General features: G+C 42.1%; 2 protein-coding genes and 1 pseudogene across 2 annotated transcripts; 1 reads left to right on the top strand and 2 right to left on the bottom strand.

The window, feature by feature from the left end:
* The first annotated feature begins 18,706 nt into the window (after window positions 1–18,706).
* On the top strand, window positions 18,707–20,356 carry LOC149287597 (UDP-glucuronosyltransferase 2A2 pseudogene; annotated as a pseudogene).
* A 2,074-nt stretch (window positions 20,357–22,430) lies between these two features.
* On the bottom strand, window positions 22,431–44,219 carry LOC149287596 (transcription initiation factor TFIID subunit 1-like). Its single transcript, XM_089492638.1, has 40 exons — window positions 44,112–44,219; window positions 42,764–42,881; window positions 42,311–42,427; window positions 40,195–40,314; window positions 39,414–39,655; window positions 38,896–39,111; window positions 38,559–38,783; window positions 36,634–36,802; window positions 36,412–36,528; window positions 35,584–35,751; window positions 35,167–35,294; window positions 34,649–34,756; window positions 33,695–33,868; window positions 33,405–33,578; window positions 33,202–33,306; window positions 32,916–33,116; window positions 32,660–32,801; window positions 32,415–32,545; window positions 32,260–32,340; window positions 32,034–32,183; window positions 31,419–31,541; window positions 30,807–30,982; window positions 30,431–30,672; window positions 29,483–29,693; window positions 29,039–29,204; window positions 28,744–28,955; window positions 28,136–28,244; window positions 27,843–27,941; window positions 27,408–27,585; window positions 27,236–27,303; window positions 26,989–27,111; window positions 25,768–25,860; window positions 25,207–25,291; window positions 25,018–25,085; window positions 24,813–24,929; window positions 24,510–24,622; window positions 23,911–24,037; window positions 23,678–23,825; window positions 22,916–23,090; window positions 22,431–22,650 (listed from the first exon to the last, which is right to left on the bottom strand). Exons 1-40 carry the CDS (start codon window positions 44,217–44,219, stop codon window positions 22,431–22,433), a joined length of 5,847 nt encoding a protein of 1,948 aa, XP_089348764.1.
* Window positions 44,220–55,307: 11,088 nt separating this feature from the next.
* LOC149287595 (rho-related GTP-binding protein RhoG-like) lies at window positions 55,308–55,898 on the bottom strand. The gene has a single exon (XM_089492622.1). It carries the CDS (start codon window positions 55,881–55,883, stop codon window positions 55,308–55,310), a length of 576 nt encoding a protein of 191 aa, XP_089348748.1. The 5' UTR covers window positions 55,884–55,898.
* Between the last annotated feature and the right edge of the window lie 14,635 nt (window positions 55,899–70,533).

Genomic DNA, 70,533 nt, shown 5'->3' with positions numbered 1-70,533 from the left:
CAACCGTCAATGTCTGCCTCAGTATATAGTGATAGGTGTTATGCTGTACCACCGTCAATTTCTGCCTCAGTATATAATGATAACAGTAATGCTGTACCACCTTCATTGTCTGCGCCGGTATATAACAGTAGAAGCTATGCAGTTTTAAAGTGTGTCTGTGGGGGGGGGGGGGTGCCACATATAGGATCCGCCCCAGGTGCCAAATACTCTAGGTACGCCCCTGCAAAGCAATATTACAAAACAGGAACAATAATTGGTCTCCCAGAGTAAACAAGGGTATTGAAGTGCAGGGATGGGGCAGGGTATAGATCAAGCACTGGCAGACAGATAAATCCAGCCATAAGACTGGTTCCCTCAATATTAGAAAAAAATTAGAATTTGTCCCCAGAATAAGAAAGGAGACTAAGCTGCTGCAGCAGGACAGGGCAAGGCAAGCTGTGGCAAACAATCCAGACTGTACAGGTTTGTACAACACCGATTCCCTCCCGATTTTAGAAAAAAAATGAAGAAGAATTGATCCCCCAGAGTAAGGAAGGGTATTGAGGGGCAAGGCACATAGCAGGCCAGAAATTGGCCAGCTACATGACTGAATCCCCCATGTTAGAAAAAATACGAATTGATAAGGGCATTGAGACACAGGGCAGACCAGGCATTATACACTGAGCCAGACATTGTAGTGTACAGCATAACTTCTATTACTATATACTGCGCTAGACACATACAGTAGTGCAGCATAACTGCCATTACTATATACCGAGCCAGACATTGACACTGGTACAGCATAGCTCCCATCAATATATACAGAGCCAGAAATTGATGGTTGTACAGCATATATACTGAGCCAGATACAGACAATGGTACAGCATAACTCCCATCACTAAATACTGAGCTGGGCACAGAGGGTCGTACAGCATTACTCCTATTACTATATACTTAGCCAGACATTCGCAGTGTACAGCATAACTCCCATTACTATATACTGAGCCACAAATTGATTATGGTACAGCATAACTCATATATGGAGTCAGACATTGACGGTGGTACAGCATAACTCCCATCACAACATGGGTTTATTTTAGGAAGATCATGGCAAACTAGTCATTGATTTTTTTTGGATTAGGTGACTGATCAAGGTGGTGCAGTAGACATTGCATATCAAGATTTTAGTACGCTTAGAGTCTAGATCCCAATATTGTTGAATTAATTAGACAGTGGCTGAGTGACAGAGTTTCCTTACACAGTGCACGGGCGCCACAACAGTAAGCTGTGAAGGCTTGATAAAAACCCCTGAGCGGGTTGAAACATCGCCACATGCTTGGAATAAAATTGCGCTCTTTTATCCCGTTGCTGAGCGTCTTATGAATTTGTTTAACTGTTTGTGGGGATTTGGTGGCAATCCTCGCGAGATTGGTGCGGTCTGCCCTCTTTGCCTGCTTCATTTGAGTTTATACATGAATTTGCAAACTATACATTTTTTACCACTGTTAACACTGGCTATAATGATATATGTTAGGGACCAGGAACCAGACGGACACGAAACGTAAAATGCAATCACCTAGGGCTGCAACAACGAATCGATAATAATCGATTATGAAAATCGTTTTTTATCATAATCGATTAGTTGAATCGATTTTTATCAATTTATAAAATGATGATTTTCAGAGCAAATGCGCTGAAAAACTCCCTTCTATAATCCGATCTCAAATAGAGATCGGATTATAACTGTAGAATCCAGACCCCCACATAGCTGCAGGAGATCTGGATCCTCTCTGCCACCCGGTGAGGGTCTGTGCAAAACGCGCAGACATCCTCCGCTTCTACCCTCCCCTTCCGCTTCTCCCCTCCACTTCCGCCGGGGGTTCTATTACTGAACCCGGCGTCATCGTGGAAGCCCCAACGGAAGCGGAGGGGAGAAGCGGCTGTCTGCGCGCATCGCACAGACCCCGACTAGCTGCCGGAGAGGATCCAGGTCCCGTGCAGCGCTGCAGGGGATTTGGATTTTAGTGCGCGATGTGCGCAACCTCTGGTACTTTACCTCACTGCCACTTCCACCTGCCCCACCAGGGGTTAATATATTAACAGAAGAAAAACAGGACAAGTACGCAGCACTGGGTAAGTATTATCTTTATTTTTATGCTCATTTGCCCTGTGTTTCTTCTTAAATATATTAACCCCTGGTGGGGCAGGTAGAATTTTTGCGGGATATATTATGTGCATATTATTATTTTTATTTTTTTTGCATGTCTATAATATTTGATTTATTGTCCATATATTTATATATATTTATATTGTATTGTGTATTTATTTTTTTTGTCTATATTTAATAAATATAAAAAAACTTTTAGTGATGTCAGTTTTTCTTATATCGGGGGGCATAAGACATATCAGGGCGAACGGTGGCATAAAGGGGCTATAAGGCGTATCAGGGGGCACAGTGGCATAAAGGGGCTATAAGGCATTTCAGGGGGCACAGTGGCATAAAGGGGCTATAAGGCATATCAGGGGGGACAGTGGCATAAAGGGGCTATAAGGCATATCAGGGGGGACAGTGGCATAAAGGGGCTATAAGGCGTTTCAGGGGGCACAGTGGCATAAAGGGGCTATAAGGCATATCAGGGGGGACAGTGGCATAAAGGGGCTATAAGGCATATCAGGGGGGACAGTGGCATAAAGGGGCTATAAGGCGTTTCAGGGGGCACAGTGGCATAAAGGGGCTATAAGGCGTATCAGGGGGCACAGTGGCATAAAGGGGCTATAAGGTGTATCAGGGGGCACAGTGGCATAAAGGGGCTATAAGGCGTATCAGGGGGGACAGTGGCATAAAGGGGCTATAAGGCGTTTCAGGGGGCACAGTGGCATAAAGGGGCTATAAGGCGTATCAGGAGGTACAGTGGCATAAAGGGGCTATAAGGCATATCAGGAGGTACAGTGTCATAAAGGGACTATAAGGCATATCAGGGGGCACAGTGGCATATAGGGGTAAAAGGCATATCAGGGGGCATGGTGGCATATCAAGGGTAAAAGGCATATAGGGGGCTATAAAGAATATCAGGGGGGCACAGTGGCATATCGGGGCACTGTGGCATATATGGGGCTATAAGGCATATCAGGGGGCACAGTGGCATATAGGAGGTATAAGGGGGCACAGGGACATCTCTGACATATAGGAGCATATAAGGCATATATAGGGGCAGAGTAGCATATAGGGGGTATAAGGCATATCAGGGGGGACAGTGGCATAAAGGGGCTATAAGGCGTATCAGGAGGTACAGTGGCATAAAGGGGCTATAAGGCATATCAGGAGGTACAGTGTCATAAAGGGACTATAAGGCATATCAGGGGGCACAGTGGCATATAGGGGTAAAAGGCATATCAGGGGGCATGGTGGCATATCAAGGGTAAAAGGCATATAGGGGGCTATAAGGAATATCAGGGGGGCACAGTGGCATATCGGGGCACTGTGGCATATATGGGGCTATAAGGCATATCAGGGGGCACAGTGGCATATAGGAGGTATAAGGGGGCACAGGGACATCTCTGACATATAGGAGCATATAAGGCATATATAGGGGCAGAGTAGCATATAGGGGGTATAAGGCATTTCTGGGACAGAGAGGCAAGCTGGGGGTGAGATGTGCATAACTGGGCAAAAATAGTTTACATGTATATTTACTAGTAAAGCTTTTTTTGGTATTTTTTGGGTTCTTGTTAAAATATAGCTTTAATTATTATGTCCGTAAAATAAGAAGGCAAATCGTGAAATGCCATTGTAAATTATACGTTTTTATTTTAAATAAACGAAAAATTTGCATATTGTTTTTTTTTTACCCGATTAATCGAAAAAATAATCGGCCTACTAATCGATTATGAAAATAATCGTTAGTTGCAGCCCTACAATCACCTTTATTGAAAAACAATAGTGAACAAAGCCAAATCGTGATCCTAGAGCATATCCCAAAAGACTAGCCGGGGTCAGGAACCAAGCCGGGGTCAGGAATATGGAGATCAGCGAAGTAGGGCTGAAACAACTAATCGATAAAATTGATAATAATCGATAATTAAAATCGTTGACAACGATTTTCATTATCGATTAGTCGAATCGATTTTTATAGATTATAAAAAGATTTTTTTTCAGAGCAAATGCTCTGAAAAACTCATCTCCTTATATAATCCGACCTCAAACAGAGATCGGATTATAACACTAGAATCCAGATCCCCCGCAACGCTGCAGGGGACCTGGATTCCCCTCACTGTCGGCCGGCGGGTGTCAGTGTGATACGCACAGACAACTTCCGTCTCTCCCCTCCACTTCCATACACCCCTCCGACTCCTCCCCCCTCACATACGCCACTCTGCCTCTCTCCCGACTCCCTGGTATTTTGTGAACCTCCGTTGCTGACAGGCACTTTCACTGCAGCTTCATAGAAGCCTCAGCGTAAGTGAAGGGCAGTAACGGAGGCTGTCTGTGCACATCGTGCAGACCCCCACCGGCTGACAGAGAATCGAGGTCTCCTGCAGAGGATTATCCTCTCTGTCAGCCGGTGGGGGTCTGCATCGCACAGACAGCCTCCGTTACTGCCCTTCACTTACGCTGAGGTTTCTATGAAGCTGCAGTGTAAGTGCCTGTCAGTAGCGGAGGTTCGCAAGACACCAGGGAGTCGGGAGAGAGGCAGAGCGGTGTATGGGAGGGGGGAGGAGTCAGAGGGGTGTATGGGAGCCACCCTCCCATACACCGCTCTGCCTCTCTACCCGGCTCCCTGGTGTCTTGTGAACCTCCGTTGCTGACAGGAGGCAGAGTGGAGTATGGGAGGGGGAGGAGGCAAAGTGGTGAATGGGAGGGGGAGGAGCCAGATTGGTGTATGGGAGGGGGAGGAGCCAGATTGGTGTATGGGAGGAGGCAGAGTGGTGTATGGGAGGGGGAGGAGGCAGAGTGGTGTATGGGAGGGGGAGGAGGCAGAGTGGTGTATGGGAGGGGGAGGAGGCAGAGTGGTATATGGGTGAGTTATAGTGGTGTTTGGGGGGTATAATGAATTTCAGGGTAGCAGAGTGGGGGATGGGGGTATAATGAATTTCGGAGTGGCATATATGGGGGAGGTAGAGTGGTGAATCAGGGAGTATAATGAATTTCAGGGTGGTGCAGGGCATTTATGGGGCATATAGGGAGGTATAAGGCATAAATGGGGGCGAGTGGTATATTGGAAGTTATAAGGCATATAGGGGGTATAAGGCATATCGATATTAGGCATATCAGGGGGGCATAAGACATATCTGGGGGTAAAAGGTATATCAGGGGGTTCAGTTGCATATCACTGGCATATAAGGAGTATAAGGCATATCGGGGGCACAGTGGCATATCAGGGGGCACAGTGGAATCTCTGGCATATAGGAGGTATAAGGCATATATATATATGGGGGAAGAGTGGCAAGCTGGGGGTCAGATGTGCATAACTAGGGCAGTTTGGTAAATAAAAGAAAATATAAACAAGTTTTTTTTCTCATAGTTTTTATTAAATATGAAAAATAGTTAACATGAATTAATATTTACTAATAACTTTGTATTAAAACCTAGTTTGAGAAACACTGTTTTTGGGTTCTTGTAGCTTTTATTATTATGTCAGTAAAATAAGAAGGTGAATAGAGAGAGGCCATTACAATAAAGAGATGAAAGTGTAAATTGTAAGTTTTTTATTACATTATTTTAAATAAATAAAAATTGCATTTTTTTATCCGATTAATCGATTAATCGAAAAAATCGGCCAACTAATCGATTATTAAAATAATCGTTACCCTACAGCGAAGTCAGGATCAAGCCAGGAATCAGGAGCCGGGAGAGACGTCAGAGAAAGTCAGGTCATGCACAGGAATTCAGGAACACAGAGGTAGCACTTGCAGCCAGAAACAACACAAGGGCAAGGAGGAAGTGAAGTTTAGCTGCTTAAATAGCCAAAAGGGGCTGGCTGTGGGCTGGACAATGGGCTGAGTGACAGGAGTGTAGCCATGGCAATCCAGTCAGGCTGTAATAGCTTCCAGAAAAGCAGCTAGACCATAACAGTACCCCCTCCTCAACGACACCCTCCCCGCCGGGCAGGGCCGGGTTTGAGGGGAAAACGTGAGTGAAAGGCACGAAGGAGAGCGGGAGCGTGAACATCTGAGGCTGAAACCCACAATCTCTCCTCGGGACCGTACTCCTTCCAATGGACCAAATACTGAAGTTTCCCACGGAACCAATGATAGTCGACTATGGAGTGGAGCTCGAACTCCTCATGCTTGTCAACAGTAGACTTGGGCACCAGGGGGCTCTTCGTGTTCGTCTTCGTGCTCGTCTTCGGGGGAAAAAAAATCTTCGTATTCCGCGAATATTCGCCCGTTCCTGTCTTCTCTTCGGGCGAATATTCGTTTTTTCTTCGTTTTTTCCGGTTAAGGGGTTAATACGGGGTTAACGCAGCTCTGGCGCCAGTACTTTAAATGTGTGTATCAGCAACTCCATTGGTCGCCAGCAGGGGGCCTCCTGCTGTCGACCAATGATCACAGTACCATATATAGCTAATATATTCTCGGGCAGAATATTCTGCTACTCAGTGTAAAACCAACAGAGGGCAGCATTCTGTCCGATGATATATTAGCCATATGTGGCAGTGTGTTAATTTTCATTTATTAATTATTTAAATAAAATATATTTCCATGATCCGCTGGTCTCCCCACTGCAACAGTTAAATGTCCGCACTCACGGACATTAATTTTGTCGAATTTACAAACTCTTTTTTTCTATTTATTTTGGGTTTTTTTGTATTAAACTGTTAGACGAAAGGATCATGGGAATAAATGCAAATGAGCACACGGCCCCATATGGCTTATATATCTTTGGACAGAATGCTGCCCTCTGTTGGTTTTACATTAAGTAGCATATGTTTGAAATCCAAAGTTATTCTGCTACTCAACGTAAAACCAACAGAGGGCAGCATTCTGTCCGAAGATATATTAGCCATATGTGGCAATGTGTTCATTTTCATTTATTAATTATTTAAATAAAATATATTTCCATGATCCGCTGGTCTCCCCGCTGCAACAGTTAAATGTCCGCACTCGCGGACATTAATTTTGTCGAACTTCCAAACTCTTTTTTTCTATTTATTTAGGGTTTTTTTTGTATTAAACTGTTAGACTATGGCTAATATATCTTTGGACAGAATGCTGCCCTCTGTTGGTTTTACGTCGAGTAGCAGAATAACTTTGGATTTCAAACATATGCTACTTAATGTAAAACCAACAGAGGGCAGCATTCTGTCCAAAGATATATAAGCCATATGGGGCCGTGTGCTCATTTGCATTTATTCCCATGATCCTTTCGTCTAACAGTTTAATACAAAAAAACCCCAAAATAAATAGAAAAAAAGAGTTTGGAAGTTCGACAAAATTAATGTCCGCGAGTGCGGACATTTAACTGTTGCAGCGGGGAGACCAGCGGATCATGGAAATATATTTTATTTAAATAATTAATAAATGAAAATGAACACACTGCCACATATGGCTAATATATCTTCGGACAGAATGCTGCCCTCTGTTGGTTTTACGTTGAGTAGCAGAATAACTTTGGATTTCAAGCATATGCTACTTAATGTAAAACCAACAGAGGGCAGCATTCTGTCCGAAGTTATAGTAAGCTATTTATACTAAGTTAAATGTCCGTACCGGCGACTTTGTTGGTCGCTGGCACTGACATTTAACTGACACAGTGGGGAGACCACTGGTGTCCCTGCTGTGTCAGTTAAATGTCCGTACCAGTGACTTTGTTGGTCACTGGCACGGACTTTTAAGTTAACTGGTGCAGCAGGGTCCCAGGTTGCTTTTTTTTTCTGCCTAGCAACTAGTGGTAAGGGGCCGTGCGAGTGAGCCTATTGGTCGCTTGCACAGCCCTTTACCCTACAGATTTCTGCTCCCATTATCCAACGCAGCATTGCAGGGGTTAACGGGAGCGGAAATCAGGAATTAAAAAGGCTGTGCAAGTGAGCCTATTGGTCACCTGCAGGGTCTTCCTCTGGCATCAACCAATTGTTTGATGCCAGAGGAAGACCCTGCAGGTGACCAATAGGCTCACTCACACTGCCCTGTAACCCCTGACGACGAACCTTCTGATTTCCACTTCAGTCAACTCCCGCGATGCTGTGAAGATAAGGTAAATTAGATGGGGGAGGGACCGGGTAGATTAGTAGACGAAGGCGAAGATTCTTCGTGTGTGAGTCTTCGTCTTCGCCTACGTTTTACCTGCACTGTCTTCTCTTCTTCATGTCTTCGGAACGAACACGAAAACGCACTCTTCGTGTTCGTTTTCATGTTCGCCCGAAGACGAATGCACAAGTCTAGTCAACAGTCACCGAACGGGGATGAGGAGCAACTGTAGTGAAACGATTACAGATCAGAGGTTTCAACAGCGAGACATGGAACACATTATGGACGTGCATGTTGGAAGGAAGATCCAGGGCATAGGCCACAGGGTTTACCCGTCGGAGGATACGGAAAGGCCCCACATACCGGGGAGCCAGTTTCTGGGAGGGCACCCGGAGGTGGAGATTTCTAGAGGATAACCAGACCCTTTCCCTGACCTGATAGGAAGGTGCGGGTAGGCGTTTACGATTAGCCTGGAGCTCTTGACACTGTTATGAGCGTCGTAGTGCCTCCAGAACCTGCACCCATGTGGAACGGATCTGCTGGAGATGATCCTCTAGTGCCTGGGAAGTGAAATTATCGGGAATCATGGAGGGCTGATGCCCATAATTCAACATGAAAGGGGAGAAGGTGGAGGTCGAGACAGCACTATTATGAGCAAATTCCGCCCAGGGTAGCAGATCTGACCAGTTACTTTGGTGGTCCAAGATGTAGCACCGCAGGAATTGCTCCAAGGCCTGATTGGCCCTTGTGTAATGTTAGGGACCAGGAACCAGACGGACACGAAACGTAAAATGCAATCACCTTTATTGAAATAACAATAGTGAACAAAGCCAAATCCTGATCCAAGCGCATATACCAAAAGACAAGCCGGGGTCAGGAACCAAGACGGGTACTCAGACAAGCCGGGGTCAGGAATACGGAGATCAGCGAAGTCAGGATCAAGCCAGGAATCAGGAGCCGGGAGGGACGTCAGAGAAAGCCAGGTCATGCACAGGAATTCAGGAACACAGAGGTAGCACTTGCAGCCAGAAACAACACAAGGGCAAGGAGGAAGTGAAGTTTAGCTGCTTAAATAGCCAAAAGGGGCTGACTGTGGGCTGAGTGACAGGAGTGTAGCCAGGCTGTAATAGCTTCCAGAAAAGCAGCTAGACCATAACAGTAGTATCACTGTTATATCATGTGGTAGCAGGTGCATAACTAGAAACCATATGACTCTGGTGCAAAAATTGCCCTGGCCCCTGTATTTGCCATCATTGCCCCGAAACAACTTGCCTGTCTGTGCCTTCTTTGCCCCTTGCCCTCCCTTCCAAGAAACACTCTGGCACATATATGCAAACACGCTTACACAAATTACACACACTTACTGATACTTACTAACGCATACATTCACACACACACAATTACACATGCATGTTCACACACACATAATTAGACATCCATGATAACAATCTTACATACATACAAACAAACAAACATACATACATTCCCACCCCAATTTACCTCTCCTCCTTCAGCTTTCTGTCCAGCTACTCGCACAGTGTGTGAGCCTCGGTTTCAGCCCGGAGTCACGTGACCCGGTATGCTTCTGTCTCAACTTGCAGGTTCAAAATAGTTTAGAAAGGGCCCTTCCGACGTGGAGCTGTGTCTAATAGCTGCATATGTTTAACAAACCTCAACACTCCTTTTCACCAGAGTGCCCATTTCTAGCAGGTACCTGGCTATGTTCACTTCCAGATGCTCAAACCACCTCTGCTGTATGACCACTCTAAACGCGCATGCACTCTATCCCAGTTACCTTTATTGCATCCCCAGTGGATGTGACGGCGTGCGCCTCAGTATGACGCCACAGAAGGCCACAAAAAAGCCAAACACTGTGTTCCAGTAGAAATGTAAACACTTATTGCAGTGCAACGTGATAACGACAAAGCTGCCGTTAAACAGCTGCGTCGCAGCATTTTCGCCGCGACTGGCGGCTTTGCAGCATCCACGGAATCGATTCTTAAGCATAAACGATATCGAGGAATGTAGCAACACAACCCCCCTACCCCGATAGCCTTGTGATTGCTCCGTTGCCATCATTCACAAGATGGCATCAACAATAGAAAACTGAATGAGTTCACAGACCCTCTTGTGAACTCTTGAGCTCCTCTTGCAGGTTGAATGCAGGTACTGCATCCAACCATGCAAGGTCAATGGAGCCCAGCTCACTAATCAGTGTGATTAGTAAAAAAAAAATAATAATAATTAAAAAATTGTTCCAAAAATATTTTGTTTTTCAAATATGTTAACGTAAAAATCCCCACTGTCACCAAAAAAAAATAAATATGTTTTTTATGAGCAAGTCCTACAATTCTTTATCTTCACAAAAATTCCCGCATGGAAAGAGTTAAAATATTGGTATTATTAAAAAATGTATGATTTGATGGGGTAAATTGAATTGTCCGGGTTCAAAGATGTCCCAAAGATGGGACATGGGGGCAGTAGGACCAGATGTCTAAATGGCAAAAAAAATACACACCTCACAAAGGTGGCATTTTACCTCCCAAATAACCCAAAAAACCCATGCATGCGGGATGTCACTGAGCTCAGGAGATGTTACTGAACACATATTGGGGTGTTTGACATGGACATATACCAGTAGCGGTAAATTTATACAACGTGTGTGAAAAAAATACAAACAAAATTTACTACCATAAAGTTTGACAAAGGCTGATGGTAAAATTAGTGCATGGAAAGGGTTAAAATACCAGCATTTCAAATACCTTGGTGTGTCTAGTTTTCAAAAATATTTGGTTTGATGGGGTAAATTGTATTGGCTGGCTTCAAAGATACCCGAAATAGGATATGTGGGCAGACGTTTTGACATGTCAAAATTCCAATTTGAAAAATGCACACCTCTCAAAAAGGGCCTTTTAGTCCCCGAACAACCTAACAAACCCATGCATGTTGGGTATCACTGCGCTCAGGAGATATTGCTGAACACATATTGGGGATGTTGTTTGGCAGTGACATATACCAGGAGCTGTAAATATATACCTGGAGTACAACGTGTGTGAAAGAAATACAGCATTTTTTTACTACCATAAAGTAAGACAAAGGCTGATTGTAGAACTAGAGCGTAGAAATGGTTAAAATACCAGCATTTGAAATACCTTGGGGTGTCTAGTTTTTAACCCCTTGATGACAATTGCCGGTCCGGGCACGTCACGGAAAAACATGTCGTTAACGACAAATGACGTGCCAGGACCGTCATTTGTTAAAACGGGTAAAAAAAATTGATCCGTGATCGATTTTTTTTTACCCAAACGGCGTTGCTGTAATGCCTCGACCTCGAGGCATTCAGCAACGCCATGATCGGAATCAGGGGCCATGTCTGGCCCCTCCCCTGGGCGTCAACATCCGCCATACAATGTATGGTGGCGGACGCCCGTTTTAAAAGCGTTTAGGAGGCGATCAACGATCAGTGGATCCCCAAATGCCAAAGTTCAACATTGAAAAATGTGCATGCCCCAAATGTGGCCCTTTTGCCCCCAAACAGCCAGGCAAAATCATTCATGTGGGGTATCACTGCGCTCATGAGATGTTGCTGAACACATATTGGGGTGTTTTGTGATAGTGACATATACGAGAACTTTTTAATTCATACCTGAAGTAAAATGTGTGTGAAAAAACAAATGCAAAAAAATGACTACCACAAAGTTTGACAAAGACTGGTGGTAGATATGGTGCATGGAAAGAGTTAAAATACTAGCATTTGAAATACCCTGGGGTGTCTAGTTTTCAAAAATATATGGCTTTATTGGGCACACTGAAATGGCCCGGCTCAAAGATGTACCAAATAGGGCATGGGCAGTGGATCCCCAAATGCCAAAGTTCAACATTGAAAATGCGCATGCCCCAAATGTGGCCCTTTTGTCCCCAAACAGCCAGGCAATATCATTCATGTGGGGTATCGCTGTACTCAGGAGATGTTGCTGAACACATATTGGGGTGTTTTGTGATAGTGACATATACAAGAACTTTTTAATTCATACCTGAAGTAAAATGTGTGTGACAAAACAAATGCAAAAAAATGACTACCGTAAAGTTTGACAAAGGCTGATGGTAGAATTAGTGCTTGTAAAAGAAAATTACAACTAAACACGAGCAGCGCACAAATGTTAAAACGGCCATTGTCACGAAGGGTACAAAAAGTAAAATCAGCCTTTGTCACGAAGGGGTTAAAAATATATGGTTTGATGGGGTAAATTTCATTGGCCAGCTTCAAAGATACCCAAAATAGCACATGGGACAGAATGGCCAGCTTTGGGGGAAAAATGGTTTTGAAATAGCAAAGAGCTACTGGTACTTATTGCCCCATAACATGCAGAAAAAAAGCAAAAAACATAAAAACATTGGGTATTTCTAAACTCAGGACAAACAGAATCTATTTAGCAGGTTTTTTCATTAGTTTTTGCAGATGAGTAAGTTTTTTGTTTAAAAAGTGAGCAAAAGTAATTTTTTAAGAAAAAATCACCTTATTTTATCATTTTTTATAATAAATTAGATGGTATGATACAAATGGTATCTAAGTAAAGCCCTGTTTGTCCTGAAAAGAACAATATATAATGTGTCTGGGAGCATGAAATGAGAAAAAAGAAAATCACAGATAAACGGCAATACTGAAAAATTTTAAAAGAGCCATTGTCTCACAATATACTACGAGTAACCTTCACGATCTTACATGAGAGATGGTTTTGGCCCTTTATTCCCTGTCAAAATATTTTTTAAGAAAACTATGCTATGCTGTGTAGCTCTGTGCTAAGGTTTGTTGGGGATTTTTTATTTTTTTAATTTACATTCGAATATGTAAATTTATGAAGATGTGTGGATTTTTCTACTTTTATATAGTGATACACTGCACATTTATATATTTATTCATGATGAAAAACCAATAATCTCCAAAAAATAAAAATCAGCTGTTTCCAGCTAAAATAGTAATTTACACCATTAACAACATCTGTGCTGTATTTCTGATCCATTTGTTATTTTAATGGACAAAATTTGCTCGTATTTAAAAACCAATGACATTTCTAAGTGACCCCAAACTTTTGAATAGTAGTATATATTTATAGTGTCAGTTATAGAACAATTATAGGGCAAAGATCTCCAAAGTAAAGTCTGCTCTATGGAAACGAGTGGGATGTTACTACTGATTGCATATTTGGAATAGGACTTTGTACCAGAATTACCCTTTTACTAGTAAGAGACACACAATTATAGGTCTACTGGTATGTTTGTTGTCCTTGACCGGTATGTTTGTTGTATTGAAAGGGTTAATTTGCATTAGCCTCCAACCACCCCATCCACAGCTGCCTTTTTTACTACTTGAATATGATGTTATATCCTTGGTATCCTAGGCAAAGTCCTACATAGTCTAAATGTACCTACTGAGCAACAAAACACCAAGAAGCCTGATCACCCAAAATGCTGCAGCCCCTCAGACCTTCCACCCTAAGATTAGGACTAGGGCTGCAACTAACGATTATTTTAATAATCGATTAGTTGGCCGATTATTTTTTCGATTAATCGGATAAAAAATTTTTTTTTTTCAATTTAAAATAATGTAATAAAAAATGTACAATTTACACTTTCATCTCTTTATTGCAATGGCCTCTCTCTATTCACCTTCTTATTTTACTGACATAATAATAAAAGCTACAAGAACCCAAACACAGTGTTTCTCAAACTAGGTTTTAATACAAAGTTATTAGTAAATATTAATTCATATGTTAACTATTTTTCATATTTAATAAAAACTATGAGAAAAAAGCCTTGTTTAAATTTTTTTTATTTACCAAACTGCCCCCGGTTATGCACATCTGACCCCCAGCTTGCCACTCTGCCCCCATATATGCCTTATACCTCTTATATGCCAGTGATATGCAACTGAGCCCCCTGATATACCTTTTACCCCCAGATATGTTTTATGCCCCCTGATATGAGTAATATCGATATGCCTTATACCCCCTATATGCCACTGAGCCCCCTGATATACCTTTTACCCCAGATATGTTTTATGCCCCCCTGATATGCCTAATATCGATATGCCTTATACCCCTATATGCCCTGAAATTCATAATACCCCCATACACCACTATAACTCACCCATACACCACTCTGGCTCCTCCCCCTCCCATACACCACTCTGGCTCCTCCCCCTCCCATACGCATACTGGCTCCTCCCCCTCCCATACACACCTCTGGCTCCTCTCCCTCCCATAAATCACTTTGGCTCCTCCCCCCTCCCATACTCCACTCTGCCTCCTCCCCCCTCCCATACACTACTCTGCCTCCTCCCCCTCCCATACATCACTTTGCCTCCTCCCCCTCCCATATACCACTTTGCCCCTCCCATACTCCACTCTGGCTCCTCCCCCTCCCATACATCACTTTGGCTCCTCCCCCTCCCATACATCACTTTGCCTCCTCCCCCCTCCCATACTCCACTCTGCCTCCTGTCAGTTAGTGATGGGAAGTTCGGATCATTAAAGTGAATCAGATCATTTCGATTCGTTCACTGAAATGATCCGATTCATGATCCGGATCTTCGGATCACTCAGTGTGCCTGCACGGAGTTACTGTTTTCCAGTAACTCCGTGCAGGCACACTAACGATTGGTCCTCCCCCCTGCCTCCAGTGATGTCAATGAAGACAGAGAGTCGTTCAAAGATTCGGATCTTACAGGGATCCGAATCTTACAGTGATCCGGATCACTGTAAGATCCGGATCACTGTAAGATCCGGATCACTGTAAGATCCGGATCATTGTAAGATCCGGATCTTTGAACGACTCTCTGCCTTCATTGGGATTCTAATCATTCAGAGAATATCACCATACTGTTATAAAAAATACATTAATAATCACTGCCCCCAGGATTTACATTCCCCTTTACCTGCAACTGCACCTTAAGCTAACTTTATTAAATTAATTAAATTAACCCTCACCATTAAATTAACCCTAAACACCCCATCAACCATGACTGCCCCTAAAATTAACCCTTAACACCCCATCAACCATGACTGCCCCTAAAATTAACCCTTAACACCCCATTAAGCATAACTGCCCCCAAATTAACCCTAAACACCCCATTAAGCATAACTGCCCCCAAATTAACCCTAAACACCCCATTAAGCATAACTGCCCCCAAATTAACCCTAAACACCCCATTAAGCATAACTACCCCCAAATTAACCCTAAACACCTCATTAAGCATAAATGCCCCTAAATTAACACTAAAGACCCCATTAAGCATAACTGCCCCCAAATTAACCCTAAACACCTCATTAAGCATAACTGCCCCTAAATTAACACTAAAGACCCCATTAAGCATAACTACCCCCAAATTAACCATAAACACCTCATTAAGCATAACTGCCCCTAAATTAACACTAAAGACCCCATTAAGCATAGCTGCCCCTAAATTATCCCTAAACACCCCATTAAGCATAACTGCCCCCAAATTAACACTAAAGACCCCATCAACCATACCAATTTATTAGGTAATTTATCTGGAGTACATGCAATTAATTTAGGGGCCGTTATGGTTAATGGAGTATTTAGGGTTAATTTCAGGGGCCGTTATGGTTAATGGGATCTTTACGGTTAATTTCAGGGGCAGTTATGGTTGATGGGGTATAAGGGTTAATTTTATGCTGATGACTGAGGGTTAATTTAATTAATTTAATAAAGTTAACTGTAGGTGCAGTTATAGGTAAAGGGGGGCAAACTCAGGGGAATCTAAATCCTGGGGGCAGTGTGAACATTATTAATGTATTTATTTATAAAAGTATGGTATCAGTAATATTCTCTGAATGATTCGAATCTCTGTAAGATTCGGATCCTTGTAAGATCCGGATCCCTGTAAGATTCGGATCATTCGACTCTTCGGATCATTCGACTCTTCGGATCATTCGACTCTTTGAACGACTCTCTGACTCTATGTCATCGTTCCTGTGTGAATTAATGAGCTGTAACCTGACCCCAGAGTATGTGTCTGAGTGCTCTGCAGATGACTCACAGCTCTAGGATCAGGTTACAGCTGCATGATTCACAGACTGAACCGCTACAAATGAATCGTTCAGTCTAGTGAACCGATTCATCCGGATCACTAAAAAAAACTGGATCAAATGAACGATTCGTTCATGATCCGGACATCACTACTGTCAGTAACGGAGCCGGGTAGAGAGGCAGAGTGGCGTATGGGAGGGGGAGGAGCCAGAGTGGTGTATGGGAGGGTGGCTCCCATACACCCCTCTGACTCCTCCCCCCTCCCATACACCGCTCTGCCTCTCTACCCGGCTCCGTTACTGACAGGAACTTTCACTGCAGCTTCATAGAAGCCTCAGCGTAAGTGAAGGTGAGTAACGGAGGCTGTCTGTGCGATGAAGACCCCCACCGGCTGACAGAGAGGATGATCCTCTGTCAGCCGGTGGGGGTCTAAATGATGCGCACAGACAGCCTCCGTTACTGCCCTTCACTTACGCTGAGGCTTCTATGAAGTCAGTAGCGGAGCCGGGTAGAGAGGCAGAGTGGTGTATGGGAGCGGGGAGGAGTCAGAGGGGTATATGGGAGGGGGAGAGAGACGGAAGTGAGAGACCAGCCGACAGTGAGGGGAATCCAGGTCCCCTGCAGCGTTGCGGGGGATCTGGATTCTAGTGTTATAATCCGATCTCTGTTTGAGGTCGGATTATAATTTTTATAATCGATAAAAATCGATTCGATTAATCGATAATGAAAATCGTTGACAACGATTTTCGTTATCGATTATTATTGATTTTATCGATTAGTTGTTTCAGCCCTAATTAGGACACAATACATGGCTGGTCCCTATATAACTTAATTCATCCTAGTGATGGGGTGGGGATACTGCACTCAAGGGTAACCTCTTCTGCCCTTTATGACACACCACCGTGAAAATAGTAGACTTAGCCCCTGACTAATCCATTAAACAATATTGAGATCTAAACTCAGAGATTGCAGTTTATTGATAAGTCTTTTATGTGGCACAGTGTCAAAAGCCTCACTAAAATCTAGATACGTAATGTCTACTGCACCTCCTTGATCAATTACTTTAGTCACCCAATCAAAAAGATAAATTCGGCATGATCTTTCCGAGGTAAACCCATGTTGTTTTTAATATTGAAACCCATGTGACTTCAGATGTTCAACAATCCTATCCTTTAACATTTCCATTAATTTCCCCACTACTGATGTAAGACTTACTGGCCTGTGGTTGCCTGACTCCTCCCTACTTAAAATTGGGACGACTCCCGGTAACAATGATTCATTAAATAAATCCATTTTTGCTAGTATACCACCAAGCTCTTTTAATAAGTTGGGTTGTATCCCATCAGGCCCCATCAATTTATTTGTTTTTACTTTAGAAATTTGGGGGGACAAAAAATATGAAGTGGTGCCTTACAGCAGGTAAACTTATAGAAAGGAAAAATATAACTCAGTTATACATCCAACATACCTGTGCTGCTAAGCAGCATGTGAAAATGATGTGTCCTGGAAAACATGTAGTCACCATAAATATTCCCAAGGCAACTCCCAACTATGGAAGCCTTGGATTTACACAAAAATGGGGAGGCCTCTATTCTACTGAATTGCAGCTTCTCAAAATGTTTGGAGGTAGTAAACAAATAAATCACATTGACTAAATGCAGTGATTGATGCATTAAATCTAATATGGCGGCCAGCTACCATTTAACCAGTAGTGAAAAATGGTATGCCTGCATGTGGGCAGCTACCTAAAGTCAGACATTATTCTTAACAAAAAACATACCAAAAATTAAAAAATGGGCAGATGAGCTTTTGTAAAACTATAATTCTCATTACCCTCAGCCAGGCTTGGGTGATGGTAATTGTAGTCCACAAAATCATGTGCACCAGCAGTGAAAATAGGGCTAGTATGTTTTTGTGGATATATGTATTTTTTCCCCCATCGGTTGCGTTCTATAGTGCATTTATGGCATCTAACCTTATCTGCCATCAGTTTTCTAGAATGCCTACCTGGGCTGCATGCACAATCTGTATGTATGCAATGACTTACGTATCATACATTTGCCAAGGAGTTTGGGACTTTTCATAGGTTTCTATTTATGATTTTGGTTGGGATAAATGGAAAATTGGTATTTAAATGCTCTGAATCATTTCACTGAAACATTTTTTTTTAATTTAAATGTATGTTATATGAGTTGACTCTTGCCTCGATTAAAAGGAAAATGACAAAGTTCTTGCAAACTACCAATGCTGTGCCATTTGACCTGTACCTGAGTTAAAACAAAGCACCGCTACAAGCTGCACTTATCAGTATTCTGAGATAAAACACAGTTTTCAAGACAGGTAAGTGAGCGGCAATCCCCTCCCCCAATATGCAGAGAACAAAAAAAAAAGTTTTACTTCTGAAAGGCAAGACGTTATAGTCTTTGTCACTGTGTCAGGATGACTTTGCATAATGTGGTTTTCTGTATATAAGAAGGTGCCCTCCTCTACCATGCCGTATGTTATAGGAAGTGTGGCAGATCCAAGGGAACATATCACTTCTCTTAAAATGGCAACCACAAAGACATTGTTTTATATCTTTGCCTTTATTTTTTCACTGCACCTATCCCCTGCACACACTGGCAAGATCCTTGTGGTACCAGTGGAGGGGAGCCACTGGATTAATATGAAAGTACTGATGATGGAATTAATCCAGCGAGGGCACAAATTAAGTGTAATGAGACCTTCCAATAGTATCTACATTGATGAGTCTTCTGATCATTTCAAGGTAGAGAACATCCGCCTCTCTGATGATTATGCACTTTCACGAGAACAATTTGAAGAGTATGCCCTTAACTGGATACTTTCCAATGCCTTCCCAAAAGACGTCTCATCATTTTCCACAGCTTGGGAGTTCATTCGAACAATTAGGACAGGAACTCAGACTGCCACCGCTACTCTGACTGCAGTGTTTGAAAACAAAGAGTTGATGGAGCGTTTGAGGACCTCAGGCTTTGATTTGGTGCTTGCAGACCCCTTTAATGTAGGAGGGGTGATGCTGGCTAACTACTTGAAGCTACCTCTGGTATTTTTTGGAAGATGGATGCCTACAGAAGATATACACTTTGCAATAGCCCCTTCACCTCTTTCCTATGTACCTGTGATCCACTCCAGGGTAACAGATAGGATGACCTTCCCAGAGAGGATCAAGAATGTTCTCCTGTACACCATGTATTTTTTAGCCAGCCGAGTACTGGTGTATCCTGTCTATGATGAGCTTTGTAAGCGCTACCTTGATTCTGAAGTCAGTGTATTTGAGTTGTACCAAAGGGCCGACATATATCTGATGAAAGTAGACTTTGTCTTTGAATTTCCACGACCAACCATGCCCAATGCTGTCTACATTGGTGGCTTCCAGTGCCAGACACCAAAACTTCTACCCCAGGAACTGCAAGAGTTCATGGACAGCTCAGAACAAGGGGTAGTGGTCTTCTCTCTAGGCACTCTGGTGAAGACCCTACCGCTAAAGATCGCCAGAGAGATTGCAGCAGGTTTAGCACAGTTGCCTGAACGTGTTATTTGGCGTTACACTGGTGAAAAGCCAGACACACTAGGCAATAACACCAAGACCATGACCTGGCTACCACAAAATGACCTGCTAAGCCATCCCAACATTAAAGCCTTCTTAAGCCATGGTGGTGAAAATGGTATCTACGAAGCCATTTATCATGGGGTCCCAGTAGTTGGTGTCCCTCTCTTTGGGGATCAGTATGAAAACATTCTACGTCTTAAGGCAAAAGGAGCTGCTGTAATGCTGGATAATTTGCTGGATGTCACATCAAGCGAGATATTCAATGCGGTGCGTTTGGTTATTGACAATCCTTCCTACGGAGCTGCTATGAAGCACGTCTCCAAACTACACAGGGACACACCGGTATCACCACGGGACACTGCTGTATTTTGGACAGAGTTTGTGATGCGCCACAATGGGGCAGAACACCTACGAGCAGTGGGTAATGACCTACCATGGTATCAATACTATGTCCTGGATGTCATTGGGGCTCTTGTGGCCACACTTGCAGTCATTATCTACTTGTCATGGAAAGTATTGGGTGCTATCATAAAGATATATCTCAGGGGAAGGAAAAGCAAACAAGACTAACATTCTTTGTGTAAGTTTTACATGCCACAGCATACAATGTATACCATAATTTTACCTAATTTGGGTGTCGCCATCTTGCGAGAGGCAATAGCTCTCTCTTTGGTGATTACGGTTGTTCTCCGGAGCGGTCCCAGTGCATCGTCGTTTAGGTTTTCAGATTTAAAGCATGCGTTCACTGCAATATTGTTTATGGTGCAATTAGGGAGGGATAACACAGGCCCTTTGGAGCAGTTTTATCAATATCGAGGCATTACAGCAGCACCGTTTGAGAGAAGAACGTGACCTTTGATCGCTTTCTAAGCTCATTGGTTGTTAACTGGCAAAACTTTGAATGACACAATTTTTTTTAATGATTACATAATTAATTCTGTTAAAGATTTACAAATTCGACATTACAATAAATTGAAAATGTGTGTTTAAATAGCTAATGAGACATTATTGAACCACTAGATGGAACCATGGTTCTTTTCAGTGGAGGCACGTCCAAAAAACGCATCCCAAGAATCCCCCTATGGATGTGTCTGCCTTTCTTGCAGCGGCAGAGACACATCCCTGCCGCTGCACGGGAGATCAGGCATGAAAGCCAATCCCTGCAGGTCATATCCTGTCCTCCGATCAGGCACAGACGCTGCAATCTCTACGCAAGTCTGTGGGGACTTGCATAGAGATCACAGAGTGATCGGTGCAGGGGAAATCGCGGTCATTTAAAAAAAATAAGGAAATCATTAAAATACAATAAATAATAATTAAAAATAAACGATAAAGAGCTAAGTGATGTGATTGTGACATCACTGGCATAAATAACGTGTTCAAGAGGTCCCTAAGAGGACCTCTAGCCATTTTTTTTTTAAATATATAAAACATAGTAAAAAAATAAATAAATTATAAAACCTTACATCCCATTGCCCCAGCACAACATCTACATAACCCTCCTGCCCCCGTTCACAACCCCCAAACCCGTTAAGCCATAAGCATAAAAATTGTACAAAAAATGTATACCTTACAGTATATGTTCCCTATAAGTGCTGGGAAAGTATGGAAAATCTATATAAACTTGGAGGGGATTTTCCATCACTTTACCTAATTTTGTTAGGTTTTTTTCTAATTTTCCCTAGTTTTTACTAAATTTCTCATTCTAAATTTTCAGCTAATCACCCAACTATGGTATCATAAGAAAGCTCTATTTCTCCTTGAAAAAACAATATATAGTTTACATGGGTACACTATTCACAGGAAAGGAGAATAATCGCTGAACCGAAAGAGCAAAAACCCCTGGGATTGAATTCTCCACAGAAACAAGACTGTCGGTGTGGAGGGTATATTTTTATTCATTTTCTACTAGAAGTAGCCGCATGAACAATATATAATGGTCGCTGACACAAGCAACATTTAGTTTTACAACAAGATGCTATATCAACTAGAAGACATAAAAGCAACAGTTCATTTATTTCCAGTCATTCGTGTGAACAGCTAGAAATTCAAGCAAATACACAATGCAAAGGATGAATGACTCCACTATAGTTCTTAAAAGGTTTTGTGATCCCTTTATTATTACAAGAAACAGACATATATAACAATTTTTTGTTTCAGTCTTCAATAAAATGAAGCATATATTTACAAGCTAACATTTCCACAACTGTAGATTGAAACGATGATACACTGGTAAGGATGGACTTCTGATACAGAACAATATTTAAGGATAACTGATGCCGAAAGGGTTAACCAATCAAATCCAGCAAAACAATTATACCTCAATGAGCATCCTTCACATCGAGACTATGCATGCCACAAGAGACAGCTTATAAAGACATTCTTAAGTTACTGGAGTTATAAAAAGAAGACTTTTGTTTCAGATCCTTCAAACTCCAGTAATGGACTTCAGGGTGCATTCAAAATGAAAATAAGGAAGACATTTCACTCAGTTTGGCTGAGAATGCTGCAGGACTGTGCCATGTAAAACTGCCAAGTCATTGAGTATTGAGATCTAGTTCGAATTTTACAGATAATAGATCTGATACAGTTTGTGATTTAGTGTCAAGAACACCACCATCTGTTGGACATTGTCCTCAAAACGTTACTCGTTCTCTGAGTTTTCCTCGCTGTCTCCACCAATAGATCGGAATTCTTCACTATCATCTTCATCCTCGGATAACTGTACTTGGCTGAGTACGCTAGGTCCATGACGCTCCTCTTCTTCATCCTCCTCTTCCTCGGACAGCTCATAACCTCCTACACTGCTGAAGCTTGTGTCTCTAGTATTAGACTTGGGATCTGGTTCTTCATAACTTTCGTAACTGTAAGGGAAAAAACGTAAATTTAGATTAGAAACTATTTTGACTATTATCTTCACACAAAACAAATATCAAAAGACCATTTACTTTGTTCATTGGGTATTTCTAGATGGTACATTATTTTTTTTTATCAGAAGTGTACAGGGTTTTTTTATGCTCCATCCTGGACACTCTCACTTAAAGAATCTGTTCCACTTAGACAAAACAGGAATAGAAGAGGCGAGATCAACTATCAAAAAAAAATAAGATACAATATTTCAGGAATTACCTAATGTTACTGTCTTCCATGACTTGTGAGGTTTCTGGTCCTTCTCCATAAGACATCATGCTTTCTTCATTTTCCATCCCCATTCTGGTATTCTCTTGTACCATGTGAGGCTGTTTAGGTCTTATCCCTCCAGACTCAACATCTGAGTCACTACCACTCTCGCTAAGCTGGATAGCTGCAGGAAAAAAAATAAAAAAATTATATATCCAGTGCTTTGCGTTTTCTTCACCTGGCTGCATAGAAATGAAAAAACATTTTGATCCCCAGCGGAAATGTCCTAACGTTAAAATTCTTGGATCCCAGAATGCTAAAAATAATTCACAATAGCAATCTCTTAAACTCATTGTACCGCTTACGCAATATATAAGTAAAAACAGGCCTGGATTGGCCATTGGAAACACCAGGCAAATACGTACACCAATATACCATTACTGCCGCTGGTGTGGCTGATCCAGCCCTGCCATGTGCAGCCACTGGTTAGATACACCTGGCCACAACCTGAGAAAAAGGCGAACTTTGGAATCGCCCCAATGTGCTGGTTTTGCCTTATGGATCAACAGCAGGACTGAAATGAATTGATTTGATTTTTAAACATTTACATTACGCGTAAGACTCATATAAAATGGAATACAAAATACATAACCTCAAATTTAACCACTGCAAGGGCACTTTTACTCAAAATATATATCTATTGTTTACCAATGTCTTCTTGTGTGAACAGCCATAGTATAATTTAGACATTATAACGTGCACATAACTTACAGGAAAAGGGATTGTCGCCTTCCTCATCACTTCCGTCGTCATCTTCTCCATCTGACATCAACAAATCCTCATAAAGTACGCTGGCTTGGGGCTGTTGCACAGAATTCTCATCTTCCTCAGCCAAGTCACCATCCCCATCTTCAACTTCCTGATTTATAGACATAAGGTGTAAATGAAACGTGGAGAGGATACCTCACACCCCCAAGAGGAGCACATTTTGGATGTATACTCACAGGTGCTGGGGTTTTGGGCTTTCCATCATCATCATCGTCATCATCATCATCTTCAAACCCTTCTATGTCAACATCAGAATCATCTTCACCCAAACGACCCCTTCCTAAACGTATCTGTAGACAAAGCGCATGAATCCCTTCAGGAACAATTTACAGGGGTACCCGAGGAGGAACGCACAGCTCTATATTTAACTCCCCTGAAACCCTTTGGGCTGAACTGTAATGCCAACTGCAAGCCAGGCTTTCTTGTCCAGCATCAGTGCCTGACCTCATAAACGTACTTTTGCCTGAATTGGCACAAATGCAGACACTGCAAAATCTTGTAGAAAGCCTTCCCAGAAGAGTGGACGGTGTTATAGCCACAAAAGGAGGGGCGACTCCATATTAATGCCCATGATTTTGGAATGGGGGGTCTTATAGCCGTGATGGTCAGGTGTCCACATACTTTTGGTTATATAATGTAACACGCAGCTCATGAAAAACAGGTCTAGATTCATTCTGAAATGTTAAATACTTATACCGAGATAAAAGCCAACAATGCATTCCAGGTTTCTCTCAAATAAATAGCTAAAAAATAAAAGCTCTTTACCAGCCCCCTTTTCTCTAGTGTGCCTGTAGCAGCTTCAGTGGCAGACATGTTGCTTTCATCCTGGTACAATGAGGCATCACGAGACATGCTGAGTGAGGTGTTTGCGTCATAGTAGTCAGGAGGCTGCCAGGTAACATAAATATATTAGAAAAAACATGTTGGCAGTGCATGAACTATAGACTTCATTTAGACAACTTGCACGGAATTGAAATACACTTTGAAGCCATCTGAATAGATGAATATGAGGATATTGTTTTTACAATCTCAAACATTCATAGGTTCACTTAGATCTAACGTTTCCAATACAACCAACCTGAGGTGTGTAAGGTCCAGGAGTCATTGGATCCAAGCTCTCCAGATCTGCCTCATCCAAGGCTGCCTCTTTGGCTGTTGAAATGTCTTTTTCTAGTTGGGTCAGGTGCTCATCATACTGGAGTGGACAGAGATGGAATAACTTTATAGAGATCTTTCTTTTTGACCTCTATATAAATGTTTAAAACAAAAAGCAACTGCCTTACCTCAACTAGAGTCTGGTCACAAACAGTGACAATCTCCTGGGCGGTTTTGCTGTACTGACTGTCTGGTCCTGTGCACAACAATAAAAGTACAGATCAAAATCAAACTGCCCTGTGCATTACAATTCATTAAAAGTTATGTTTATGTGCTGTAGAAGCCAAAAAAACAGTTTCACCGCTTATTGTTCTTACCATTATACTTCACGCTGTTGGTACAAATTAGGTTGACATCCGCAAAGAAGCGTTCACGATTTTGGTACTTGTGTTTGGAAATATTCTGCAAATCATTACCAAAACACATGGATTACAAGATGTATTGAAATTGACATATCCACAAGTTGGTTAGAAATGATGTCAACAGGTATTCTGTCCTGGGAAGTGGGATGTGCAAATAGTGTATTGTAGGCTTTTGTACAGTGTTAGTATATGTAGGTTGAAGTGCACACAGATGTAGATATAAAATACACAATATAATTGTGTCTTTAAAAACATGTGTTTTGAAGAAAAAATTATCCACACATTTTGCAGGCGACATGGAAATTAAACTTATGATTTAAATGTTTTACAACTGGAGAAAAGATGACAGAATACGAGTGTTGTGACAGAGAGTGGAATAGCTGATAAGTAGTCCAGTGTGAGGTAGGTCATTGTTATGAAGGTTAATGTTAAAAGACAGTCTGCGACATGTTCTTGAAAAAGACAAAGACTTTTAAAGAAAATAAACGCAAAACAAAACTATTAATCGAAACTTACTTGTCGTATTGTCTCCAGGTCCATTGGATGGGTAATAACTTTATAATAATCTGGAACAAACTTTTTATTCACAGGGTGATGGAAAGGCCATGACTGCGGAAGACAAAAATTGTATTTCTTTTAGTTACCAATTAGTTACATTTGTGCTAAGGCTTTCAAGCTCATTATACACAAACTAAAACATATTAATGAGAACTGGTTATGGGCTCAAGCCTAGTGTAGGTTGGCATCTCACTATGGGCCAGTAAGAGGAAAATAAAAGTGTCTCACTTCCACCTTTGGATCCTTGTGTACAGCTGGAAAGATGCTTGTGGGGAATGTTTTATCTGAAGGGCATATTTGGGTCACCCCGCTGAGCTGGAGCCCTGCTTGGCTCAGGTTTTCGCTACAACTGCCTTCCCTACTTCTATGCCAGGGGCGTCCAACCTGCAGCCCTACAGCTGCTGCAGGACTACATCTCCCATAATGCTCCCATAATAATAAGGGGCTTGCTGAGGAGGATGTAGTCCTGCAGCAGCTGGAGGGCAGCAGGTTGGACGCCCCTGTTCTATGTACTGGACTTAACTTGCATATAGAGAGACTACATCAGTTGGACTTCTGCTCCTTGTAATTACAGCTCAGTTTGGAAGTAAAGCATTGATGGCCTGGATGGATTCTGGGTCTTGTAGCGATCACAGCAACAGTGCTATGACAACCGACAACCAAAGATGACAAAGTTTATAGTAACGTAAATACATTCAGGTCTATATGCCCATCTACAAACTGCATAGGTAAGCATAATATAAGAGTTGGTACCATGCCTCCACAAAAAGTAAAGTAGATTGGCAACTTGAGCTTTTGTTCAAATCAGATACCAGAATAAAATTATGCGACTGCATTAAAAAGATTATAAAAAAGTCTTGCATCTATTGCTAGGAAAAGCAGTACTTACTTGGCATATGCCTTAAGCTGATCTTTCAGGGTGCTACTTACCGTGCTCCCTTTACATTAACTTTTTACCGTTGTGATTAAATAAGGATTCTAATACTGATTGCATGATATTAACATGAAGAAATGTGGAACTAGCAGGTGCCCTTAAAATCATAGTTTATCATGTCGCACAATGCACACTGGAGATTGACATACACAGAAGCCTTCAATGTCTACAACTTCTCAATAATTACTAAAGAATTAAGTCACTCAGGGCCATTAAGCAAAGCAATCAATTGAGATCACACTCACATCTGGCACGGCCATCATCTTCTGAGTAACAATGTTGTCTAAGATAAAGGAAAAGGCAACTTGGTCGTCATCATCCAGCAAAGGGTTAATGGCTTTCTCAAGTCTTGCCAACTTGTCTTCTTTCTGTAAAAATATATAAAATAATAAGAGAGGTTGAAATTCCACCCAGGTCTCCAACTAAACTCCACTGTTAACAAAGCACAATGTGCTCCTCCATATCACTGGACCTATAGACTAAGCCGCTTACCTCTTTCAGTTTCTCATCACACAATTCCAACATGACCTGTGATATCTGGGTCAACGAGTGTTTTGGTCCTAAAAATGACAAGAAAAGTCATGAGAGCGGGGGGGGGGGTTGTCACATGTACACAGACCCACTATTTGTAGATCTAAAAAGTATTAACAAAACGCACACATACCATTGTAGAGAATGCTGTTTTTTACAATCAGCGCCACCTGCTCACGAAACTCTTCTCTGGATGGATACATTCGTTTTCGCACATTTTCCCGTAAAGTCTGGAGATCCATTGGATTTGTTACAATCTTGTAATAATCTTTCACAACTTTCGCATTGACTGGACTGTGGAATGGATATGTCTGGGGAAAGCAAAAAAACCACAAAAAAACAATGAGTATCGGTTTCTTTATTTCAAATGTTTTTCCAGTCCAGAACCCTTTGGTTTTTATAAAAATATTACTAGCTATATTGGTTTCACAAGTTTTAACTTAAAATAAGAAGAGTAAGCAATGTCTTGGAACTTTGCTCCAAACAAGTAGAATTTTATTAACTTGTGATGTTACACAGCATTACACACTATTTTGAGCTATCTCCACCAAATGAACAACAGTCTTACATTAGCCATGTCTCTCATGTCATTAATTATTGACTCCAGTATAGACGAAAGGGTAACCATGGGATCTGTCCTTCTTCGATGAATAGACTTGTGTGGGCGCTAATGGTAATAAAAAGGAAGACATTCATTACACAGACGGTAAGGATGTTTAGACAGTCACACTGTTCTAATACACGCATATATATAATTCCTACACTAAAAAGTATTAAAGTTTAAATACTAATACATGTAATACATAAAATGATATAGAAATTTAGTGAATAGATTAAATAGAAAACCAAATCAAAACATACATTGAGGTAATCACAATGCACTGTGCTGCCAACTCTACGTTTCTTCTTTGGTGGCAACTGCTGCTTAGGAAATTTCAGGACTAAAGACTTCCTTCGGACCTCATCAGCACTAAAAAGGAACACAGGATAGACGTAGTCTCATCAATATACAAGCACACAGAGTCACCGGCAATCAAAATCACCACTTGCTCATCCTTATCCAATGTCTCAACATCAACACAAGAATTCGGCTACACTTGGAGAAATACTACCTATTTCAAAGTAAAAGTTTGTTTCTCAAAATGCAATTATTAATGTGTCCCAGAAAACGTATACTGCCTTTAACCCCCCCCCAATCAGCGGCATGCCACACGTTTTTTTTGCTGTATAACGAATCATGTATTGAGCATGAGCAGCTCATACGGCAGAGTAGTTTGTTGGCTGCATCAGGAAGCACCTGTAGCCACATACCAAGATGGCCAAACAGGAATTGCAATAACGGGCCCATATTATAACTGCATAATGTAACATATATAGAATGGAAAACCAATACCACCAAGATATATACATACTACGCATCTGCAAGACACAAATATATCACATTAAAAGGTATTGAGTGGCAGTTTTACCTTTCAATCAGCTGCTTTCCTAAAACAATTTTAGTTCCCTCAACCTTAATCAGCTCTTCGTTATCATTGTGAATAACTATCTTCTCCAGCTCCTCTTCCTGCTCTTCAGTCATGGCTACAGGGTTAGATGGTGGAGCGTTGGTTTGGTAATAAAGCGGGCAGAACTTGTTTGTTCTCATGTGTCCTATGGCCCCACATGCTCCACACTTTAGCTGTATTGGAAAAGAACCAATAATTAATTTCATTTAGCAGCATAAACATCTTCAGGTTCCCTAACCAAAGATCCAAGTATTACCTTGAGATCTGGCCGCTCCTTCATTTTTTTGGGTTTCTTCTCAGGTGGACCCCTGAGCTTCTCCTTTTCTTGGTTGCGTTTCAGTCTACGGAGTTGTTCCTGAATCCTCCTCCTCTCTTTCCTCATTTCTTCTCGATGTTGTTCATCAAACAGGGCAAATTTCCGACTTAAACACAAAATTAATGTATGTTAGGCAATAAGTCTGGAGGTCACCCTTCAATCATGCTTTTCAAGGTGTTAGTCTGACTAACCGAAGGCAAATTTAATCAGTGAGGGACATGATCCTGTCGTATCTCTACATATCACATCACTGAGCACAGTAGCAAACATTTTTCTGGGACTTGAGGACTACAGACAATCGTACAGCGCTATGGAATTTGATGGCGCTATATAAAACAATAATCATCCTGCCCAAACACATCTGCAGCGTCTGGACAAACTTACATAAACTCATCATCTTTGGTGGTGCGGATTCGGCTGTAAGCATCAATAACAGCAGCCTTCCGCACGGTCTCACATCGAACGTATTCTTTGCCATCTTCATCTCTGAACGTGCGGTAGATTTTTAGCCGGCGGCCACTTGCAGCAGAATTTAAACTTGTCACAGAAGCTGTGTCATCGTCCTTGTGAGAACCCGCAGCTGCCGACCCTGTAGCTAGGGAGAAGAAAAGCCCCAAAACTTCAATACATAAAACACAAACCACCGGTGGACACCTTTACTGGAACGTGATCAGAAATATGACTTGGGTGCTGGACTCGATGGATACTTTTTATGAGATATAGTGACCTACTTATTTTACGTACACAATTTAATTTAGCACATTCTATGATATTGTTGTACACTTTATTAAGATGTTTAGGCTGTGGAACATTGTGTTGCAAATCAAACATACAGAAAGGGGAACGCACAACATAAAAAGCAGAAAAAGCATACGCACTCAGATTAGGGTACTTTGACCTTGTGGTGGGCTAAGCAATATATATAGTCATATACTGTGATGGAATCCCCAATATTTATGCCTTAGATAGGCAATTGCTTTTAATAGTATTCCCTGGGTACGCGCTGAATTCTTGCCTTGTTTTGTGTACTAACTGGTAATACTAATTCTAGCAGCAACCCAGGAATCTGAATGTGTATGCTTTTTATGTTGTGCGCTCCCCTTTCTGTGATACCCTCCAAATATTGAGCTTGTACAGAAGTGTGGTTACAATGGAGGAAAGAGGCAAATTTCACATATAGCGATCCCCTTGCAACATACAGAAACTGTCAGCCGTTGTTGAGCTCAAACCCCTGTAATGCTCTAACGGCCATGGCGGTCTTAGCTCACGGACACCTAAAGTACAGATTTTACCACCAATACGATATAATGAATACGATTTTGTGATACTCACGTAATCCCTTCCTGTCTTTTTTGTCCCTTTTGCCTCTATCTTTATCATTGCCATTGTCTTCACCCATTAGCATTCTTTGTAACTCCTTCCTTTCCTGCTCTTCACGCTCACGCGAGAGCTGAGAACTGGTTTTCTTGTTCTGAAGCATGTTCTCAATATTCTTTCCCATTTCTTCAAAATCACTGTCTTCTGCAGAGCTACTATCTGTGTCAGTGGACAAAACTTCAGCAGATTCCAAAACTCTGGAAATAAAAAAAAAAAAATAATAATTCTGTAACTACGGCTTACCCAAAACATACAGAATGTGCGACACAGTATTTCCACGGCAGTAAACAAAGCCCCGAATGTACATAGTGAAAATTAAGAAGAAACCTACTTATTCTGAAGATCGAAGATCCTCTGACATTCCTCTTTGTATCGCTCCTGATGTTCAGCCACTGAGAAACGGGAGCCTCTAGCAAATTTACTCATCGGGCCTTCACCAGAACGTGCCTGTTCTGTTGACATTGTGCGTACGACATCTATCACCTCCCAACGGGATAATTTCTTAATCTGAAGAAGGAAAAAACAGTGTACTGAACCGTTAATTTACCAACATATACAGTATAAACTTGGCAAGGCAGCTTGGTACAAAATATTACTTATTTACTGCTTTATCTAACTAACAAGGGAGGCATTTGCAGCCTTCCAGTTCACCACTACTGATGTGTGACAAGCAATAAGATGTCTAAGAGACAAACGTCTGTGTGAAAAGACTGCTAAAAAGCAGGACCTAGTAGTTCTGTTTTAACAATCGAGAGAGAGAGAGAGACAGAGAGAGAAAACCATGCAGGTCTGCAGATAGAAGGAAGCTACAAAGCTAATATTTCTTCAGCATAACACTACAATGTAGTATACAACACTATTTAATGCTTTTAAAAAAAAGTGGAACTTCCTCTTCAATGTTCATGTAAATTTCTGTAATCATTTTAAGCGAAAAACATTTCACCTCTTCCTCTGGAACGCCGAACTTGCGTAGCAGCTGCTTGGCATTTTTCAGAGAGAGTCTGCGAAGATCTGCATCTGTTCCGGTTACAGTTTTTTTCACTGGTTGAGGCTCCTTATCATCCTGCTATTAAAATAATAAAAAAAGGGGGCATTTACTCTACAATTCTAATTTCCATTATTTCTGCACAAATTCCATTCAGCTGTGTGCTTTATTTTCCTTAGAATGTGCTTTATTTTATTGTGCCCTTTCTAGCTAAAACATTCTCCGCAGTCTGTTTACCTCACCACTGGTATCAAATCTTTAATAAAGTATAAAGTGTGTTTTCTGGGTGCATGGCTAATAAGGGTTTAGTTTAGATTTTTTTCCCCATTCATTATAAAACTTTCTATTCTACTTACTGACCAGTCTGCAATTATCGCTCTCCATCTTAGTCCCTTTGCCCTGATAATACATCATCTAGTGTGAATGGACACCCCGACATGGTTCACAGAGAAAGATCAGGATGGTCTTAAACCACCCCTTCTCCTCCTACCCTGTACCCAGATTTCCTAATAGAAACACTGCTATGATAACATTTCCATACATGTTAATGGTGGTTAGGGAAAAAGCACTAACCTTTTGTTGTGTTGGCTTGTTAGGAATTTTGACATAGGAAAAGCCTTCTCCACATCCAGTTGGATCCGCCACTCCTGTAACCTCAAGGAGGCATTTCCCTTTCATTGCGGCAATAAAGGCGCGAGTAGTGTTCCACGGGGCAGTTCGCACCTAACAGACACAACAAGGTAAATATCGATAACATCCAAATGTATTTCAGACATTCCGCCCACCGTTCAATTCTCACCTCGTCATCTATTTTCATTTGGAAGTCTTCCTCGTTCTCTTCATCAGGAGCAAAGAATGATTTTTCTCCATACCCAGCATCCTAGGAGCAACATACAGATGTCATTGCTCGATCTAATTTTTCATGTAGGAATAAGCACCCGGTAAAGGACCTACCTTGAGCCGCTGCTCTGCAGCAAGCATGCTATAATAAGCACAGCACTGTTCAGGAGACACCATGGCACGAATCTCTTCTTCAGTTGGTAAGCGGAAGTCCGGTTTTAATACCCACCAATTTGAGTCCATTCCTGTAAAGAAGGGAAAAGTATTTAAAGCCATACCCTAACAAGCGATGTAATTACAACCCTTATTGCATGGGTTTGGAAAGATACATAATGTCTTAACCTCTGTTGAGCTGTTACCTGTTCTCTTAAAGTCAGCACACAGCTTCAATCTTTTTCTAATACTGCTTTCAGAATGAGAAGGAAAGGCTTTCTTTATGTCCTCCATACGAATCCTACGAGGACGGTCCTTACTTTTCCAAAACAGGCGGTATATGAAAACCTGAAAATACGTTGCAATTTTTTAAAAATAAAAATTGCAACATAACGACAAAGCCCCATTTCACTGAGAATGTTTCTCTCCAACCTGCTTTGCCCAGGGATTTGCAGTACTCACTTGTAAGAAATCACGTATATGCGTGTTGGCACGCTTGGAGTTGGGTCCAGGAACTTCAAACAGAGGACACTGCTGCCCAACAACAAATATATCAATCAAGTCTCGAATGTAATAGCCCTGCCGTGTGCGGATAATTAGGAAGTCCGATTCAGACATTTTGTGCAAGTAGATTGGAGCCCTAAACAGATTATTTTCGAAGGCCTGTGGTAACAAAAGGAATATTTATTATAAAATGCAGGTTACAGAATACAAACATATTGATACATACTGACAGTTCTCTGTTCACCTGCAGTAACTGTCCAGGATGCAGAGATCCAAGGAAAGGAGAGGTGTGACAGTAAACGGTTTCTCCATATTTGCAGTCTGGTGCTCCAGGGTCTTTTCCAGGTTTCTATAATTATTCAAAATCATTAGTCCACAAATAATCAATTTGAGCGATTTTATTTTTAGCTCACACCCCTGTGACCTTGAGGATATGCAATTTCTCACCCTTTTGTAATAGTTCTTTATCTTTGTTGCCATGCCAACTTGCATCATCAAGGGGGCATTTTCTTCACTGTACTCTGCCAGGATTAGATCCCCATCTTTGCCAGTAAGGTCTTGTGATGTGCGCATAAAGAACATCTCTCCTCCACCTGAGGCCTGGCGTTCCTGCTCCCGCATCTAACACACAAAGCAGAACAGTAATTACAGAGGATACGAACACAGTGCTCACTCTCCTTTATTTTAAACATTGAAGGCCCACTATGCATATCCAAGAGGACTTAAAGCCTGCTTACTTTTGCCTTCTTCTTGATATGTTTCAGAAGCGGCTGAACGGAGTGAGCTCCGGGTTGCGAGAGCGCACCAAACGAGTATTTCTTCAGTGAAGGACGGTGGAACGTTCGGAGTTTCATCGGCCCCATGTGCGTTTGAAAGAAAGGCTGTCTGAGCTCCACAGCTGGAATAGAGTGCTGTCATGGGAAAGGAGAAAATAAGAAAGAGATAGCCTCTATCCTGTCCTAGCAGGACAGAATAATATTCTAATAATAATAAAAATGTCTAATATGTAAACATGTGCAGCAGGAAATATGGTATGCCTTGTAGTGTCAGAGTGAATGCAAACACAAAAATGTGAGACTTCTATGTGTTTCTGAGAACATAAACCAAACATTGAACGTGAAAGTGTAACCTAAAACAGAGACTAAAGCTGTTAAACCGACCAGAATCAGGACACAAAGGCAACATTCCACGATGGTGAGAATTATCATCAGTAACCTACAATAGTATACTTCCAAAGGAGACCAATCAACACTACACTGAGACATCACCGCTCATCAACCACGAGCTATTAAACTCTAGTTCCAATGAGAGGCGCGCAACCGTGGTGGAGCATAAACCGAGCCATGGTCTAACCCCACTACACGACAGGTAGCAGAGCCAGACCACAAGCTAAGCCTAGTGTAACCGACACTTCTGCAGTCTCAGGTTCCCATACACTTGCAGAAGCAAACCAAATAGCCCTGTCAGAGAGCGCAGGAGAGTTTAAGCCAGTTTGTCTTCACCTCCTCGTGTTACCTAGCATTAACCTGGACTAGCTCAAAAGCTATAGGTCTCACATCGAGTCACGACACTCACAGCCCTCACATCATTGCCACGCAACTAGAGTGTAAGTACAACTGCCCCATGTGAATCTGTACTGCGGTTTATCGAATTGTTTGCAGGACGCATCTTTGTTTAAAAGGCCGCATTACCTGAATGATGTTCCCTCCAAAGGTTCCTCTTAAACCTTGTTGTTTTGGATAGTAAAACTCATCGTTGGATAAATTCCACGGATCCTTCACCTCTGGCTGGGACATATTCTGTCACAAAGAAATTATAAGAATGTAATGCATATAATATGACATTCAATAGAAAAAAAGACAAAGGCTGCACATCATCTTAATAGTCCAACATAACGTAATTCATAAACCTAATATCCAGATTGTATATTACCATTTAAGTATTTGCATTGACAATAAATAGACATAAATTTAGCAAAGAAAAAAGTTACATGGCATAGATTGGCAAGAAGGGGAAAGTTTATGAAATGGTTCTGAGGTTTGAAGTCTTCATCCTTCCTCTCCAAAGAAATAAAGGCCTAACCCTAGCTATGGAAAATGTAATCAAAACGGCTTTGGATACTCAAGACAAAGCTTTATAGAGGATTCAGTCTGCACAACATTGTTAATTTACTCCAATGTGTATTTGCAGACAGGGTTATATCACTCACCTGCTGGGGCTCTTCTTTGATTACCCCAGTCTTCCCAAGCAAGATGCGGCTTTTCTTTAAGGAGGACTCCTTCTTGCTTTCCTTAGAGGGAGAACTGGATGTTGTTTCTTCTTTCTCATCAGGAATTTCTGTTCATAATAATAACAATGCTGCAAATTAGATGTCCATGTCCCGTAAGAGGTGTCCAGACAATGTTTTTTCTGCTCCACAATTTACTTTCCCTTTGTTACCAACGATAATAGTTAACACTTATATTCTCAGTTGATTTACGTTTTCTAAGCTAAACATACGAGGGAAGTATCCACGTCTCGCCATATAATGATGGCTGTAAGACATTTATAGAGGTGTAGTTCACACCATGAATCATGTATGATCTGCCCACTAAGCCACATGTATGAAAATATATGAATTACTAACCCAGAATAATATTTTCATCATTAGGGTCTAAAGTTAAGACAGGAGGTTCCAGTATCCTATCCATGGCTTGGTCATCCCAGATGATATTATCTTCCCACCGCCCATAGACTAGTTCTTCATTATCTATGGGGAAAATGGAAAACCAAGGGCGGTCTTCCTCTACAGATGCTGCAAAACAAACAAAGACAAAAGAAATTCAATGTGTTTCAAACAAATCAAAATAAAACTTGAATTTTGTAAAATATTTTGCAACATACAAGCTGAGAATATAAAACGTTCATGCCACAATGATTTACAAAAGATTTGCCATGATAGACAAACACAGAATTTGGCAACAGAGGGAACCTTGTTAACCTACCCAGAAATGGTGCCCATGCACTTACAAAGGCAGCCACAGCTGCTAACATTTTACTGCCGGTACCTACCTTTTTGTGTTGTCTTGAAAGAACTCCAGTCCTTCCTTTCTGCTAAAATTACTTATGAGGCTCCTAAATCCTACCTAGATTTGTCCAGCTTTGCACATATACAAGAGAAAATGAATTTTGTAGGGAATGAAAAGAAACCCCAAAAGAGGCAAACACTTCCAAACCTGTTGATTTCAGGTTTAAATCCCAAATACTGCTCAGGATAATTCAAAGGATAAAAATAGTGGCAAAGGTGAAATGCGTTGACGTATGTATGCGGCCAACTCAGATTGAAGTAACATCTCCACATTATACATTACTGCTTACTATAATGCATGCTGTACAGTATTTCTTTTTATATTTTTTTTAGTATTTAAAACCTAACCTTTTGCATGGCAGCTTTAACAGAAGCACACACGCTTACCCTGCTGCTCCGGAGGATGCTTATCCTTCCCTTTAGAAGGGATCAGTATTCCCGGCATGCTTGGTTTTTGGACAAGTGGTGCTGGCAGACTTAAGAGAGATCCAGTGCGATTCAATCCTGGACAACAAATAAAATGGGTTAGATGTTGCATAACCAGAAAATAAATATGCGTGAAAGGTTTCTGTCTTGCCAATATCAGAGTAGTTATAACTAGCGGCTTGCCTTGCTGGGCATTGTAGGCAGTTGCATTTCTGGTCATACTAGATGGAAGCCATCCTGCCAAACTAGCTCTCTGCGTTTTAGTCACTTTGTGCTTCACATCTTCCCCATTCCAGATAACATCATCTTCCCACTGTAGCTGTGTCACCATCAGGAAATGTTCGTCTTGGAACTGGTTATCGGGGGTTTCATCTGTGGTTCCCGTCTTCTGGGGGGGCTGGGGAAAAATAACATTCAGCTCACAACCAAGAATTATAAATCCCAACGAAGAACCTCAACGGCCGCTTACTGGTTTTTGATAATAAATAAGATGCGCGTCAATTAAAATCAGTGAAGTAATAGATGAAGCAGACTAATATTGCAGAGGGAATGAACACATGAAAAGTCATGGCTCTCCATTACATATCATCCATAGACCTGCAAGCATTTAGTTTTCCTGCAAATAATAATTTAAAGGAAGTCTACATTCCCAAATACCCTTACCAACGATGAATGCATATTAACCCCTTCAATCCCAGGGGTTTTTGGTACCTCAAAGCCCAGAGCAATTTTGCCATTTTTGGGGTATGTCGGTTTAGCGATTATTCTCTTTTCCTGTGAATAGTGTACCCATATAAACTATATATTGTTTTTACCATAGTTGGATGATTAGCTGAAAATTTACAATGAGAAATTTAGTAAAAACTAGCGAAGATTAGAAAAATAAACTAATTTTTTTTTACATTTTCCCTCTGAATCCTCACAAAATTAGGTAAAGTGATGGAAAATCCCCTCCAAGTTTATCAATTCAGGTGTCCTGATTTCAGAAATACCTAATTTATATAGATTTTCCAGACTTTCCCAGCACCAGGGAGCATACTATTAGGTGTACAATTTTGTATAATTTTTATGCCTATGGTTTAACGGGTTTGGGGGTTGTGAATGGTGGCAGAAGGGTTATACTGGCTGGATGTTATGCTAGGGCAATTTTTTGTATTTTTATATATTTTTTTTTTTTACACAGTAATGGTTAGAGGTCCTCCTAGGGACCTCCTGAACATGCCAGTGATGTCACAATGACATCACAGCTCACATTATAATTTTTTTTAGTATTATTTATATTATTATTTTAATGATTTATTTAATATTATTTTTAAATGACTAACTGTTTTTTTTTTCCAGCTTTTCTGTTATGTTACAGGACGGGAGGGGGGGGTGAGAGACATGGTTTCTCACTCCCCTCCCCATGATCCCCCTGCACCGATCACACTGTGATCTCTATGCAGGTCCTCACAGACCTGCATAGAGATCGCAGCATCTCTGTGCCTCACTGGAGGGCAGGATATCCCTGCAGGGGATATCCTGTCCTCCGATGACCTTCGGATGACCTTCCGGGTTACCTCAGATGACCTTCCGGGTTACGTCGTGCGATCGGGCACTGTCATATGTAACAGCTTACCAGCTTCGGATGACCTTCCGGGTTACCTCCGATGACCTTCCGGGTTACGTCGCGCGATCGGGCACTGTCATATGTAACAGCTTACCAGCTTTCATGCCGGAAGCTGTTACAGGAGATCGGGCAGCAGAAAGCTGGCTTCTGCAGCCAGGGGGGGGAGTCCAGGCTGTCAAACGGATGTGTCCCTGACGCTGCACGAAGGGCTGGACGTACCGGGACGTCCATAGGGGTTTCTTAGTGGGCGTTTTTTGGACGTCCCGGTACGTCTATAGGGGATTGAAGGGGTTAAGTCCTGCTAGCAGGCGATGCATTTGATGGAATGATCTCCCGCAGGACAAACCTCCAGAACACAGAGTAAAAGCACCAAATGCAAACTCTATACATTTGGATAAAAAAACTGCCAGAAATAGTCATATTCCGTATGCAAATAACAGCTGGAGTATACCTTTACAGAATGTATCTGTCCACATCAGAGGAATCATGAATAACTTACATTTTCGCTAATCTCTGGTGATTCTTTGATATAATCGTCATCAGTTTCTTTAAGTTTAAATCCATAATCAAACCCGCTTCCATCTTCTGGCACTCCAAGCATATCGTACCACAACTGAGCTGGTCCATAGCGCCACTCTGCCACTTTGGGTTTTGTATCTGCCACCTTATCCGTGTCCCCTGAAGCTTGTGAGAACTTGGACTCTACAGGTGCCATCATGGTTATCTGGTAAAGAGTATATTTATTGTGTGTTAAAAACAAGAAACAGATGGTGCTGAACGTTCCAAGAGAAAAGCTTAATCAAACTGCAGCATATAGATACTACTAATATTCTAACCTCGTCATCAGAAAGACACTGCTCTGGTGGAGGTGCAGGGGCATACTCATATTCCCAGCAAGATTTCTTTTCTGGTACAGCTTCTGGCTCTTCACCCTCCTTTACCGGGATTTCTTGCGTCATTTCCCTGTGTTTTTTCCTCCGTTTTCTCCGAGCACTGCGCCACACTGAGAGGACATTCTTACCAGGTCCAAAGAGTCGAAGAAAACGCAACACCTAGCACGGTAGAAGTATCAAAATTTGACTAAGAGCATTTTTGTTGTCTACAGAAACATTTTTTTTTTAAATCATATGCAAAAAGGGTATATCACTCTTATTCTTAAATTGTGTTCTCCTAGGCTGTTGTGTATAGCATACAGTGATATATCGTGAACATCTGTGTAATAAGATGGCAACACAGGGAAATCAGGCCGAATCCATGCAGATGTAGTAAAGTGACATGACAACAGGGAGGGCACATGTCTGTACAATAATACTGTACAAAACTGTACAATAATAGACATGAAGCAGTTGAATACCTTGCCAGGCCTGAACTCTGGAAAAAGCTCAGTAACATTGGGAAGTTCCTTGGTGGTATCCCGTTGCATTATGCCAGCAAGTGGCAGGGTCAGCTTGCGCTCCTTTCCACTTTCTTGTCCTCTTTCTTGTGGGCCTATCTCAGACTCGGAATCCGAGGAACTGCTGAAATCTACTTTATCCAAAGCAGCAGAGGATGGAGCGATAATGGAAGGAAGAATAATTCCATCGCCTTCCTCAGGGGCTGTGAAGGAACATGCAAGTCGGAATAGTTTCAGAAGCAGCACACTCTTGATTGGCTATAAACTGATCGTATTTAATGTTTTGAAATAGATTAAAATTACATCAAGGATTAGATTAACCAAATGAGTCCGTTTCCCTGAAGAAAAACTCGTGGAAACTGTTTAATGCAATCCTGTCATTTACAAACTTTATAAATGCAATGTAGAAAAGGCTAAGACAGAGCAATAAAATGAAAATTATTTTCCGCTGGTTCTTAACATTTAAACTAAAAAAAATACCCCAAATAATGGACTGAAATGAGTAGACGTGTGTTAATTTAAAACAATGTTCTAACTAAACGCAAAATACTTCCTAGTCAATTTGTATCTAAAAATCTAAGTAAAATAAACAGTTTCCTTCAGAGATTTGAAATTGCACATAAAATGCATAACAATCATAAGAAATGATAAGAAAAAGGAAAACCTATTATTGATAAAGTGTTGTTTTATTGGCTTATATCTATTTTGGAGGCCTCGGGATTAACTCTGAAGATACTGTTACCTAGAGGTGGGGAGTTTTTATCCTCCTCCTTTTTGCCTGAGACAGGGGGAGGTGGTGGTGGCGGCATCAGTTTGGAATCAATATCTTCACAGTCTGCATCATAGTCGTCATCATCATCATCTTAAATATAAAGTATACAAATAAATATACTGTTTTCTTAAACTACAACAAATTCCCCTTACCCCCCACATTACAGTCTATAGCAGGGGTGGGCAATTAATTTTCCCATGGGGCCACATGAGAAATTGGAATGGTTTTAGAGGGCCAGACCTCTACAAACTACAAACTCCGAAGCCTTGTCCATTTTGTTAACTTATGTGCTGTTTAATAAAGTTATTCAAGCCTACGTCATTGGTAGAGGTGCTTGAATAAGTAAGGCCTGAATAACTATTAGCACAGCACAGAAGTGAACAAAATGAACAAGGCTTCGGAGTGCATACCGTATTTTTCGCTCTATAAGACGCACCTGCTGATAAGACGCACCTAGATTTTAGAGGAGAAAAAAAAGGAAAAAATATTTTGAGCTAAAAAATGGGCTAAAATATTTATTACAATAACTGAATAAGCTATGAACACAGTAAGACACACACAGACACAGTAAGACACACACAGACACAGTAAGACACACACAGACACAGTGAGACACACACAGACACAGTGAGACACACACAGACACAGTGAGACACACACAGACACAGTGAGACACACACAGACACAGTAAGACACACACAGACACAGTAAGACACACACAGACACAGTGAGACACACACAGACACAGTAAGACACACACAGACACAGTGAGACACACAGACACAGTAAGATACACACAGACACAGTAAGACACACACAGACACAGTAAGACACACACAGACACAGTGAGACACACACAGACACAGTAAGACACACACAGACACAGTGAGACACACACAGACACAGTGAGACACACACAGACACAGTAAGACACACACAGACACAGTAAGACACACACAGACACAGTGAGACACACACAGACACAGTAAGACACACACAGACACAGTAAGACACACACAGACACAGTAAGACACACACAGACACAGTGAGACACACACAGACACAGTAAGATACACACACACAGTAAGACACACACAGACACAGTAAGACACACACAGACACAGTGAGACACACAGACACAGTAAGATACACACAGACACAGTAAGACACACACAGACACAGTAAGACACACACAGACACAGTGAGACACACACAGACACAGTAAGACACACACAGACACAGTGAGACACACACAGACACAGTGAGACACACACAGACACAGTAAGACACACACAGACACAGTAAGACACACACAGACACAGTGAGACACACACAGACACAGTAAGACACACACAGACACAGTAAGACACACACAGACACAGTAAGACACACACAGACACAGTGAGACACACACAGACACAGTAAGATACACACACACAGTAAGACACACACACACAGTAAGACCTCCCTCCCTAACCCCCCTTCTCAGTATCTCCCCTCTAACTCCCTAACCCCCCCTTCTCAGTATCTCCCCTCTAACTCCCTAACCCCCCCTTCTCAGGATCTCCCCCCCCGCCCCGGTCACTTACCTTAAACTCCTGTGTTGGAAGCGTGAGGCGTTTGTCTCGGGTGCCGGCGCTTCACTGCTGATCGCCGGCGTCTGACGTCATATGCCGGCGCCCAGCGTAAAGCGCCGGCACCCGAGACAAACGCTTCCAACACAGGAGTTTAAGGTAAGTGACCGGGGCGGGGGGGGGACACCGGACTCATTGGTGAGTCACCAGGACACTCTTTGCGGGCCGGTCCGAGCTATTCAGCGGGCCGGATGTGGCCCGCGGGCCGTGCTTTGCCCAGGTCTGGTCTATAGGTTCCCATCTGGGACAAAGTTACATTTTGGGCATAACTCATAAGGCAGATGTGATTAAATGGAATGGGAGATGACCTTATTACAATGTATGCATACATCTGAGTTCTTTATTAGGCTTTTGCAAGGGAAATCTTCACAATGCAAACATAGTACATTACCATGAGTAACTTATTTCTTTAAACCAATTTTCTTTGAGAAAATCTCCCTCACCCCATATACCTGCTCTTCGGGAAAGATGGAGAGAACCCATAGCCTGTTTGTATCGGCGTGATTCATCCTCCGCCACTTCATTAATGTCTGAGTAATCAACAGCATCATCGGTACTCTTAACCCAGCCTTGATTAGAAGGAGAATAATAAAAAAAAAAAAAAAAAAAAAAAAAAAAAAGGTCATCAGAATATTGTAAGAGATAAAAGATTTGTCTATCCCTACATCAGTCTCCCATACATATATTTTTCCCACTCTGAGGGTTAAGAGATAGGGACAGGTGGATTGTACAGGAAAGTTTATATAGCTAATCAATTGGTTCACAAAATGTGCTTAAACATAAGTTTGGGTAGTGCTTGATTATCCAATAATCTATGCATTAAAATCCTACAGGGCTGCTGCCTTACTATCACATATAAGGAAAGGTTGTTATGGGATGACCAAGATTAGCCAACTGTTCCCTACCATCATCATCCAAGCTGACTCCTTCAGTTTCTGCTGCTTCATCCACACTGGATGTGATCTCTGTAATTAGATTCCCGAGTCCCAGGGCACCCAGTCCCGCCAGATGTTTCTTTGATTCCTTGTAGGACGAGAAAATGTAAAAAAGATAAGAACCTGAGGTTCCCTAAAGCTGGCAAACAAGCAAATCTAGGGGTCCTATATCTTCTTAAAATGTGTCCTAAACATTACCGAAAAGTTGTAACCCAGAGCGGATAAAACATTTTTCAAGTCCAGGTTCCAAGACACGATCCATCGTGCTCCCACATTTCCAGGATTTACCCAAATGTGCAAGTGAGGGTTTACCATTAATATGGTATTTTACAATGAATGCACAGCCATGTGTTTCCAGTACTTTTGCTTCGTGGCCGATCTTTCCATCTCAATGTACTCTGTAACCGGTTTTAGAACTGGTGCAGCACGAGATTTAAATATTTGGCCCAAATATCTCGAACATGAGCACGGTGATGCATTACTTAAAAGATCTGAATTGTTTAAAAAGTCAACGTACAAAACAATTTCATGATCTAGGATGCTAATGATGGAATAGTTTTCGCAAGCCCTGGATTTGTGAATTTTAAGATTAATTTTAGATCAACTGTAAACTACAAAAACTATAGAAAAAGACAAATCAGAAATATGAATTACTGGATATCGCACTTTATTACATTGAGCTGTCAAGCCACACATTTCATCCATGGACTTAAAATCATGGATCTGCTTTATTACAACTGAATCCGATGACCCTTTCTCAATAAATGTAGTTGTAGTCCGTCTTTATGCTCTCTCCTTGCATCGTGACTTGTCTTGGTCCCCTCATATTTCATCTCTCTCGCTGCAATCTGTCCCCAATTCTCCCACACAAGATCCCCGAGTGCTTTTTCTTTGTAAACTTTACTACCTTGGACTCTGTCTAAGCCCTTCTTTCTCACGATAGGCGATAATAGCAATATAACACCCTATAGACCAAATTAGCATATGTAGTCTCTAAAAGGCACCCTATAGAGATATATATATATATATATATATGTTGCACCGAAGCCTGGGGTGCTCAGATACACCTTTACTACATCCTCTTTCTGCTTCAATTACACCAACTGTTTAGCTCGTGGTCTTGGAGGGCTTCTTCTCACAATCACATTTCTTTCACTCTTCTGCTTGCTACTCGCCCATTATTCACTCATTTCTTCCGGTATATTATGCATCGCATGCCCGTTTCCACTTCTCATGCCCCCATTATCTCCAATACAGAACGTAAAAGACGTCTTTCTAACCGTGCCTGCTCCCCGCTGCCACCCTGCCCCCAGCTTACCTTATCCAGCACGGAGTCGTCTTCCAACTGCCCATCTTCATTAATGTTTCCAAAAAGAAAGCCAGCAAGGGAAAAGGGTCGTTCTTCATCACTTTCTGAGTCCGACATTCTCAGCCGGAAATCCACACAAGGAATACCGGAAGCTGTACTGGGGAAACACAGAAATGGCCCGTAAAGCAAAACAATCCTGTGCCGTGACTAACTTCTACATCCGGGACATGCGGCCGACGATTGTCGCCATTTTGGTGTCCCCAGTTAGAATTCGTAAATACAAACTAGAAAACACTGAGAGTTACCTGGCATCAACGTGAACATCATAACATAATGTTAATTGTTGTGTGATAAGATGTTGCTGTTTTTTTATTACCTCATACCACTCAAATGGCCAATAAAGGACTTTTATTTTGGAGGCTTTGCTGAGGGGTTACCAAGAGTTTGTGACTTTGTGGCTTTTTCAACATACCCAGGAACCTTATAAACGAGCTATTAGTCCTTTTAAATATAAACCCTTAATAGCCCAAGGTGAAGATTCTCTATAGCGAGCTCGCCGAATGCGTTAACTAATTGGCTCTTATATTGGTCCTCATGGAAACCTTGACTTGTTTAAAGATACAGTTAAGTCACCTGCATTCAAGCAGGGATATCAGCCATAACAAAAGCACCCTAGGACAGGGGAGCAGTGTTTAGCCGAGCCAACTCCCTGCCAAATTCTTTTTCCGCTCCCATACAAACTGATACTATCTAGGGCAGAGGTGACACGCCAAGGCCCCTGTTGTGGCGTGTAGCCAGGTTCCTGACTGGCCCAAAATAAAGGGAGAGCTAGGTCTGTAGCTACAGGCCACCGTTTCATTTCTCCCTCGTAAAGCATGCTGGCTATTGCTGCTGAGCACCAGGATATGGTGTCATATCCCAGCGCTCAGCACTAAAGCCATGCGCTCTGTGATGGAGCACCGAAATGTAGGTCTGTAGGAACATACAGGTAAGAAATTAAGAAAGGTAAGAGATGGGGAGACAGGGGAGAGATAGTGAGAAAAATATATAGGGGAGAGACAATGAGGAGGAGAGAAGAGGAGATAACAAGAAAGAGGAGAGATGGGTAGAAAAAGGAGAGATATTCCACCCATAATGACATATTTCACTTGTTAAGTTGCTGACTTTATAATGTTGGGTAGGAGATATGAGAACCTCAGTGCAGTTAGTTGATCAGGTAATGCTGTCCCTGTTATTTCTCTATTTAGGTAAACTAAATATTTCCAAAACATTTACACTAATTGCTAGACAATAAGCACACACTAGAAGTAGTTTAAATTAACGGATTAATACTAGAAGCTATAACACTGATCCTTCCACTTTAAGCAGCCAACAAAAAAAAGTTTGTTAAAGCTTTGGACTAAAAATGGTTGTTTCTTGGCGATTTAAACTGCATTTCTGTCTCCCCCTCATTTGGAAGAGTCAGCGTTCAAGAATTATGAAGCTCTTTTTAAAGTTTTAGAGTAATCTGTGTGTTCACTCTCCAACTTACTGGCAAAAACTGTCCTTTTAAAAATTATTACTTGTCTAGAGGTTAAGGCATTCTGCATCCATCTATAATAAACCATCTGTGATACACCGTTAAGAAAAACATCTATTGGGATGTAGTCTATGAAGTTTTGGGAATCATGTAAAATAAAAACCCCTCAGAGCCAACTTTAAACCAGTTTTCACATGAAAAAACGCAAAGAATCAGGGAAAGGCATCTGTGCGGTTGGAGGCTCATGTCTGCTTGTTCTGTTACATTAGATCACACTCAGCAGGTAATCTAATGAGATCTAGCTCTAGATAACAAGCTAAATCAGGAGGATCCAATATTGTTCTAGCGTGCAGCCCCGTTTGTGTCATGTAATAATATAGGAACATGCTTTACATTTTATGATGCCATTTTAAGAGCTGTTGGTGAGAGAAGAGAGAAATAGATCTTCTATAACACAGAAAAATTAAGTAAAATATGTGCATTTTTCTATGTATAACCAGAGAGAGACTTTCCTGCAGAAACAGGCTTTGTGCCAATAGTATAGAATTCATTTTAGAAAAATAGCTGCAGGGATCTGCATTGTTCACATACATGTAATCAGAGCTATTTCCTCTAGGCTGCAAATACATGAACCTTAGACTGTAGAACAGCATAATACGTCGTATTTATAATGTACTCCTCCAGATGATGTTTTACAATTACTTGCCTTTCATGTGGTGTTGAGATACACCATTCTGTACCATCCACAAAGGAAAAAAATGGTCATCACAAGTTTCAAGTGTCATTTCGTGTCATGTGGACTGTTAACCCTGTGATATATATATATATGTGTGTGTGTGTGTGTGTGTGTGTGTGTGTGTAACATGCAGGCTGAGATTAGGTACAACGCTCTTTCAAGACGTTAATGTCCAGCAGGATATGACACAGCTGAACATTCACACAGATGTCTAATTTGCCCACAACCAATTTTTTACTCAGGTGTCACCATTCATAATCACACCTATATCTATTGTTCATTATTTGTTTTTCACTTATACATAGAAACATAGTATTTGATGGTAGATAAGAACCATTCGGCCAATGTAGTCTGCTAATTTTCTTGATGCAAAGACTCAAACCCTTTTCGGTTTTTTGGTCTTGTCTTAGATTCAGGATAGCCATATGCCTATGCCATGCAGGTTTACATTTCCTCACTGTGTTAGCCTCTACCACCTTTGCTGGGAGGCTGTTCCTCTTATCTACCGCCCTCTCAGTAAAGTAAAACTGACTCAAATTACATTTACATTTTTTAGCTCATGACCTTTTGTTCTAGCATTTCTGCTTGTTTGATATAAGCCTCCCTCCTGTACTTTATTAAACCACTTTATGTGTTTAAATGCTTCTATCAAACCTATCTCTCTCTCTCCTCTCTTCCAATCTATACATATCATAATTCCCCAGTGTTTCCTGATAATTTCTATCCTGCAAACCATTCATTTTAGCAGCCCTCCTCTGAACTCTCTCTCCAATGTGCTAAAATCCTTCTGGAGATGGGATCTCCAAAACTATACACAAAACTCTCAGTGAGGTCTGACCAGAAACCTGTGAAGTGGCATAATCACCTCCCTCTGCCTGCTACTAATGCCTCTTGCTATACAACCCAGCACCCTGGATTTTATACACTGGTTTGTAAAATAATATATACAGTCATGGGAAAACGAAAATACACCCTCTTTGAATTCTATTTTCATAGATATCAGGACATAATAACAATCATCTGTTCCTTAGTTGGTCTAAAATGTAGGTAAATATGACCTCGGATGAACAACAACACATTACAACATTTTGTCATGATTAAATCACCAAAAATAAAGCTGAAATGGAGAAGCCAAATGTAAAAATCTAAGTACACTTTATGATTCAATAGCTTGTGGAACCACCTTTAGCAGCAATAAGTTGAAGTAATCATATTAGGTGTGACTTTATTAGTCTCTCACATCGTTGTGGGGGATACTTTGGTATACAGAGGAGTTCGTGGTTCGACTTCATGACTGCAAGGTTCCCAGGTCCTGTGGCTACAAAGCAAAGCCCAAATCATCACCTCTTCACCACCGTGCATGACAGTTGATATGAGGTATGTGCTCATATACTGTGTTTGGCCAGACATCGCCGCTTTGATCTTGTCTGTCCAAAGGATATTGTTCCAGAAGCCTTGTGGTTTGTTCAGCTGTGAAGCCATGTTCTTTTAAGAGAGGACAGGCTTTCTCCTGTTTTTTTTTGTACTGTCATGAACTTTAACTTTTAACATTATAACTAAGGCCTGTAGAGTCTGAGATGTAATTCTTGGGGTTTTTGCAATTCCTCTGAGGATTGGCCTTGGGGTACATGTGCTAGGATGTCCAGCAACTGTCATGAATGTTTTCCACTTTTGAATAATCTCTCACTGTAGAATGATGAACTTTAAATTGTTTGGGAATGGCCTTCCCAGATTGATGGACATATATATATATTTTTATATAGGTGACAGGCCAACATAAGTGCCCCCAATGCAGAATAACTCTATGGTCTCCATATAATGGTGAGTGGAGTGCTTGAGCAAGGAATGACGCTGTTTTACTAGGTCTCTTACAAGGAGTGTGGACTCCTTGTGATTTAACATTGGAACAGTCCAGGTTTCTCCAGCTTTACCACATACCTCTAATCTTCCTGGAACAATGTTTGGCTACATCGATGTATACATAATTCATCGTGAACACATCAACTCACCATGTTCCCTTGACCTAGCTAATGGCTTGGTTCAAGGGTCTATGTAACACTGAGTGTTACATATTAGGGGACTTGATACCTTTTGTTTAGAAAAAGTAGACCGGAGTGGACACTGCCTGAAGCTGCAGACGCATATTGTATCTCACGTATTTTGTTTCCTGCTTCCCCAAAGCGTCCTACTTTTCCCACTTTTAGGTTCCTTTTTTATGAGTAATTCTTTCAGTTCCTCTTGTGGTTTGAAATGTCTTATGTTACAAATGTTCAAATTGTGTCTGTTATATTAAATTTTAATGTTCTGTGAACCGCAATTTTTCCACCGAGCTTTTAAATATTCCTATACGATTGAGCTAAGTAAGAGCAAAAATATCAGTTGAAAGGAACAGTCACACCTGGGATCCATCCAAGCAATTTGAGACTTACCTAGCTTATGTCTAGAAGCTACTATTCAGTGACTGTAGTTTCTTAATATGTTTGTTGAAATTTGGATGTGTACCTTTTCTATTAACTTCGTGCTCTAAACCCACATACAATAAGGCAAAAAAGTCACTATTTTCTCAGAAGATGGATTTGATTGACTGGCTCAAGCGACTTCCTTAAAATGCCTAGTTTGGTCATTTAGACAGGGAGGCCTGGATAGCAGCTTTGTGCTTACTCCTCCTCACCTATTGTCTCTGTAAGTCAATTTGTTATGTTACATACTACTTGTTATGTCCTGTCTACCCGTTGTACAGCGCTACAGAATTTGATGGCGCTATAGAAAAAAAAAATAATAATAATAATACAGGGTACAACATGTAAGCAGCAATTATATTGCACCTTATCTATTGCATGGGTCAATTAAACTGCCACCTTAGGATGGTTACAAAAGTCCATCAGCTGTATTCCTTGCACCCAGCAACATGTCGTTTTCAAAATACAATAATAAGAAACCTTTTGGGAGGTGTAGTTAAGATGCTTCGTCTTGGTCTAGAATATTAATGATTATTCTGAAACCAGACACAGCTCCCAATTTAAATGGGTCCTCAATGGTGGCATTGTGGTTAATTCCAGTACAGAAACCAGCCAGAAGGCGAGATAGTACCATAAATTCACATATCACCAAGTTCTATTTCAGTTATGATACAGTCTAATTAAAATTAACTTCACAACCCTTCAAAAAGAAGATATCACAGAGATTGAAACACAAGGCACATGTACTGCAAGTGAAACCAACCATCCAGTTTGACTATTACGAAGGACACAAGTAAAGGGAATTGAGTAAAACCTGGTTCCACATACGATGATACTCCTAACTACATATCTCAAATATGTATTTTAACACTTCCACTTACAACTAAAGGGACTGTTCCCAACCTCCTGAACCTTATTTCAAAGGCAACAAGTGGTAATTTGGAAAGACATCAAAAACTAAAGGCAATAATTGACTTTGCTACGTATGCACGGAATGTTGCGGTCTTGGTAAGGCAACACGCAGCAGGAGCAACTTGAATTAAAATACTAGTGACTCTTCTTCCCAAGAACACTGAAGATTTTGAAACTAAAGACTGAAACTCAAAGTTTGGATAACCAAGAAGCAGGGCAATTGCTCATGTTAAACTCCTGATTATATTTTGTTTCTATGCTCATAGGGAAACTCCAGCCATCATATGCACTTTGCTGCGTATAATAGCTCAGTGCCCCCTTTTCATTAACATTTTCCTTCTTCCTTCTCTTTAAGGGCACTCAGAGGGAGTAGTGCACGCTTTGGAGGCTAGCCATAGGGTAACTGGGCCAGTTGATCTCAGCCCATTAAGTAAAAAGTAAACTGGGGAGCCTGATCGCCCAACAGGACAATCTGCACCCACATTATGCAGAATAGAGGATACCGTCCCCTGTCCTGGCACCCTAGGCAGAATGCGCCACTGCGTTGGTATATCTTTTCTATTTCCTCATATTCCTGTACAAGTCATTTCATCTGTCGCTTTCAAGCTTTTTTTTTTTTTTTATACCTGTTCAGTTGCTATATATCCACATAAACAAAAAATACAATTTAAAAACATTATTTCTGACTCTACATCAGATAGGCCTTTTCTTGCACTTTGTACAAAGTAGAAGACAAACCCAGACTGCTGATTTTCAGGATGCCTGTTAGGTTCAAAAGTGTTTAGATTTCTATTTTCTGCATGCTCTTCAAAAATTATGTATTTTTGTTTTACTTTACAGGTAACAAACACCATTAAAAGTATTGTTCATTGATAAGATGAGTGTCCCTTTTGAGAAGCCTTTTCAGTTTCTATGGCAACCTACAAGTGCAAAAAGGAAATTGTAGGACGGCCAATGAAAAAAGGACAGATTTTAAATATAAAATAATAAAATGAAGTAATAAAATACCAAGTGTCAAAATGCTGCAAGACATCGTTTTTATAAGTAAACAACCGATAAGTACCTGATTTTGTGTCACCTGCCAAGTGTGGCCCTAGCAAAAACTATGAACGAGACAAAAACTTTGAATTGGACATTCGACAGTACAACATTTTTTAACATTTCTAATGCTGCATTTAGTTATAAAAAAATGTTAATTTCACAAGTAGAACAGCACCTGTTCTAAAAGATTCCTCTCCTTTTACTAATAGAATATCCTGACAATGATAAAAATGTACGTTGGTGCTGACATAGTAGATTCTCAATATTGTAAAATAACAGTTTCACAACCACGAAGGCTACTTTCTGAGAAGTAAAATGTGACTAAACCATACATGACATCAGAAAAAAATTCCCAATTTTACATTAAGTTTAAACAATACTACAAGTAATCCTCAAACCTGCACTCGATTCGATTCCCGGTAAATGTTACGTCTTAGGAACGTGGCCTGGATTTTCTATAGAAACTAGTTATATCGATGAAACAATTGTCAATGGAGGGTCTTGACTTTTCCTGCTTCCCTGACAGTTAGCTGTGAGTGGCTGCTCCGCAAAGCTCAGGGTCACTGGGTTTAGAAACTAATGCTATGTTCTGAATGCCATATTAGTGGATAAAGCTCGCTATTTAGACAAAAAAACAAGTACTAATCACACTTCCTTGTTCTTGATCATTGAGCAATCTTAGCTTTGCAAGCTGCACACGAGTTGCAAACGTAAAATAGCCTTCCAGCAGAAGTGGTAGACGTTAATACGGAGTTTTAGCAAGCATGGGATAGCCGTAAGGCTAAGCTAGATATACGATAAGGCCAGGGGCTAAGGAAGATATTCAGAGGTTGGGCAGACTAGTTGGGCCAAATGGTCCTTACCTGCTGTCCCCTGCTACGTTTCTATGTAATAAGGGACAATTACGTATGCTTCCAACACGGTCTTTATCTTACTACCCTTTGGTTCAAAGTAGTCTTCATTTTTTTCTTCCAGGGAAACTGTGATGCTATTTCAAAACAGGGCTCCACTGAGACCGAGTATATATGTAGAAGATACTTTTGGGACCTGATTAGTGTTGTAAGTTTAAGTTTAGTGCAATATCTTATGTAACAGAAATACATACATAGATACCTTGTACCAGAGCCCTGTGCAGGACTGTTTTATTAATCCCGCTGAATTTCTGACCATTTCCGTCCGCTCCCGCAACCATCATTCACTCATTCATAGATACTCATTCATTGCCTCAATCACACATACTCATTCATACGAACTCCCCCACCCCCTTACCTAAACTGCAGATTTCCCGCGCACTCCCGCAAGGCTGCCTTCGCATTGCTCGCAAACAGCATCTCTTGTCAGTCATGTGACGTAAATTCACGTGACTCCGCTGGGTTCCTGGGCGCAACAAGAGAAGAGACGCTGTGTGCGAGCAACGCAAAGGCTGCCCGCAACACCCCAAAAAAAGACCGCAAGTCTTTTGACAGGTCCCGCATCCCGATGCAGTCCTCTACCTTTTACCCTATTCAGCAACCGATCAAGGCTCCTTTCCAGGCCGAGGATTATGGAGATTTCCTCTTCACTGTTCTGCCAGACAGGACAGACTGAACAACCAACCGTCACGCTGTCTGGGAGGACTAAGACGCAGGTGTCCCTGCAGCGATAACCAAGATGGCAGTGCCAAGGGCCAATGCAGCACTGTGACAGCAAGATGCTATGTAGGTCATATTTATACGTTCAAAGGCATGCGTTTAAAATATCGCCTGCAACGCCAAAATGTATTTATAGTTTAAAGGTGCTGTTCCACTTTGACAAAACATTACACTGCCTAGTAAGTTGAAATAAATTTAAGCAAGTCTGTTATTTTATAAATATCTTAAGGTTTAATCCCACAAAAAAAAAATTTGTAACGCTATTACAGTTTCTATGGCAACAACTTAATCAGTGTCTGATTTTTGTTACATGACATCAAAGGTTTGGACCTTCAAAAGTTGAACGAAAGGGAAAATACAGATGTTGGCAAAGCCAAACTACTCGACGCCACCTATTTATGTTGGTCATGGCTTGCCTTTTGTGTCTCAAGACAAAAATAATTTTCTCAATGGGCTTCGCGTCTGAGGCTGTGCCAATTGTGAGTGCATGCTTTGTACAACGCCGATTCCCTGCTATTAAAGTGGATTGCCTTTTAACCAATTGACAGAGAATTATTTTTTAAATGTCAACAATGATGTAAAATTTCCACATATTTGCCTTATTAGTGTGTCCAGTTTATAACCATGTTTAGGAGGGGGGAAAAAAAGTGAAATAACGACACAGGATCCAAAGTACCATTTATTAGGAGTCCTTTAAATAAATATAAATGTTATAGGAATCGAACCATGACATAGGAGTTTTTAAGAATTAGAAGATTTAGTTTTTAAACATAAAATATACATTCCTGAAATTGGAAAATAATTAACTCAAAGAAAAAGAAATCTTTGTGATTTCCACAACATTACAGTGGTCTTCTGATCATCCGGATTCAGTTAATTAGAGGAATAGCCCTCTGAGATACACAATGTGCCCGTATCAATCCTCCATTTACACCAGATAAATACAGCTTGTTCCAAATCCCCTTTTTCACATTGTTTATCTCTTGGGCCAGCTGTGGGAAGATCCCACCTTTATTCGGCAGAAAAACACATTGTAAGAGGCACTGGTTACTACTCCTGCAAGGGTGCTCTAAATCCTTAGTAAATTGCTCTTTGGTAAGGAACGCGGACAGCGGAGATTCAAGAAAGTACCATATCTTAGTTAGAAAAACACAGATTACAGTATTTGTGTAAAATATATATAAAATATGACAGCCGTTTCATCTGCTGTGCTTATTAAGCTATAAAAAAGTTCATACGTACATTTTGTTTTCAAAACCGTAAAGTGGCACTTTAAATCTGCGAGTGATAGGAGAGAGGCTTAAAAATGCTTTCTTGTACAATCAGCGCATACTTGGCTTTATTATAAACTTTTATTAGCTGCCTCGCCCTTGTTGCAACTTTTGCTGTTGCATGCAGCCTGAGCAAATCTTGACGTGATTATTATTAGAAGAAGAAAAAAACAAAAACCCTATTTACTTGACAAGCGTAGCTATGTGAGGTACTTTGATAACCATGGAGAGGAAATTGGTTCTGAGGTTTTGAAACCTAGCACGGGCAAAGTGTACTAAACGCTTTCAAACTGTTTTTCATCTTCGCTGCTGAGGTGTAACTTGTATGAAAGAAGCTGTTCTGCCAAACCAACCCAAATATGGCTGGAATCTGCTATACTTCGGCGGTCTTACTTGAGCTGCAAGACCACATTTTAGATTTTTACATCTCCAGCTCTTAATATCAGCAGCAATATCATGTGCCCCATGCTGGTCTCTGCAATCCCACCAAAGTCTCAAGCGGACTAACCCAGCCAAACTAAGAACGCAGCCGACTGCAATTCTATAGGAGTCATTTTGGTGCAATGCAGACAAATTCATTCATTTTCATAGCATTCATTCTGTTTTTAGAAGTATATGCCCCAAAAGGCTCTCTCTAATTACAGCCCAAAGATGACTAAAATAAAAAACGCTGCTTACACCTACAAGGCAGTATACATTGGGGGGGCAGCAATAAGCAAGGCAATATTGTAGGCTGGAATACGTACCAGGGAACAATTCAGTCTGATTTTTGTTAGCATTACCAAAGAAATCAGTTTAAAACGCATTATTTCCCAATATTCTGTGATAGATTCCCTTTAATTCAGCCCTCTAAGTACTAAGTTAATACAAAGGGAAATAAATTCTGCCTTACATCCACTTTTTTAGCCCTGAGTCTTATGGTGTTAAAGAAAATAAAAAAAGGGTCTTAAACCACATACTTGGAGTTTGTTGGCCAACTAAATGTCAGATCATCTAAGCGGCATTTACTATTGACACTCAAAGGGTTAATGTCACCTTCCTTTGTGGAAGGAGGAAAAGAAGTTACAGTGTTTAACCAGAACTCAACGGTGTCTACAAATTTCATCCAGCATTTAGTTTAAAAAGCATGTTTCAGATATATTTTAGTCCCTCAGACCAGAGCACCAAGGTCATTCATTTTTGGAATACTTTTCTGCATGTACAGAGCATCTTCCAAAATTGCACAGTTAAGCTTTAATAGTGGCAAAGTGAGAAAAAAAAATAAGAATAAAATATCAATAGAAGACGTTCTTCCAAAGTAGAAGGTCAATCACTGGCAGCGATAAGATGAACAGAAAAATTATAGTCAGAAGTGCAAGGCCAGCATGTGTAATAGCTTGGAGATTTGTATCCAAGCACGGGCATCTTGGGATGTTCGGGACAAAGTTGTACGTCCTCTGATACTTTTGCATCAGTTTGTTGGCATATTCATTTTTAGGAAAGCTAGAAGCGACTTTATTCTACTCCACACAACCCACAGTTAATATGAGCTGTTAGTGCAAGCGGAGGATAAGGGGGGATACCATCGACAATCTTGTGCTAAAACCCATATTTTTGTTTCTTTAAAAACCAACATTTCTATGGTGAGCATACACCACTATAGAAGGACACACTTCTTTGTGTGTTTCTTTGTCACAGGATATAAAACAGCACGGACAGCTTCTTCAAATACCAATCTGATTCCATCTTGGTGGAGAGCAGAGCATTCAAGATACTTCACTGCTCCTATCTGCTTAGCAAGCGATGAGCCCTGCTGGTTTGTGGTTGGAGCAAGACTTTGCTCTTTTAACTTCTTTATAGTTTCTGCGTCACCTCTAAGATCTTTTTTGGTACCCACAAGCAAAATCGGCACGTTAGGACAATGATGGGAAACCTCTGGGTGCCACTTGTGTCGTACATTGGCATAAGAAGATGGACTGCCTATAGAAAAGCAGATGATAAACACGTTGGTCTGAGGATAGGAGAGGGTGCGCAAGCGATCATATTCTTCTTGGCCGGCAGTGTCCCATAAGTTGAGGCTAACTGTTCTGCCATCGACAGTCATCTGGGCGCTGTAGTTGTCAAATACAGTCGGAATATATTCCTCCGGGAAGGCATTAGTGGTATAACTGATGAGAAGGCACGTTTTCCCAACTGCTCCATCACCAACGACAACACACTTTATTGTCTGCATTCTTCATGAAGTCAAACTGTATTTAATAATAAGAGGGGAAAAAGTAAAACTTAATACAGAAAGCTTCAGATAAGAAAAAACAACACATGATAGAAAATGTGCACGTTTATCCTGGACGAAGGACTAGTTTAAATAGTTTAAGATTATGTGGTGATTTAAGAAGTCGCATTATGCAGGGTTAAGCAGGCAGGAGAAGCTCATTTAGGAGGAATTGAAAATGCATAGTTAAGCCGGGACAGAAACTCTTCTGCAAACTCCCACTTTGGTGAAAATACAACTGATTTTCATAAAGCTGTAACAGATTACAGAATATCCAGTCTTGTTCACAGACAAAGGCTGTGAATGTAACTATTTGGGGTTGAAACATTAATATCACAAAAAATGAATACCCCAATGAAAACTCTAAAGCTATTTTCTACATATAAAATATATTTTCTAATCACCGTTTTTGATCAGTGAAATTCCAAAACATTTAGAGCTATAACTTGCCATATTTACTATAATCCTTTTTGTCCAAATAGATACCCAGTGAATAGAAAACAAACATCAACATTGTGAAAGTATTGCCGCGATAAGAGACAATAATTCATGGGGTCTGCCATACAGACCAGCAATGGAGTTTTTAGCCCTCCAGCAATATAAACGTTTCTGCTTCAATCAGTTATCCAACTCTACTGCAGGTTTTCCATGGGCTGACTCATTCAAAAAATGCCTTTCAAACCCATCATATACGATAGCTATAATCAGAACAGTTAAAAAAAATGGGTAACGGCCATCTCTTCCCCGTGAAAGCGTTTTTATTTTAATAAATCAGCTATTTCTTACTAATGGGATAAGCAACTTAGTGAATAACAGGGAAGTTTGCAGCAGAGATGTGGTTTAATCTCACTATGCATAATGAATGGGCCATGCGTACTGGGTTTAGCTTTCTTGTCTGGCCCTGTGTTTAAAGTAACCTCATCTAATGATCTGTGCATCGTGAAGGGCCAGCTCATGCATTCTTGCGAGTGAAGGGTTAGTCCTTCATAATGAAAAGGGGATTAGTAAATACTTCAGCCAAATACTTTAAATAAGGAGACACCCACATTTGTGGTGTTATTATGAGATAGGCATAGCTGGCACGGATTTAATAAGTGGGTACGTATATAAACATATATAAATATAATTTATTACATACACTTAACATTCACACACAGAGCAAATAATTTTGTTTGTACAAAAGCCTTAGTTATTTATAAGGTCAAATTTAAATTCTTGTGAGCAGAATGCAGGTTCTCTCACATTTGGGAGTTAAAGTGTGAACAAAACAGTAACTAACCATATAAAAACTGTAAAGAGCAATAAATACCCGGCATGCTTTTTAAAATGTAAAAATAATTAAAATAAATTCCACGCTTTCTTGACATCACAACTTTGCACATAACTATTGAAAAGATCTAGTTTGTTTAAGGTTTGTTCTTCCAACGGTATTACATTGGTTTATTTAGTGCGAGGCTTTTGCTGTGCCCCAGTGTTAGAAACAAGGCGACCTAAATTTCAGAAGCATACACGCATGGGTGTATATATTTCCAGAGTGAATCAGTAGCAGAGTATTGCGTCAATACAGTTCATAGTGGCCAACAGTCCTGATTCAGACGGAACCATGAAAAACGTCAGAAATAAGATCATGTAAGCAGACAGGGCCTTCTATGCAGAACTTAACAGACAGTTTTTTTATTGTGATGAGGAAAATACACAGATCCATGAAGTGTGGTACATCAGCCGTGGACTACTAGTAAACTTCCAATTCCGTAACTAGCAAGCAGGTATAAGCACCATTTAAATATAACAAAGGGGAGAAAATGCACATCACTGAAAAGCTGACTGAATAAAGTGGAGGTACCCTCTTCATTCCTATATGTTTCTAGTCAATGTTTCTATGGGTGTGTACCCTGTCCTCCATGCCAGGGATAATTCATATATACACAAGACCCATTTCTCCACTCTGGAATAAGTGATTAGATTTTAATTAGCCATAATATATATTTCACTAATGGTAGCACCCAAAACACCAACTCCACCATCTCCAATTAACTCAAAGCATATGACAGAAACACCCTCCCAAACCCTGTCCATTAATAACCCCACCTTAACCTACCCACCGCCCCAACTACCTACCTAAAGCCTTAGAATGTAATTCAGCGCACAGACACACAAGCGGCGGTACCGGCACCCAGTAACCCACCGATCCATTAACCATTCTCCCGCTGCCCCTGGGCCTCTAACTCACCGTCTCTCAGCCACTTCCTAGTCTCTCTCGCGCCGAGCCACTTCCTGTACCGGCAGTGGGAAGTTCCCTAAAGTCCTACATCCGGGTACCAGACTAGAGCCACACCCGCCGCAAAGCATTCATGTAAATGTAGTTTATAGCGTGCGGTGCTGTTTCCAAAGATTCGACACTACCTGCAATGCACAGCAGAGGGCAGCATGGCCCCAGCTTTCGAAAGAATCATTTATTCCCACAAATGGGATAATGGCTGCAATCATTTTATTATATTATATACATGTTTTACGCATTATATACATCGCAAGTGGAAGAAAACAGACACGGGGACATTTGAAGTGAATCTTGGAGTAGGGGCGTGACTTTACCAAGCCTCCCACCCCATAAGTTCCTGGAGAACAGGGACATCAGGGGTGTAAAGAAGGTTCAAAAGACCCTAAAGGGGTCAGGCATCATGTGCCCTGACAAAACTTGCCAGTGTGGTCACCCTTGCGCACTTCCCAACACGGCCCGAACTGGCAATCACTAGGTGGCCCTGGCACTTTAATGCCACCTGATAACAGCCGACATCTGTTTATTAGACTTGGGCACCAGGGGGCTCTTCGTGTTCGTCTTCGTGCTCGTCTTCGGGGAAAAAAAAATCTTCGTATTCCGCGAATATTCGCCCGTTCCTGTCTTCTCTTCGGGCGAATATTCGCGGACATTCTTCGTGCTCGTTTAATCTTCGTTTTCCTCCTGGTTGCCTAGCAGGGGTTAATACGGGGTTAATAACACATCACAGCAGCAGCAGCTGCCGTGAAGGTACGTGTGTGCAGCTCTATTGGTCGTTTCGGCAGGGGGCTGGTCTGGCATCAACGAGTGAATTGCAGAACTGCAGAATGCACTTCATTCGTTGATGGCAGGCGAGCCCCCTGCCGAAACGACCAATAGAGTTGCACACACATACCGAGGTGTACTGTCCATAGATGTTTAATAAAAGAATAGGGAATATTTTACATTTTTAAATTGATTTTGGACCACTTTACATGCCTAACATTTGCTACCTATTTACAATGGCATACTTTGCAACAACCCAACTTACTTATTGGACAGGACTGGAAAATAGCAGGACTGTCCACCAAAATCTTGGGTGTGTTGGCAGGTATGCTGATGGAAAAATGTTGGACAAGAACTAAAAAATAGCTTAGGGTTAATGTACGGTTATGTTTAAGATTAGTAGCAGTGCACTGGTTTGGTTAAAGATGGATTATGTCTAAATAATAATAATTTAATTTTAATGTTTTTTTTTAAAAAAAAATAGGGGTTTATTTAAATGTATTTTAAAGTTAGATTTATTATTTAGTACTTGATTATATTTATTAAATGTTTATAGTAGCGTTACCTACCGAGCTATAACTACCTATGTGTATTTGCATTTTGCATACCTAGTTTAGCTAAATTAGATGGGACAGGACTGGAAAAAAGCAGGACTGTCCCTGAAAAAGTTGGGTCTGTTGGCAGGTATGTGGATGGAAAAATGTTATAGGGTGAAGTGTGAGTTATAGTGTTAATGTAATGCTATTAGTGAGTGAAGGCCAGGGCAAATAACAAGGAAAAGGTCCTTGTGTTTTGTGCATTGTAAGTGTGTGTGTATGTGTGTTATGTGTGATGTCACTGTGTGTTATATGTGTTATATGTGTTATTGTGTGTGTTATGTTTGGTTGGTTGTGTATCAGAAGGAAAATAATGAAATGGAAAAGGAAATGGGAAAGGCAAATGAGTGGGCAATTGGCGACCCGCTCACCTGTTTCACCCCAGGGCAAAGCACCCAAACACTGTCAGTCTTAGACGTTTGGCAGCAGACTTCCAGAGCTCAGACACAAGGCCCTAGCGTAAGCTGGCCACTCCGGCGGAGGTAGCAGGCGTTGCCACACCGCAAACAGAGGCAGCCAGGGGGGAGAAACTGCCCTTACCATTAGGGACATTTTGGGCATGACTCTAGCCAGGAAGCGAACTGGCAGAGAAGAGATGCTGGCACCACCACCAGCAGCAGCATTGAAAAGGCGAATGAGTGGGCAATTGGCGACCCACTCACCTGTTTCACCCCAGGGCAAAGCACCCAAACACTGTCAGTCTTAGACGTTTGGCAGCAGACTTCCAGAGCTCAGACACAAGGCCCTAGCGTAAGCTGGCCACTCCGGCGGAGGTAGCAGGCGTTGCCACACCGCAGACAGAGGCAGCCAGGGGGGAGAAACTGCCCTTACCATTAGGGACATTTTGGGCATGACTCTAGCCAGGAAGCGAACTGGCAGAGAAGAGATGCTGGCACCACCACCAGCAGCAGCATTGAAAAGGCGAATGAGTGGGCAATTGGCGACCCACTCACCTGTTTCACCCCAGGGCAAAGCACCCAAACACTGTCAGTCTTAGACGTTTGGCAGCAGACTTCCAGAGCTCAGACACAAGGCCCTAGCGTAAGCTGGCCACTCCGGCGGAGGTAGCAGGCGTTGCCACACCGCAAACAGAGGCAGCCAGGGGGGAGAAACTGCCCTTACAATTAGGGACATTTTGGGCATGACTCTAGCCAGGAAGCGAACTGGCAGAGAAGAGATGCTGGCACCACCACCACCACCACCACCACCAGCAGCATTGAAAAATTGGAAAGGCGAATGAGAGGGCAATTGGCGACCCGCTCACCTGTTTCACCCCAGGGCAAAGCACCCAAACACTGTCAGTCTTAGACGTTTGGCAGCAGACTTCCAGAGCTCAGACACAAGGCCCTAGAGTAAGCTGGCCACTCCGGCGGAGGTAGCAGGCGTTGCCACACCGCAGACAGAGGCAGCCAGGGAGGAGAAACTGCCCTTACAATTAGGGACATTTTGGGCATGACTCTAGCCAGGAAGCGAACTGGCAGAGAAGAGATGCTGGCACCACCACCACCACCACCACCACCACCACCAGCAGCATTGAAAAATTGGAAAGGCGAATGAGAGGGCAATTGGCGACCCGCTCACCTGTTTCACCCCAGGGCAAAGCACCCAAACACTGTCAGTCTTAGACGTTTGGCAGCAGACTTCCAGAGCTCAGACACAAGGCCCTAGCGTAAGCTGGCCACTCCGGCGGAGGTAGCAGGCGTTGCCACACCGCAAACAGACGCAGCCAGAGGGGAGAAACTGCCCTTACCACTAGGGACATTTTGGGCATGACTCTAGCTAGGAAGCGAACTGGCAGAGAAGAGATGCTGGCACCACCACCACCACCAGCAGCAGCATTGAAAAATGGGAAAGGCGAATGAGTGGGCAATTGGCGACCCACTCACCTGTTTCACCCCAGGGCAAAGCACCCAAACACTGTCAGTCTTAAACGTTTGGCAGCAGACTTCCAGAGCTCAGACACAAGGCCCTAGCGTAAGCTGGCCACTCCGGCGGAGGTAGCAGGCGTTGCCACACCGCAGACAGAGGCAGCCAGGGGGGAGAAACTGCCCTTACCATTAGGGACATTTGATTCATGACACTAGCCAGGAAGCGAACTGGCATCGAAGAGACACTGGCACCACCACCAGCAGCAGCAGCAGCAGAATTGGGAAAGGCGAATGAGTGGGCAATTGGCGACCCACTCACCTGTTTCACCCCAGAGCAAAGCATCCAAACACTGTCAGTCCTTGGCGTTTGGGAGCGGACTTCCAGAGCTCAGACACAAGGCCCTAGCGTAAGCTGGCTACATTGGCGGAGGTAGCAGGCGTTGCCACACCGCAGCAAGTGCAACCAGGGGGGAGAAACTGCCCTTACCATAAGGGACATTTGAGGCATGACACTAGCCAGGAAGCGAACTGGCAGAGAAGAGACACTGGCACCACCACCAGCAGCAGCAGCAGCAGCATTGGAAAAGGCGAATGAGTGGGCAATTGACGACCCGCTCACCTGTTTCACCCCAGGGCAAAGCATCCAAAAACTGTCAGTCCTTGGCGTTTGGGAGCGGACTTCCAGAACTCAGACACAAGGCCCTAGCGTAAGCTGGCTACACCGGCGGAGGTAGCAGGCGTTGCCACACCGCAACAAGTGCAACCAGGGGGGAGAAACTACCCTTACCATCAGGGACATTCGAGGCATGACACTAGCCAGGAAGCGAACTGGCATTGAAGAGAGACACTGGCACCACCACCAGCAGCAGCAGAATTGGGAAAGGCGAATGAGTGGGCAATTGACGACCCGCTCACCTGTTTCACCCCAGGGCAAAGCATCCAAGCACTGTCAGTCCTTGGCGTTTGGGAGCAGACCTACAGAACTCAGACACAAGGCCCTAGCATAAGCTAGCTACACCGGCGGAGGTAGCAGGCGTTGCCACACCGCAGCAAGTGCAACCAGGGGGGAGAAACTACCCTTTCCATTAGGGACATCTGAGGCATGATTTCAGCCAGGAAGCGAACTGGCAAAAGATACTGGCACCACCACCAGCAGCAGCGTTGGAAACGGAAAAAGGTGAATGAGTGGGCAATTGACGACCCACTCACCTGTTTCACCCCAGGGCAAAGCATCCAAAGACTGTCAGTCCTAGGCGTTTGGGAGCGGACTTACAGAGCTCAGACACTAGGCCCTAGCGTAAATTGGCTACACCAGCGGAGGTAGCAGGCATTGCCACACCGCAGCAAGTGCAACCAGGGGGAGAAACTACCTTAAACATTAGAGAGAAAAAATTTAACTTTCCAAGCTAAGAGCTGGGTAACCCAATTTGGGCAGATTGAATTTAAGAAAGGCAATCTGCTCCATCAGATGAGGTGCCATGCGTGAGCGCTGTGGACTCAGTATGTTTCCAGTCATAGAAAACACGCGCTCACTTTGAACAGTGGTTGGCGGACATGATAGAAGCTGCTGCGCAACCCATGAGAGTGCAGGCCACACACTCTTCTTTTCATCCCAGTAGCTAAGAGAATCAACATTAGGAGCAGAAGGAACTTCACAGAGGTAAAGTTTGACCATTTCAGCAGCACTACTCTCCTTTCTGATGCTAGCTCTGTCAGATGGTCCAACTATACTGCCAAGTGCCTCTTCCCAAAACGCAGCTGCTCCACTCAGCTGTGTTGTGCTGCTTGTGGCACTGCTGCTGATGCTGCTGCTAGGGGTAGCAGACCACATCATCTCTTCCTCCTCCTGCACCTCACCCTCCTCGGACAGCATTCCCATTTTACGCTGCCAGTCACGCACCTTGTTGACCAATTGCTCCCGGTAGCTACTGAGAACATTGAATTTCAAAGCTAGCTTTCCCTTAATTCTTGGATCACAAAGGCACGCTAGCATCATTTCGGGACTCTCTTCCATTCGCTTGCGAAGGTGTACTTTTAGCAGATCCTTCAGCTTCCTGACTATGGCTGCTACGTCAGGATGTAGAGTGCCACCTTGAACAGCCTCACGGTTTCCAAGGAACACATCCATCTTGCTGCCTAGATGGGAGAACACTGGGATTACCTGGGCCAGACTGGCAGTGTTTGATCTTAAATTTTCTGTGGCATCCCTGAATGGTTTAAGGACTGCCACTAGCTGGGCGATCACTGTCCAATCCTCCCTATTCAATGGAGAGGTAATCCCAATATTGTGCTCTGAGGCAAGATTATGGATTGCCCTCTGCTGCTCCAAAATCCTCTCTAGCATGTCTAACGTGGAGTTCCACCGTGTACTGACATCCTGACGTAGGCAGTGTACGGGAAGACCTGACCTCTCTTGCTCTTCCCTCAAAAGTTGGCTAGCCTTAACACTATGGTGAAAGTGCCCAGCGATCTTTCTGCAGCGGGACAGAACTACTGCTGCCACATTAGTTCCTTCTGACATTGCTGCCTTCACTACAAGATGGATGATGTGGGCTGCACAGCGCACACCAACAATATGACCATCTCGCAGCGCTTTCACCATATTGGCACCTCCGTCAGTTACCACAAAACCAACTTCAACATTGGTGCCCGCCTCTGCTCCCACCCAAAGGCTAAACATTTTCCTAATCGCATGCAGAATATTTTGGGAAGTGTGCTTTTCATCCATCACTTCTGCATGGAGAAGGAATGATCGGTAGCCTGCTGCAGCAACTTCCTTAGACACACCGGGCTGCCACCAGTGTGCTGTCAAAGAAAGAAAGGCATGCTGGGCGCTAGGTGCACTCCACAAATCTGTAGTGAAATGAACACACTGACCAGCAGCCTTGGAAAGCTCCTCTTTCACTGCTGCAACACAGGACCGATACAGCGAGGGGACAATGTTCCTGCTGAAAGTGGAACGTGACGGAACTGTGTATTGTGGAGCCACAGCCGCCATCAATTGTTTGAAAGGCTCCCCTTCAATCATGGAGAAGGATGCCCCTCCAACAGCAATGAACTGACCAATAAGTCGCGTTACTTTATTGGCCTGCTGTTTGGGCATCGTTCTCTTGGAGTGGAATGCCCCAAATTCTTCCAGGGTGGGCTGGGCATGCAGTGCTCCAACCTGCCTTGGTCTCTGGCTGCCAGCACTAGTTGCTGCTGCTGCTGCTGCTGCTATTGGCTCAGAAGAAGAAGCTGTTGGGGTTTTTCCACGGCCACCAGCTATGCTGCCTGCACTAAGTTTTACCTCTGCATCTTTCCCCAATAGCACAGCGTTGTGTTGAGTGCTGAGGTGATGCTTCATGCTAGCACTGGTAAAATGGCCAGACACTTTCCCTCTGCTTATTAGCTTCCCACAATGTTTGCACTTTCCATAGCGCCCTTCTTCAACATTTTCAAAGTGCTCCCAAATTGGGGCGCGCATAGCCTTGGAGTGTGCCTTGGGTGCTGCTTTTACTGCTCGGGGTGGATGAACAGAGGCAGAACTAGTGGTGGTGGGACTGGTGGTAACAGTACTGGCCATAGTGGGACTGCTAATTGCTTTAGATTTGCTAGGTTTTGCTGCTGCTGCTGGTGGTGGTGATGGTGATGATCGTAGCGGAGAAGGTGGAGGCTCAGGGGAAAATTGTGCACTAGTCATTTGGACACTGCTCCCTGAGGAATCTGATTCCTGACCACTCATCTCCTCTACTTCCTCTGGCTCATAGTCTAGCTCTTCATTAGCCAGATCGAATGGAATTCCTGCTAGGCTGGAGCTAAGACTGATATCGTCGTGAGACTCGTGACTAGTAGTAGTGCGAGCAGGAAGAATAGACTCTGCACTTGGCCTCTCAGTCTCAGGCTCCTCTGCTAACTCGCTAGGTGGAGTTCCACTATGTGTAGCCCTCTCTCTAACTGTCTTTACAAAAATTTTGTAAGGACTTGGTGGCTTGCTAGAGGTACTAGGAGGACATGGCGTGGCGGTACCAGTGGGAACAGTAGGCGCAGCACTAGTGGTGGTAGAGGCGGGGGTGGTGGTGGTGGTGGTTTTCCCTACAAAGGAATGAGATCGCTTTGGTTTGGGACCCCTCTGAGTCTTGCTGCTAATTTGGCTCTGCTTGGTACCTTGCATGCTGCTGGTGGATGGGGAAGATGCTGCTTGGGGCAAAAGGCACTTCTTTTTAGTCACTGGGCTGGTACTACTTGTGCTACCCTTTAACTTTGAACGTGCTTCTGGTGCTTTAGGCTTTCCGTAAAAAACCATAGAGCTTGTGGGCCTAGCCGCACTACTACTGCCTGCTTTTGGTGCCTTTCCTTTACTTGATGATCCTTCAAGCAATGCTTCCCCAAATGATAAGCGAGAGCTTGGCCTACTTGGCCGACTAGACTGACGCAAAGGCTGCATCTTAGAGCTGGTGGTGGTGCTGGTGGTGGTGCTGGTGGTGGTGGTGGTGGTGGTAGATGGAGCTTGTCCCTCCTTAGTCCCAAAAGGAGGATCCATTTCAAATTTTGTGTTGTGTGTGTAGTGTAGTGTAGTGTAGTGTAGTGTAGTGTTTAAAAAACTATAAAAAAAAAAATAAAAAAATAAAAATAAAAAAAAGGAAAAACGAATTAAAGACAAAAAAATTAGAGGAAGTTCTCTTCAGTGCTACTGCTTAAAAAGTAAAACTATGCACTACTGCACTGTGCTGTGTGCAATCTGCCAAAATCCTAAAGTTATTGAAATTATTAACTCAAGATTAACTATTTAATAACTAGCAGTATTTTATTTTTAATTTGAATTTACACGGGCCTAAGAGCTTAGCCTACCACTATGCTAGCCTAAAGCTATATTTCCTTACTATAAGTCTACCTCTAGGCAGACGCTCTCAAACCCACTAAGCTAAAGTGAGGTTAAATCAGATTCAGTATATGATTTATTAATTAATATTAAGTTATATAATATTAATAGATTAGAACTAATTTACTTATATATTATGTATTATAGATAGAAGAATATAGATTATGAATTAGAATTTAGAATTAGAATTACTTATATTATAGATTATGAATTAGAATATTATTATTTATAATATATTATAGATTAAGATTAAAGAAGATTAGAATTATTTTAGTACTACAGCTAGTAGCTTGAAGCTTTGCTTAGTACAGCTCGTCACAGTCAATTTTTCTTGAAAAGAATTAGAAATAAAATAAAATGTCACAGCAAAACAGTTATCTTCACTGCTTGCTGCACTCACTAGCCCAACAAGTTCACTTCACTGATGGACTGAGGTGAGCAAAACACTAAGGGTACTTTTAATAAAATTGAAATAAAATGTAAAATAAATGAGAAAATCTTTGCAAAACAGTTAACGTCACTGCTTGCTGATCAAAAAAAAACACAGCACTTATGCGGCTGCACTCACTAGCCCAACAAGTTCACTTCACTGATGGACTGAGATGAGCAAAACAAATGAAATAAAATGAAAGATTAATTAAGAAAAATTGACTTGGTCTCTTACTGTTGCTAAAACAAAGCACAAACTATAGAGCTGCAGCACCAGTACTAATAAGATTAGCTGAACTATACGCTAGTAGTAATTAATTAATATTATTACTTTTATTTATAGCTAATTTAATTAACTATTAAGATAAGAAAGAATTAGAGAATTATTGATATTACTGATTTTAGATTAGACACTAGTAGATGTTCTGAATGTCTACAGTACACTCTACACTAGTATACTATTACTAACTATAACTGACAAATATATATATAATTTTATAATGAATTCAATTATTAATTATATTAATTAATATTACTGATTTTAAATTAGACACTAGTAGATGAATGTCTACAGTACACTCTACACTAGTATACTATAGTATATATATATATATATGACTGACAAATATATATATATATATATAATATTATAATGAACTATTAAATTATAGATTCTATTAAATTGTAATTTATAAATTCTATTTAATTTATTTAAGCAGGACAGGCAATAGGCACTAGTGCCAGCCCAGGGCAAGGGCACCCCAGTGCCACTGAGGCACTGGGTGCACTGTCAACTCAACAGCACTTACACTAAAGTTGATGACAAATTAATTTTAAAAAAATTAAATTAATCAAATTATTATTATTAAATATATTAATTAAGTAGCACTGAAGTGAGGATGAAGTACACAGTGAGAAATGGCAGGCTAAGGCTTACCAGTCTCACACAGAACAGAACAATCTCTCTCTGTAACGCTCGGATGCAGCACAGCAGTGTTGCCAAAGCAGTCACAGCGAAAAATGAATGGATCTCTCAGGCAAGCTCTGGTCTTATAAAGGCGCCTTCAGAATTAAAAAAAACAGCAGCACAGGCATTGGACGAGACCCTTAGCGTTACGTCACAAGAGTGAGCTGATTGGACAGACGAGGATCAGCTCACTCCTGTTTGAAATTTTGGCGGTTGCGCGGCAAAAACGAAGACGATCACGAAGAATCTTCGAATCTTCGTGATTGTGAGTCTTCGTCTTCGCCTACGGTTTGCCGGCACTGTATTCTGTTCTACGTTCCTTCGGAACGAACAAAAAAACGGCCTCTTCGTGCTCGTTTTCATGTTCGCCCGAAGACGAATGCACAAGTCTACTGTTTATGTGCAGCCACTCTACATCGTTATGCTTACCGCACATTGATCATGGGGTGCCAATGGCCAGAGGCCCACCGGGCATGGCCAGTCCAATCCTGCTTCACAACATGCAATGATGTAATATTAGAGAACTGTGTAAGTGGGTATGTATGTGTAAAGTGGGTATGTGTGTGTAAAGTGGGTATGTATGTGTAAGTGGGTATGTATGTGTAAGTGGGTATGTGTGTGTAAGTGGGTATGTATGTGTAACGTGGGTATGTATGTGTAAGTGGGTATGTATGTGTAAAGTGGGTATGTATGTGTAACGTGGGTATGTATGTGTAAGTGGGTATGTATGTGTAAGTGGGTATGTATGTGTAAGTAAGTATGTGTAACGTGGGTATGTATGTGTAAGTAAGTATGTATGTGTAAAGTGGGTATGTATGTGTAAGTAAGTATGTATGTGTAAAGTGGGTATGTATGTGTAGGTGGGTATGTATGCACAGTTCTGTAACTAACCCATGGCAGGGCCTTCTATTTGGGCCCTCAGCCTTGTAAATAATCCTAGAATGTCCCAGGGTCACACAGGATGGCACCAACAACATATTCCCAATAGCTGTAATAGAATGTCAGTCAAAATTCTCCCCCCAATATGATTAAGAATATATTATATATATATAATGGTCTCTAAAATATTACTGCCAGAACCATTTGTTAACCACAGTTGGCAAATCGCTAAATTTTATGTTCCTGGAGTCGGTCATAATTTTTTATAAAGTTCAGCACAAAACATTCATTGTCTTGCATCCTGGGCAGGGTCTTGTGATGAGGAACACAGGGATAAAGCGATAGAGATATGCCAGTGAAAGCTGAGGTCTCAGGTCCTTCTCATTTACTAAGGAAAGGAGAATATGCCAGAACTGGTATCTCCAACATTAAATGAATGGTGCCTAAAAATAAGATAATGACAGTACCCGGAATCTCCATTTATTAAAGGCAGCACATTTCAAGGGTGAGGGGTGAGCATGAGGTTTAAGTCTGCCAGTCTTCAAGGAGAGTGGAGGCCAAAAGACTAAACCCACCACACACTGAAGAAGTCTTTGGGGACAATTTCCAGTGCAAAAATCAGAGCAAAAACCACACATGCAATACAAAAGTGAGTGTGTGAACAGTGTTAGAAAGCAGAATCAGAATGGCGAAAGTGATTTTATACAACCCCCACGAAAACACAGCCCCAAGTAGACCTCAGCTTCTCAGTCTCCCCAGCCAGAAGACTCGAGGACCAAGTGTTCCCCACAGGTACCACACCTGATCATAGAGAAAAGGCTAAGGAACAAAACCTCAAACAAGCCTAGGGGTGTGTTGGGTATACACAGAGCCGGCCCTTAGGTGTTGTGGCGCCCTGTGCGGACTACTCCTCTGGCCCCCCCCTTCACTACCCCCCCTCTGCCCCTTCAAACTACCCCCCTCAAACTACACCTCCCCTCTGCCCCTTCAAACTACCCCCCTCTGCCTCTTCAAACTACCCCCCCTCTGCCCCTTCAAACTACACCCTCCCTCTGCCCCTTCAAACTACCCCCCTCTGCCCCTTCAAACTACACCCCCCCTCTGCCCCTTCAAACTACCCCCCCCCTCTGCCCCTTCAAACTACCCCCCCTCTCTGCCCCTTCAAACTACACCCCCCCTCTGCCCCTTCAAACTACATCCCCCCCTGCCCCTTCAAACTAAACCCCCCTCTGCCCCTTCAAACTACCCCCCCTCTCTGCCCCTTCAAACTACACCCCCCCCTCTGCCCCTTCAAACTACACCCCCCCTCTCTGCCCCTTCAAACTACATCCCCCCCACTTCCCCTTCAAACTACACCCCCCCCTCTCTGCCCCTTCAAACTACACCCCCCCCACTTACCTTGTTGCTGGAGTCCTGCGGTGAGAGCGGGAGGCATCCGTCTTCTCGCTCTGCCGCGGTGCCGGCATTTCATGTTGAGCGGCGGAATAGTCCGGCGCTCAACATGAGATGCCGGCACCGCGACGGAGTCACGGAGAGTGAGGGGTGTCGAGCGGTTGCTGAGAACTTCACGAGCAACCGCTCTGCGCCTCTGCCCGGGACTTAGATTAAAGCATCGTTTTTTGTTTTTTTTTTTACTTTATTTTACATGAATAATGTTAAATAAAGTTTAAAAAAAACAACGATGTTGTGCGGTCGCACAGGTCGCACACCCCTAAGGCCAGCCCTGGTATACAGGGCCAAAACTTTGTTAGTCCTTGGTCTAACACGCCAGGTCATTTGAGGATGATCAGGTAGCAGATCCGTCCATGATTGGGGTTGCCATATCGGCCATACTTTCCAGGGTGCATATACACTTAAATGTTACTTGAGTAACAGTCCCTCATGTGAGTTTTTACATGTGAGTTTTCACTAGTACGTTACATGTGTTCATTAGCAACATGTGAATTGTTATTATTCAATAATGAATCTGTG

The sequence above is a fragment of the Sceloporus occidentalis genome, unplaced genomic scaffold (genome assembly GCF_023333645.1).
Source record: "Sceloporus occidentalis isolate IW3139 unplaced genomic scaffold, rSceOcc1.0.p SCAF_58, whole genome shotgun sequence".
NCBI classification, from domain to species: domain Eukaryota; kingdom Metazoa; phylum Chordata; class Lepidosauria; order Squamata; family Phrynosomatidae; genus Sceloporus; species Sceloporus occidentalis.
The sequence above is the reverse complement of the archived record's forward strand: the minus strand, read 5'-3'. Positions and strand labels throughout refer to the sequence as shown.

Coding starts and splice junctions, on each gene's coding strand:
- LOC149287595 (XM_089492622.1), bottom strand. CDS start 55,883: ATGCAGACAATAAAGTGTGTTGTCGTTGGTGATGGAGCAGTTGGGAAA.
- LOC149287596 (XM_089492638.1), bottom strand. CDS start 44,219: ATGTCGGACTCAGAAAGTGATGAAGAACGACCCTTTTCCCTTGCTGGC. Junction 42,428..42,763: donor AGTCAGCTTGGATGATGATG/GTAGGGAACAGT, acceptor CTTCTAATCAAG/GCTGGGTTAAGAGTACCGAT. Junction 24,623..24,812: donor CTGGACCTTACACACCTCAG/GTTGGTTGTATT, acceptor GTTACCTGGCAG/CCTCCTGACTACTATGACGC.